The sequence below is a fragment of the Humulus lupulus genome, chromosome 8 (genome assembly GCF_963169125.1).
Source record: "Humulus lupulus chromosome 8, drHumLupu1.1, whole genome shotgun sequence".
NCBI classification, from domain to species: Eukaryota; Viridiplantae; Streptophyta; class Magnoliopsida; order Rosales; family Cannabaceae; genus Humulus; species Humulus lupulus.
The window spans coordinates 57926097-57987044 of record NC_084800.1 but is presented as its reverse complement, the minus strand read 5'-3'; the positions used below and the strand labels follow the sequence as shown (position 1 = coordinate 57987044).

At 34.6% G+C, this 60948-nt stretch overlaps 5 protein-coding genes across 6 annotated transcripts; 1 reads left to right on the top strand and 4 right to left on the bottom strand.

The window, feature by feature from the left end:
- Positions 1-350: 350 nt before the first annotated feature.
- Positions 351-4142, bottom strand: LOC133797385 (NAC domain-containing protein 14-like). Its single transcript, XM_062235266.1, has 6 exons — positions 3720-4142; positions 3325-3590; positions 2638-2781; positions 2309-2548; positions 1118-1468; positions 351-963 (listed from the first exon to the last, which is right to left on the bottom strand). The coding sequence occupies exons 1-6, from the start codon at positions 3895-3897 to the stop codon at positions 655-657; spliced, it is 1488 nt and encodes a 495-aa protein (XP_062091250.1). The 5' UTR covers positions 3898-4142; the 3' UTR covers positions 351-654.
- A 911-nt stretch (positions 4143-5053) lies between these two features.
- LOC133797384 (uncharacterized calcium-binding protein At1g02270-like) lies at positions 5054-8937 on the bottom strand. 2 transcript variants are annotated; one of them, XM_062235264.1, is made up of 11 exons: positions 8803-8937; positions 8529-8720; positions 8324-8428; positions 7975-8080; positions 7404-7624; positions 7206-7282; positions 6813-6912; positions 6584-6709; positions 6109-6219; positions 5913-6020; positions 5054-5625 (listed from the first exon to the last, which is right to left on the bottom strand). In XM_062235264.1, the coding sequence occupies exons 1-11, from the start codon at positions 8803-8805 to the stop codon at positions 5359-5361; spliced, it is 1416 nt and encodes a 471-aa protein (XP_062091248.1). In that variant the 5' UTR covers positions 8806-8937; the 3' UTR covers positions 5054-5358. The 2 variants fall into 2 exon arrangements, with proteins under 2 accessions (XP_062091248.1, XP_062091249.1); XM_062235265.1 differs by having other exon boundaries at positions 5054-5622.
- A 9013-nt stretch (positions 8938-17950) lies between these two features.
- On the bottom strand, positions 17951-19510 carry LOC133795445 (protein FAR1-RELATED SEQUENCE 5-like). Its single transcript, XM_062232896.1, has one exon. The coding sequence runs from the start codon at positions 19508-19510 to the stop codon at positions 17951-17953; it is 1560 nt and encodes a 519-aa protein (XP_062088880.1).
- A 32574-nt stretch (positions 19511-52084) lies between these two features.
- On the top strand, positions 52085-53184 carry LOC133797383 (uncharacterized). Its single transcript, XM_062235263.1, has 2 exons — positions 52085-52787; positions 52907-53184. The coding sequence occupies exons 1-2, from the start codon at positions 52333-52335 to the stop codon at positions 52908-52910; spliced, it is 459 nt and encodes a 152-aa protein (XP_062091247.1). The 5' UTR covers positions 52085-52332; the 3' UTR covers positions 52911-53184.
- Positions 53185-53340: 156 nt separating this feature from the next.
- LOC133797382 (uncharacterized) lies at positions 53341-56722 on the bottom strand. Its single transcript, XM_062235262.1, has 11 exons — positions 56322-56722; positions 56124-56204; positions 55736-55831; positions 55551-55634; positions 55393-55462; positions 55163-55245; positions 54689-54768; positions 54257-54355; positions 54064-54166; positions 53660-53749; positions 53341-53563 (listed from the first exon to the last, which is right to left on the bottom strand). Exons 1-11 carry the CDS (start codon positions 56541-56543, stop codon positions 53525-53527), a joined length of 1047 nt encoding a protein of 348 aa, XP_062091246.1. The 5' UTR covers positions 56544-56722; the 3' UTR covers positions 53341-53524.
- Positions 56723-60948: the final 4226 nt, after the last annotated feature.

Below are 60948 nucleotides of genomic sequence, written 5' to 3'. Positions count from 1 at the left end.
GACATCAAACGCTTTTCCAAGTTGCTCTTTTAACCAAAATTTTAAAACTCTGCTGTAGACATTTCAAGTGAAACATTACTTCTACAGATATTGCCATGATATTATTCCCGAGTGTCTAATTTCAGACAACTTAACTTATTAGAGTGTAAATAGAGTCACTATTTTAAGGGGAAAACTTTGTTTCTTGTATAAAATTTTCTTATAGAGATTGTGGGAAATGCAAGAAATTCAGAATTCTTTGATGTTGCTGTTTTGGATACGGTAATTTTGAAGTAATGACATTGAAAAGTGCTAAAAGAAACGATAATCAAAAGTGATATTAACAAAAAAATAAAAAGGCAAAAAGAAAATGGTATAAATCCATAGTAACTGGATGATATATATTCATATGGTTATACAGAGTGCAACATTGAGGTTCAAAACAAAATCCTGCGATTTATCTTTCCAGGACATAATCTATCACCATATGAATTGACGAAATAATTTATACAAAACCCACTGAAACTATTAACTATGGTTGGTACCGTGGTAATGAAATGCCATAGTTCTATATCCAAAGACCTCCATTATTCCATTCCTTATACCCCAAGTAAAGAAGAAAACTTAGACAAAAGGCAAAAAGAAGAGCTCTAATTTAATTTGTACTGAGTTTTATCACCAGCTTCCAAATAACACCAGTTCCCTAAGAAAAACAAGGAACAAAACCACCCCCACGACTGTGTTGAGAACGTAAACCGATGGTGGAGTTGTATCACAGCTCAAGACAGACGATGTTTCCTCAAAAGTAAAGAAACTCTTCAACTTACTGCTCACTGTTGACTCGCACCCTGCTTGCAATTCAAAATGCCTCTTCACGCTGCTGCTGCAGTGGGCCGTCTTTCTAAGATTTTCAGACTCCTCAGTAGACTTCTCCTTCTTGGGACTGCAAATATGAGTAACACTGTGTTTTCCAGCTTCTGGGACCTGCATTTTATAGAAATCACATGGAGTTGGAGTTGAGGTCTAGCAAATATAGATTTGGGAGCCCTTGTATATTACATAACATAACAATTTTTCACAACAGTAGAGAGAAGGATTCTCTTTTATTTTTTACACATGCAGCTATAGACTTTCTTACCTTGTTTCCAGGTACTGCCACTATTGAAACTTTCTTTGGTGGCTGGACTCTTGTATGATGAACTCCTCCTCTAATAGGAACATCGCCTTCGTTAAAATGAATAACATTGTTCCTCCCTGTTGTGAATTGTCTAATCCCAACACTCCCTAAGTCTAGAGGATTGATCTTGATCCCTCCACCTGGTGTGAAGTCGTCAGAGGAAGTATCCTCTTCAGAGAACTGACCACTAACTATAGTTTCTTCTACGACGTTGCCACCTGAATAAGTATGAAGAGTTTCGCTTGGTGTACGATTCATTTGCAGATGCCTGACTCTCTTTGAATTATCATGTGAGCCCACGGCTTGGCGAATCTGCAAGACAGAGATAAGCAGCATTGTAAGTTTTTTGATATGTTTCAACAAACAAAAAGAGAAAAATGTTGAAGAACTTCCAATGTTCCCATAGTAATAAAAAAAAGAAAAAAGAATGAAAATTTGACCCCGAAGAAAAATAAGATAGCTCATGTTTTCATTTTCCAATTCATTTTATTAAGATATAAATTATGTTGGTGGGGTCTGAATGCAGCTGGAGCTTATCATGATTTGAGCCCTTCTTTGCCTTGGATGTGTTGAGGAAAGAAAATATGACATTGGCACGTTCCACCAAGGAAAGCTCTAATTCCTTACAGAACTAGTGAATCTTTGGCTGTCTAAGTTTCTCTAAGTCAAAGGGCTATTAGCTAATGTAGTCCATGATCTAGAAATTATAAAATCTTATGCTGCACTTCTGGTTTTAAATACTGGTTTTTGGGAAATATGAAATTTGAAAAACTTGAAGACTGTTATCTCAATCTTCTAATAACACCAGATATTCTGTTAGTACATATTGCCAGATCAATTATATATGAGGTTGGTGGTGTTAAAAAATTAAGATAACAAGTTGAATGTCTAATATTGTTCTAATGGCTTCACCTGCATTGTTGAGGGAGGGGTAAGGACTGGTATGCCTTGATTGGTTAGGCTTTCTCTTTTATGTTTCAAAATAGTTAAGAACAAAGAAAAAAACAAAAATAAAATAGACAATCTATGAGAGAATATCACTATAACTCTTTGTAATAATGTGTGATAGGCACATAATTGCAAAATATCATAGTGATATTCCCTTATAGCGATTAACTATTCAATAATTGCCAACGAACTCTATCTCTTTACCCTTTCATCATCTGTCTCACTGCTGTCTGCACCATCCAGAGAATACCTCTTTGTTGTTGCTCCACATTGATATTCTTCAGGTTCAACAATGAGTGAATTCGCAAAATTGACATCCACTGCTTCATCATCGCTAAATGAGACTTGGATTCCGTTGAGAAAGTCATGGGCATTTTGTGCGTTTCGATGTGGGAAGAACGAATCCAAATCCACCTGGTTGTTGGTGTCACAAAATAACTGGAACTGTGAAACATAAACAAACGCATATTCAGCTCAGGTTCATATTCTCTTCTCATGTGATTTAAAAACAGAGCATTGTTTTTTCGTCTTACCCCAGGAATTGCAGAAGATGGTAACCGATATTCACCATCAGGCGAGCTTTCGCCACTTGGTTGCCCTGTTTCATAGTCAGGACTAGTTGTCTTCGGCCCTTTCTCATCAGTTTTTCGCTCCAAGCGGCAAACAACATAGGACTTCTGCATAATTTAACAAACAAAAAAGGTTATTGATCAAAATCATTGGTGCATTTTTCAAAATTTGATCTCATTCACTAAACAAACAAAAGAAAACACTTTCTTAAATTTTAATTATAAGGAAGATCAATGAACTGGGTCTTGGAAAGACAACAGAAAATCTTCAGGATTACATTGACTAATACCATTTAAATTATGAAAAGAACAGTTAGGGTGTTCAGTTTTCTTTCAGAAGTTTGAGACAGCTCCCAAACTCTTTTCACACCAGAATTTTATCCATGCAAAACTCATTCTACATCAATCAGTTGCTAAAATTCGCTGATCGTACTACTAACTCTAACAATATCATGAGAATCCTAAAATCCATAATGGAAAACATCACTGTGCTAATTATGGCAAATTAGTTTACCCATTATAGGCCATATAAATACCAAGTTTAGTATGAATAAAAAAAAATTACACCTTTCCCACAATAGGAAACAAACTTCTTATGTCCAAACCAACCGAGATAGTTTATACACATACAATCAGAGAAAGGAGTCAAACCTGGATAGGATTAGCATTCTCAGGTTCAAAATGATACTCATGCATGACCCATTCAGTCCCTTGGCCAGGGCAAGGGCCTTTATGAAATACCAAAATCCTCTTCCCCCCTATGACACCTTTGGTTGATTTGATTTTCTGTCCTTTCCCGGTGATTTTCCAGTAACCTGTTTTGGTCCTCCTGTTTGAACGTTTACTGTTGTTGTACTTGTAATCTCGTGGACAGAAGAACCACCACACTTGATCACTGGATTTGATGATCGATTTAGCTGAAATTCGAAAAAACCCAGAAACCAAAACCACAGTAAATGAATATATATATGACGTAAAGATAAAGAAACAACAATAAAAACGCATCAAATGAAGAGGGGAAAAAATGTATTAGAAGGCACACATACGAGGTAACTCCCAAGGATCAAAGGCGCAGAAATCGACCGTGGCCATGACAGGGTCGACCATAGCATTCACCCCCTGATTCTTCAACTTCATATAGTGACTGATGACCTCCTCTTCCGTGGGACTGAATCTGTACCCCACAGGCACATTTTTTGGCAATACTACTGCGCTGCTACTCATTTTGCTCGCTTTTTTTTTTAGGTAAGAAAATGATTTGGAAAACAAAAATGGATCAAAGGGTGTTAGAGATTCACGATGAATAATAAGAATTCGAAGCAGAAACAGAAACGGAGTACTCAAACTAAGAGCTTAGCCATAACAAGTAACACCCCCATCTCAAGACTAAGAGTCGAGGAGAGTGGAGTTGGTATGTTAATAGAAAACGAAGGAACATAGATTCTTCGGAGCATTCCGTACAGCTTGTTGACTTGACTTTACTTACTGACGGAACAGTAGTGAAGTCTTCGTGGCTTCAAATTATCGAGTATGATTAGCCGAGCGGAGCCCACCAGCTCAAAACGTGTGAGGGCGGCTCATTATTATCGTACAGGCTTAACGCGTTAACTGATCGCTTCTCTCCTTATTATGAAGTACGTAAAATAAAAAAACATTTCTTTTGCACCAAGAAAACCCATATCAAAACCTTGCAGCAATCAATCCATCTGAATTTTGTAACATATAAGATATAAGAATTTAATATTTTGTATCAAAGGTTGCGTTTTAATCTACTATTCACATTAGCATTACTGATGACTGTGGCGGAGTGAGTCTCTCTTTTATGAGAGGGCAAAACATAAAGTAAAATTTTAAATATATATATAATTTTTATGGGGTAAAAATAATAAAAAAACATTTTGTGATGGTAAAAATATAATTTTTATAGGAGACAAAAATAAAAAAAAATATATAAATTAATGGGGTTAAAAATGAAAATATTTATGGTGTGTTTTAAAAAAAAGAAAAAAGTTTTATGGCGTTTTGTTGAGTATATTATATCTGAATATATCATAATGATAAGATTTGAGTAAAGAAAAAGTTTTATGGAAAGATAAGATTTGAGTTGAATTCTAGAAAATTCCAAACTTTGTTGAAGCCAATGGCCGTGACGACAAACCATTTTTTTCCCAATGAGTATATCATAATCATAAGGCTAACTTTTCTCTTTATTCTGTTATGCTCTCCACCACCCTCTGCTCCCTCTTAATAGATTATGTATCAAAAGATAAAAGGTTTGATCCACTATAAGTTGCTTGGAAAATTCAAAAGGAATGTTCTTTTTTGATAGTGTAAAGCCTTGCAATTAAATAGAAATAATTTATATGACAAAGCAAAAACGAAACCAAAAAAATATAAATACATTGGCTTGACTTGAGACTGAAACGAAAAACAACTTTTAATAATAAAACACATAATTCATCATTCTTTAGCTGTCTTTCTTTATCTGTTGGGCCGTGAAAAATTGCACATAAAGAATCCAATTCCAAACTAAGCAAAACAAGAGCAGTAGTACAAAATGGGATTTGCCATTTTCGAGCCTGTACACATTTTTTACAAACTCTATTCTTAATTCATCTACCAAGTTTCTCCCGTGTTGTGTTTACTTTCCTTTACAAGAAAACAAAATAAAATATTTTGTGTCAACTAATTCGCTCGTAAAGGGTGTCTTCTTGACTGAGAACATTGCATCTTTACTGGTGAAAGCACAACAGTGAGACGAGCATGATCGGAAAGCGAGTAATGCTCAGGCCATAGTCCCTTCTCCACCTCACGAGGAAAGAAAGCTGCACTCTGAACTTTAAATCCAAGGTATGCTCCTTCCTCAGTGCTTTGTTTAGAGCTATCCAGATTCCCATTATAGTCTTCCACTTGCACTTCTCGATCCAAAGACATTGCACTCCAAATCCCCTGCTACAATATCAATGGGAAAAGAAAATTCTTAAAAACAAACAGGCATTTTTAGAAAATTGTGAAAACACCATACAGATATCGTAGCAGGAGAAAGAAATAACAGAACAATGTTCTTAAATTTTATGTCAATTTGGATATAATAAAACTATATTTAATCCCATCAAAGACAGATTTAGCATAAGCATAGATTCCTGACAGTCAAGGACAACAAAAGAACTATATGCAGGAGGATATGGATACAGCATGTAAATAATTGGGAACAGAGGGAGACATGGAGCGCAAGTCACCTTAAATTCTTCATAGTCGATGACACCATTCCCATCAGTATCTGCTTGTATCCAGAGATCTCTTGTTTCTTGGAAACTCAGTCCACTTGGTACACCAATCAAATTAACCTGCAAAAGTAGAACACAAGTAAATCTTATCTTTCATCAGATTTGTTAATCTTAAATCATGTAACCTTTATAATCTAAAAAAATGAACCTGGCGGAGTGCTTCATGGAAAGCCGAGTATGTAATAAAATCACCACAATTGTCACCCTTTAAAAAGGCAAACGCATCATGTTCAGTCATCGAAGCTTTCCGAAGTTGATACTGAAAATAGAAAAAGAAAAAGACTTATCAGCCTTCATTTTGTCACACTCAGCATGATTAGTTTATGCATTCATTAGGAAACACCAAAAGACAACAATTCATGACCCTAACTAGAAAAAAAAAGTACAAGTGACAAGGGATGAGAGAAAAATAGTGAAGTTGAGGAACCTTTAACTTAGAATCTCCCATTTGTCACCTGAGACTTCTCATCCCATCACTAAATGTTCTTTGACGTTATAGGCTTTGGCCATGCCAAGAATAGTTTCTACATCTAGTTTCTAAAGAAATTCTCTCAATACGGACAAAATATAAGTACAAAATTTAATCAGAATCAGAGTTGTGAGTAAATTAATAAAATAATTACCTTTAGTATACTAAAAACTGCTTCTCCCCAACTAGTCTTTAGTGGTTTACGAGATGTATTAGGATTACGAAGCCATATGAAATCAACACCACAGATGTTTCCCCTATGATTTCGGTGACTAACCCACTGTAGAACATAGAAAGCGTAGAGAAAGCGAAAGAATGGTAAGAAGACAGTCAAACCACAGCAGCCAATTGAAAATTCAAAATAGGAATCTAATAACACTGACCTTGTGAGCATCTATATCATGCACTATATCATACGTAGATTCAAATCCCTGGGACCTTAGGAACTTGTATACATGGCCCCGTTTGCTTCCATTCCAGTCACTTCAGAGAGCATAACAAAAAGAACATATATAAGATCAGTCTCATTTGGAGGGGGAAGAAAACGAAATGTGAAAATCTAAAAATGCCCACAATTATCTCATACCCTGTACCCTTCCACTATTCGTGAATGAGAGCCAGGAAATCAATTTCCTACATAGTAAGACACCAGAAAACTTCACAAGAGCTGGCTACCAGTCTTCAAACTGAAGAATCTTGGTTTTCTTTGAATTCATATTCCATTAAAAAAAACTATTTAAATTAATTGAGGAATGCAAGATAAATAAGAAACTTACCCACAAAGCATGATGGGTATGGAATTGAGCTGATTTTCTTTCTGATAAGATTCCAAGTATTGCAAAATTTTGTACACCTGCTTGAAGACATATATATGGTTTCCTTAGTTGAGGTTGCCTGCTAGTGTGGCGATCAACAAGTCCGCTACTATGGATAAGAAAAATATAGTTTAATAATTACAAGGAAACATCAAGTACCTGTTGCAATCTCACTATACACAAACTAGAATCATGGGGAAATAACAAGTGAGTGTTCACAACTAGAATTTCTCGTTCAAAATTGGCTCTTTGGTTTTGCCAAATGGGTACATTTAACTGAAGGTGCAACAATTGAGCAACACGGTCTCCAAAGTCGTTAAACAGCAACTCTCGGTGGTGTTGAACACTAAAGTAATCCTTATGCACAGCAGTCAACAGACCTGTATGTCATACAAATAATGTCTTTCAGAAAGATCACTAACTGATAGTCACAGTTGATAACTTATGCCTGTAACCTGTTTTTCTTAACAACATGAAAAGAAATAGTAACAAAAACCTATGTAATAACTACACGACCAGTCTAAAGAGACCAAAACACAAAAACAATTATAAGAAGAGAATCCATGGAAGAAACCAGTTGACATGAAATTTAAATTCAGGTGCAAACATGACAAAAAAAATGACAGAATGGAATGACTATAGAGTAATCAACTGAGACTAGTAATTCCAAATTCAATAAATGGCAAAAGGAGAAACAATAACATTAATGAGCTCAATCACAAGAATGTACCATCACCACGGTTGTTGGTTCGTCCAAGCTTGAAGGTTGTGTAGCCTGCATCATGAAGCCTCTCCGAGTACATACGCACAAGCTCTTCATTTCCAACCCAGAATTCCTATTTCCACAATAAAGAAGCTAGTTAGCAAAATACACTAAAAAACAGCCATGCTCAAAACCTGAATACCATAGTAGAGTTGAGTCCATTTATTCATTTACTAATATCAAATCGTTCCGCTGAAACTTACAATCTTTGAGAGACCAAAAAAAAAAACAATGAATCTAAGCACTCGATTTACGAGTTCCTTCAATCAGAGTACAATATACAAAGTTATAGAGCAAAAGGGTACATAAAAATCACCTGTAAACATATAATGGAAGATGACTCATAAAGCAGCCAATCTAAAATCCTCTGGTTCCTATCAAGCCAGGACGCTTTAAATTCACTCTCTCGAAGGCCTTGATTCTGTTTCACTCACACCCATGAAAGAACTAAGAAAAAGAAAAACAATTAGCAGAAAAAAGAAAACTCATGGAGCGGTACCAAAATTCGCGAAGATGAATACCAGAGGGTCCAGTCTTTTGTAAATGGGAGCCAGGATATTAAAAGTAGTACAAGATATCGAACAAGGCAATGCCTCTTGCTCCGTCCCAGTCTCAGTCTCAGTCTCCGGCTTCGTCTCTAACTCAGCCTCCGGCACCGACGGAAAATTGGTTGCTGGAAGTCGTGAACCCATATCATGATTTGTCACCGCCACCTGAATACCGAGAAACAACGTTTAATTAGCAACCCATTGAAATTGAAGAAGAACGAAAAACAAAGATGTAATCGAAAGCTACCATTGTCAAAGCTAAGCGTCGTTTGGTTTTGGTTTTGGAAAGAAAAAAAATAAAAAACAGTTATAGAAGAGCGATAGAGTGTTGCTGTGTGGTGAGTATGTAATCGATTAAAAACATGGATGGAGTCACATAAATTAAATAAAATTTATAATATTTATACGAAGGAGTGGCGGTGGCTTTCATTTATTTATTTATACAGCTGGACTTTTCCAATCCAAGTAGACTTTTAATTAAAATAAATATATAAATTGATATTTATTGTATTGGATTTATTTAATGATATTTTACCCATTATAATTATAATTTTTTAACAAACCATTATAATTATAATTAATCACGTATTTGTTACAAAAGTCGTCAGTTGCATTCTCTATATATTAATAGACTTAATACTTTTTTTATATATAATTTTTCTGATATTTTGGAAGCAAAAATACTCAAATTTTAGATAATTAATATTTTTTTACAGTAAAAATACTTTCAGTTGATAATTTGTTGCAGTCGTATGTATTTGATCATTAACTGAGGCCTAAGTGTCTGTGTGGTTGCTTATAATTAGCCCAAATTATTTTACCTTTATTTTTTAATAGATATTTTATCTTTATTTGTTATTAAGAAAATGAATTAAAATCTTCAAAAAAAAATTAAAAATCTAAACTCTTTGAAATTTTTTTGAAAAACAAAATGTTTTAAATTTAATTTGAAATCTTAAAATTAAATTTCAAATAAATTTTTAAAAATTTATAATTCGTTAAAATTCTTAAAACCTAAATTTAAACTAAATGAAAAGAAAGTTTGATTTAAGGTTTAACTCATAAACATTATATTATCATTTCTTTATTTAATTAATTATGTTTGAATAAGGACTGACCTTAATATTATTGGGGCTCATATACACAACTTAGGGCTCATAATTTTTTTATTATATATTTTAATATATATTTTTATAAATTGGAAACTGGTGTGTACCTAGGCTAGCCTGTCTTGGTTTGAATGTAATGTAAAAACATGTGCCAGTCTATATATTTAATTATGTGCGAATCTATCTTAAAATTTAAAATACCAAGTTTTCTATTATTTTTAAAATTTTAAAATAAACCTTTCATACCATTGATTTTCTTGTACTGAAAAAAAAAATAAAGAAATTAACTCATACCAAACACCTTAAATTTATAAACATTTTTTATATTATACTAATACATATATATTGTATGGGAAAACAATCTATGTTCTTGCAAATTCCAATCTTAACTCTCTAAATAATATAGGTAAAATAAAGTGATCATTTTCTTATATAAATCACATGGAAATAGAGTCGCTAATGGTAATAGACAATAAAAAAAAGTTTTATGAATACATAATAAATCAATAATACAATATTATTATAATAAAATTACTCATGTTTATATTTGTTATTTATCTAAAAAAATTAAATTAAATTAAATTAAAGAAGAATAATATATCTCTTGAGAAATAGAAGAAAACTCGCCACATAATTGAAGCAAGCAGAAAATATATATATATATATATATGAAAATATTTTAAAGAACAAAATTAAAAGCCATAAGTTTTTCGTTTTTTTATTTTTTTTACGTATTTAAAAATTAAAAATTTACATGCAATATTATATTATTCCATGTTATATTTAAAAATTATAATATATATAATATGTGCTTCTTATTTTTAAAACTTTTGATAATATTACCAATTCACAAATATTAATGTATATATATATAGAACAATTCTTTTATAGGGGCTTCCCTACCGGTGGAGCTCTCAGTATTTCTCGACCCATGAACAGTTTTTTATGCGTGTGGAAAGCCCATATAGAAGAAACACTGAGAGCATCACCGATAAGATTTAAAGAGAAGCTCCCATGAAAAAATTCCCATATATATATGAAATGATTACATAAACAATAATGCCCTCAAAAGTAATAATATGTACTCTTAAAAAGTTTACAAGTGAATAAAGGATCAACCTCAAAAGTAACACTCCGATTGATCTTATTTAAATTTTCTTGATGAGAACTCACTGCTGCTAAAGGTGATTAGGTATTCCTAATAGATGTCTCTCCTCCAATATCAAGATCATCAACATTTAATCACTAATTACTTCAAATTTATATGAAATATATAACATGAGAGAACTTAGAAAGAAAGAAAAATGAGTACAATCAACACTCTAAATGATGGTTCATTTCCATTTCCCAATTTTAATTTGCTAAATTTATAATACATGCATTTACTAAATTAATTATAATTAAAATACATAACGTCCACTAATTTTTTGTTTTGATTCTTTGTGGTTTATGATTATTGAAAGGTTATTAGCTAGATACTAATTACACAAAATATATGTGTACCTTATACATTATATGTGCTTAGAAAAAAAATCAAATGAATTGAAAATAACTTTAATAACTATGTTAAAAGTAACAAAAAAATAAAAAATTATGTTAATCACCTACATTGTATATTATATATTTATTCTATAGCCTCTTGAACCTTTTTTTTTATACAATTATTTATATTGATGTCAATTGTGTTTTATTTTTTTGTTTTGTCTAATTTTGGAACCTAATTTATTTATTGGAGTGTTACATGGTTTTGAAGAAAGAGAGAATTCATAAGTTATATTAATGTACAATATTAGATGTTACAAAAATACATAAGAAAGTTTATTATGATTATTGAATTTTATAATTGATTAATTACAATTATTATTATTACATAGGATATAATAGGATATTAAAGGAGGTTTGTTTATTTTTTTTATTTGATTAGGATGCTCCTAAAAAACTTAACTTTATTAGTTTTATTTTTATTATGTGTGTTACACTAACATTTATATAATTGTGTATTACATTAAGATTAATATAACATCTATATATAAAATAATTTGTATAATAGATAATAAACTGAAATAAAATAAATTAATTAATAATAAGTGAACATGATTAAAAGTTAAACGTTGTGTTCTCTACATATTGTTGTCATCAATATAAAAATTAAAATAAAACATAAATTCTCATAAAATAGATAAATCATAAAGAATTAATTTTATGTTGTCATGTCAATTCGATATAAGTCAGCATATATGTGAGCTATATATATATATATATATATATATATATATATAGGCAATTTCTTATGTGGAGACGGTAAAAACGTCTGCATCGGTGGAGACGTTTTTTTTGCACCAGTTGATCAAATTAAGGGTTGTGATCTATCCAAATATTTGTTCTAACTCTCTCTCTTTCCCTCACAAGTCCGAATCCATTCACACACATTCAGATTTCTCTCTTCCGAAACAACCCATTCACACACATTGAGAACTATTCTCTGTCTCTCTCTTCCGAAACAGACTTCTCTGTTTCTTCTCCATCTCGGTTTCTCTTCTCTACCAGGCTTCTCTCCATCGTCGTCTCTCTCCATCTTCGTCTCTGGTTGTTCCGAAGCTCTCATCGACACATGGGTAAGTTATCATTTTCTTGCCATTAATTTAGCTTTCATCAGTCTATGAACCTGCCCATCTCTCTATGCTATCAGATAAGATGTTAAATATATATGGGTATTAATGAGAAAGATAATATCATGTATATATGGGTATTAATATAGAGAAAGATAAGATGTATATATGGGTATTAATATATGCTATCAGATGTTGAATATATATGGGTATTAATGAGAAAGATAAGATTAATTTACACCATGTATGTGTATAAAGTATTATAGAAATTGCATTGTATGTGAGTTGTAACACGAAAATGATGAACTTTATTTGGGTATATAGTTTAACCCTGTGTGCTTATATAGTTTGGAAGGTGGACATAACTCGTGTGTGTGCTTATATAGTTTGGAAGGTGGACATAACTTGTGTGCCCATAAACTGTTTGACATAATTCCTCAGTTTGTATATATAATGTAAGACCACATTAGCTAAAAAGTTTGGAGGGAATTCCAGAAATAACTATTAAGCCTCTTTCTCCATCTCTGTATTTGGGTATTAATGAGAAAGATCAGATGATGTATATATAACTTTAGAGCTGCACTTGGATTTTTTATATATATATATATATATATATATAAAAAGCTTTTCAATATGGGTATTAATGAGAAAGATAAAATCATGTGTATATATTGTTTAGAGCTGCACTTGGACCACTTTAGAGGTGTGCTTTTCGTCTGGATTAAAAATGATGATGATGATATATATATATATGTTTTATAAATAAATAAACTCATACCCCCTTCATGATTAAAAGAATGATTATGACAGTTTCTTCTTTCCAAAATGGTGTGAGTTGGCTTAGGCGAGCTATATATAACTTCACTAGTATTGAAAGTTGCAATAGTATTGAGTTTTGTTAATTTTATTGAGATCAGTTTTTTTGTTAATGTTGCAGAAGGCTGATTTATTCTGTACTATTAGCTAGAGGAAAAATATTTGTGTTTATGTCATGTTTCTTTTTTCTAGAAGGAATGAAATTTGTAGTAAAATGATTATTGTATGGTTGTTAATATATTTCCCCATTTTATGTTACTGTTGATTTGGTGATTTAGGATGGAAGTTTTATTGCTGAATTCTATAATGGAATCAATACAGAGGTTGCGTAATGATTATGCTGGGTTGAAAGATGATTTGAGAGTAATTAAAGATGAATTACGTGCAATAACTGAACATGGGAAACATAGACATAGTGAGGCGAAAATATTTGAGCGTAAAATGGTTGAAAAATTAATTGGGAGGAAGGAAGATGTTGCTTTTCTAAATCCTTTAGGTAAAGATAAAGCAAATGATTTTGATAGACAGAAAGATGGTGTCGTTAAATGTAGTGGGGTTGAAAGCAAAATGGACGATTTAAGTAACGGTGAGTTGAATAAGTGTGTAGGAGATATTCGGGGGTTAGATGATAGCTCAACTAATATAGAATGCAAAAGGAAGACATGTGTTGGTAATGGAGAGGATAAATGTTTGGGGGGAAACTTCGAGAACTTTGATGATACTGTTTTCAGGATTTCATCCCAATTTGGAGAAACATTATTGCATCGTGAAATGTCGATGAAAGTAAGTAATGGTATCTTTTGGTAGGTTAAAAGTTGATTATTATTTTTTTTTTTTTTGGTATTTTTGGTTTTTTTTTATTTTACTTGTTGAACCTAATTGGTTGTTAATTTTGATATTGTAGAAGCCTAGAGTTTGTACGATTAACCAAAAATGTTCAAAGTTGTCGAATGTAAAAGTAGGAAGCCAGTCAGTGTCTAGTAGCATTGGTGGGCATGTTGATCGGAGGAAAAAAACGGTAAATGTGTAATTGAGTACGTTTTATATTTATTTGTTATTGTACCTTGTTTTATAATTTACTAGTTTATTTAATCAAGTGAAGACTAAATCGCAGACAACTCCATGTGGAGTTTATGTTTCTAATGTTACAACTGGGCAGAGCCAAAGCATAGGGCCCTTTAAAATTCGCACCCCCATAATGGACGATGATATAGGAAAATTAATAGAATACATATTTGATGATAGTTTGAATCATGAGTAAGTATATTTTTTCCATTAGTTAACAATAAAAAATTTCTATCCGATACCCAATATTATTATAAATTTGTTTTATAATTGTGGCACAGTGAGACACTGGTAGACACGGGGTTTAATCATCTCACGCATGGTTTGGTTCGAACACTGTGTCCTGGGGTTTTTATTAATGGAGAGGTATGGATTGATAATATGGGACTGTTTAGTTAGAAGTATTCACTTTATATATATTTCCCCATCTAAACTAATATTCATGGACGGTAAGGGTAGGTTTCCAATGTTTTTTTCTTGTTTTGACCGCAGGTGTTGAATGTAGTATGTGAGATGAACACACGTAGGGAGCAGCAAGTTTCAACAGAGAGTCGTTCGTCATGGTATTTGAATACTAGAATGACGGTGAGTACTGTTCCTGTAGCAAAATTCAACTCAATATAAGAGATATCGAATTAATTGTGAATATTTTTTAGTGACAGTGTACTGGAATTAGTATTCAGAACTTGTTTCCTCAAAGTGGTCGATCTGATTCAGCTCGTAAACTATTTATTGGAGATTTGAATTTATGTGGGAAGGTATATTTATGTGTGGTATTTTTTTGTATTTTTTGGTTTATTTTATTAGTTGAATATTTCATTATTTTGCAGATTAAGATTCCAGTTCACAACGAGGAGATGCAACACTGGGTTCTCTTTATAGTTCATGTAGGTAATGGGGTTGTCGAAATATGTGATTCGATGCTGCTAGGGCGCAAAGAATCATTATCACAATCTCTTGTTCCAGTGGTGGTGAGTTTTTAAATTTTTTGGGGATGTTTTAACATTTTTCATTGTTGGGAGTAAAACTGAGGTGGGTTATTAATTAACTAGAGAATGTTTTCTATTTCTAAACTAAAGGTGTAGTATTTGACTATCATTACAGTTGATTTTATCTTGTTTTGTCCACACTGTAGTTGCAACAGCTTGATTTAGTTCTCTGAGATGAGTTATCACGGTGGAAGGGACCTGTGAAGTCATTCACATGTTTCAAGGCTTTCACTAATAATGAAGTTGTCCAACAATCAAATGGATATGACTGTGGTATTCATGTGATAAATTGGATGGCACAACGCAACCCTTCTGACTTCAAACCGAAGGGTGTAAGTTTTTATGTTGTATTGTATTAATTTTTAAAACTATTGAGTTTCTTAGTAGTTGAATAATGTTTATATTAAGTAATGGAAATTTGTTTTTTTATTTCTTTCACAATTCACAATTTTTGTTAAAGTATAACTCGGATGATGAAAGGGCTCGTGTCGCTGTTGGTTTAGTGACATCAGTACACAACAAAGTTAGGGATCAAATAATGGCTTCAGCGAGGACAAAGACGAATTCCACTCCATGTGTAGGGATATAGGTTTGATGATTAGTAATTGTGAGTGAGGTGTTTCATGAAAAATATGTTTAATGGGGTGTGGGTCTATTGTCATGGGTGCTCCGCATATCCTTTTGAGCTAATTTATGTATTGTCATATACTTTTAATTTGATCTTGTTGCCCCTTTCTATATGTGAATGACAGAGTGTTTATTGTGTGGGGGTGATGAATTCTTTGTATATAGGTGTGATGTATTTTTAAAATGAACAATGATAAATCAGCCCCTACTTGCATATATTGAAGACAAATAAAATATATTATAAAAACTACCATGGCATATTAAGCATTTTCTATTATAGAGCTTGATATATTTGTCCCACTTTAATTAAGAATAAACATTTATAAACACCACCCTGTCCTATTTCAAGTTTTTATACTGAAGACAAGAATCATGGTATAGCATAGCAGTGGCTGTTTGTACAGCAGTGGTAGTTGTTAGTTGTTATGAAAATTTTGGTATATGATGTCCCACTTTAATTACTAGTTGGAGTTGCCTTATAACACCTGCAACTATATGAAGGTAACGTCTTCAAAATAATGTATGTTTTTTTATTATTTTGGTGGAAACTATAGTTGTTCTACATACCATTAAAAGTACCAAATAGGAGCAAAGCAATTTTATAGATTATGTTGAGACATAGCATATGAAAATTATAATTATTGAGCCTTCCCATAAGTAACAGAGAATATTGTTTTCATTGTACAAGATATATATAACTCATTTTCAGATATAACATGTGTTGTGACCTGACAAACCAATGCAGAAAGTACCATAACGATTTATTCATCTGAAACTTGTATCTTACATCATATAGAACATTAAAATAACAAGTATGGATGGAACCCATTAACAATGACCACAAACAAAGAGTGATGCCACTCCACAAGCCAGAGGCACGCGCAATTAATGAATCTGATGCAATGATATTCGAGCAAAGCTTTTATACACTAATGACCATTTTTGCGTAAATTTAAATTTATAAATTAATGGCATTACTCCCGATTCAGTAAGTGAAATTACAAGCATTCCCTCGTACATGATAACAATCCAAGACAAGATTCGAAAAATGAACTAGTCGTGTCATTAAACTTTGCCATTTTTTCATAACTTAATTGGCAACCAAATGAGATAGAATAGAACTTAATAAAGCTCCAGACAAAATATCATAACGAAATATCATAACGAAATCAGAAAGGACTTTGCCACCAATTGTTTCCCTCCTCAACTTGTGTTCCCACTTTATTCACTTTATCATTCTGTAGTTCATTGCCTAAATCGTCAACAACATCATTTTCTGTCTCATTCTCATGTTGTGTGTAGTCCATTGAGTTTTTCCCAGCCCATTCATCATTCAATCCCATTCCAAAGCATTGGTCATCTTCTTCTGCATCTTCATATTCATCTGACTCTCCAATCCGGTGATCCTTCTTCCATTTTATCGGGCAAGTCAACTTGTTATGTCCACTTTTCTGGCAGATACTACACTTGTGGCAAGTACCTTTTTTCGAGCCAGGTACCTTTGTTGTACCCTTACTTTTTGTGAAGTATGGATCCAACACTGGGAATTGAAACTCCCTGTGTAGAGGCAGGTTATGGCTAATCTCCTTGTCTCCCATGTCCACAACTGCTTTAAGCTTACCGCATAATCTGTCAATCTCACTTTTTGCAATATGGTATGTCGACTGATTCCTCGATCCAAGATACGCAAGTTCACCCAACTGGCTACTAATTGCACCAAATCTCGCACTCTCCACCTCTCGTTTGTCTAAGGTAGCGTCCATATTGCCAACTGGAAAATTGTGAGTCTGTTTAGTTTCAACCATCCACCGAGATAGTATTAGTGCTCGAGGCATTGAAGTAATGTGTAGGCGTTTTATTGAAGCAAATATATGCCGACATGGTATCCCATATGACAAAAAATATTGGCATTCACAAACAAAGAGATCACGCTCCGGTGTTACATATACATGCCTCTTCACTTGTTCAGCAGCATACTTGTGAAGCTTCAAAATTATTACATCCTCTTCCTCCAATAGGGTTTTCACCATGTACCTACCTTCTTTCAACATCTGGTGTCGTACCTTGTAAAACATGTTCCGTGTGTAAAGATTTGCTAATTCATCCTCTATCTGTGGCAAATTTGTCTTCCCGAGCTAAGGACTAGTGTGAAGTGTAATGTACTCATCCTTTGCTTCACGTTATCTAATTAAAGATAAGGTCATGTTGACCGCCCTGACGAACTCGTACAACTTCAACTTTTGATTCACTTTTTTCTTCAACACCGCATTAATACCTTCACTTCGTTGAGTAGTTGTCATTCCACAAAAGAAATTCCCTCTCAGAAATGTTTCAGCCCACTTCTCCTTGTCTGCATAAAGCTTTGCAGCATATTCAGTGCCTTGTATCCCAAAATCTTTCACTAAGTCGCACCATTTATCTTCAAACTCGTCCTTTGTGTAGTACCGGAATACCAATTTGGTAAACCTACTCGCAAAAGATGGATCTTTCACTTTTAAAATAGCTTTGTTGTGTAAATGCCAATAACACAATCGGTGGGGTACATCAGGCATCAACTCCTGTAGCGTGTTAGCAATAGCTTCGTCTCCATCTGTCACTACTGTTTTCGGTAGAACACCTCCCATGCATTCCAGGAAAGCCCTTGTCGCCCACTTGTAGCTGCTGGCAGACTCATTGTCAAGAATGGCAAAGCCCAAAATGCATGTGGTATAGTGGTTATTAATTCCTATCCATATCAGCAGCGGCTTCCCATAACTATTAGTCTTGTACGTTGAATCAAAAGCTACTGCATGGCCATATGTTTCATAGTATGATCTACATCTCCCATCTGCCCAAAATAGATTGAGAAGACGATTATCCTCATTGTATGAAAACTGTCCAAAAAAACCAGGGTCTTCATCAGCTTTATGCTCTAAATATCCAATTGCCCGCCCTGCATTGGAACCGATAAACTCAACTTTTGAAGCATGGGATATTCGATTGTAAAGATCTTTTGGTGTGAATGGAATCTTCTCATAACCACCCATTTGCTTTGCCATGTATGACATGATGTGGCAAGTTCTTATGCCTGACTCATTCATTATTTGTGCAGTCGTCAAGGTTCCTTGTGTCATTACCCGATTGGACCGAAGCAATTGTTTATGGTTGTCTGCTACAATGTTGAGAGAATGTATTGGGATGAATTCTTTGCATATCCAATGCGTACTACCCTTCACCAAGTTCACTCGAAAGCAAACCTTGCATCCCACTCGACTAATTGGCTCAGGCTCCCTAGTTTTATCAAGCCTTCCCACATGCATTTCAGATCGCCAGCCCTCGCGGGAGCATACCCACTGGCGTTGACGTACATCACCTATAGTATTTTTTCGCATGATACTTTTACGTAGACTGAACCCAATGAATCTTGCATATTCATGAATGAATTCTTCAGCCATGTCCAGTGATTGAAAAACATGGCCAACCATGCCATCTCTACTCAACAACAATGGGTTTTCGTTTAAATCATACTTAGAAAATTGGTTGGTATCCTTCATTTCGTCAGTTGCCATTTCCGTCTTTTCCAAACTTGATGTCCCACCTTCATCAACTGTATTCTCCATGGCATCTCCACCACCTTCATCAACCGTATTCCCCATGTCATCTCCCCCACCTTCTTCTTCCTCATATTCTTCACAAAAGCGTAAGCCAAACCAATCCAAATCATTGTCTTCGATAATGTCTATTTCGGACCTTTGAAACATAAAATTCTCCAACAGTTAGAAATTAAATTGTATTTTTTAGCCAAATATTCATATGCAAATCTACATTAAAATCAAACTATCCCAATCTTCACATTTCTCTTCATTAACTGTTAATTCCTATGATATTTTCTATTCCCCATAATCATAATTTCAGTCTCATTTTGACTCGAACAGTTGAAAATGAATTCATAAAATAACTCACATATTAATTGAGCTAGAAATATTTAATATATAATATGTGTTCGTTACATTCGGTTATAATATTGTTTCAGTAACAGTGTTTCAATCAAGTGACCCTATTACTATACTACTGTTGAAGTGTAAGGTCTGCCATAAAATAAAATAGAACCATGGTACACCTTATGTGCTACTTCATTTGTATAGGCCTATCGTCGTACTGGGCCAAATAATGGACTGACACTTAATGCTACTCGGCCCAATATTACATTCAGTATCGTTTTTCTTCTAATAAGCTTGAGGACAGGGTCACCGTCTTGATCCGTGACAAACTTAAGGCCTCCATGAGGATTTCAGACAGGGCCAATCCAAAACTTTACAATTCTTATGAATCTGATGCATTTTTACACCCACTCAACATTTCACCAGATATAAAATTAGTTACTGTCCAACCCACCCTAAATATATAGCCATCACGAATTTGACATTACTCATGAAACCCTAACTAACTTTAACAACTACTTCATGTATAATAACATAACATATAGTATTTTTCATTTACCGGTACTCCATTGTGCATCATCAACTGTGACCTATAATTGAAATGAACTCCTCCTGTAGGCGTAGGCGATCTTGCAGTGCATACAAAACAGTCGCCGAATAAGCAACAAAGAAAACTCTCACTCCGCCTCCTCCAATCCAGTTTTAACCAATGGCGTTTTGTTATGTTATTCGATGGTTAAAAATCAATGGACCATTTTTAATAATATTTAGATTCTACTTTAAATATAATTATCCCATTGAGCCCATCAAAATATTTCATGAATCTTCATCTCCAGCAATTAATTACCAGCAATTAATTATCATGCTTTGTATCATGCTTTGTAATGTTGGCTTCCTGACACAATGACAAACGCAGTCAATCCTATCTCACCTTTCCACAAATTTGCTAGAGATAATTATGATTTTTTTAAAGATATGACAAAACAACATTGGTTTCGGTGCAGTTTATTGACCCACGTTTAATTTTCACATATAGATGGATAAGTTGTTTCATCATAACAGTTTTTTCTATTAATTTTCACAAAGAAATAAATAATAGTAGATTTTTATTTTAAAATAAACTAGTATTTTTTATTGTTATAAATTTGTAGAACCCACCGAAAATAATAGCCACTTGGTTGTGAAATGCCCTGATTAAATGAATTTATATATTATTTTAATACTTTGTCAATCCCAAGCATCAATAATACGATTTTTAAATGTCACTTTCTTACAAAAAAAATTTTTGTGAATGTATACTATGGAAATAAGATACTACTTGGCCAAACTATACCAATATCAATGTCGTACTATTAAATTCAACGAAGTCACCTCTGCTCCATGCCCTTTATTACTAGTTGATACATATTATAGGGATAAACATGGTGTTCTTATTCAAGCAATCCATTCCCAAAAATGTGTCAAAATTGTAGGTGTAACATTTCTTATACCCAAATTGAAGAAATAATAATAAATTAAAATAAAGAGTAATTTTGATAAATTATTCATTATATAAAAATATGGTCACTGCATTCATCTCAACCCAACTTAAAGGTAAACATAACCTACACAACATATCTTGAATCATTTAAATATATATTTATTTAGGGTTTATACCTGTTTGGAGCCTGTGTTTTTTCTCATTACCTGGTTGGACGTTGTGTTTTGAAAAATTACTTTTTGGACCCTATGTTTCGTAAAATAATTAAAATAGAACCCTAAACCCGATTTTGGTCAATGTTTTCTCAACTAAAATCACAAATAATTTACTAAACTAACAATTCAGAACAAAAATAAAATAATTCTGCTTAAAAACTGTGTTGTTATATTTAGGGTTCTATTTTAACAATTTTACAAAACATAGGGTCGAAAAAGTAATTTGTCAAAACACAGGGTCCAAACAGCTAATGAGATAAAAGACAGGGTCCAAAAAAGTATAAACCCATTTATTTATGCATGCACATTTCATTTTAATTATAATAATATTTTTATAAAAAATTTATCTTGTTAGTAATGATACTTAAATATATCTCTATTAAATTAGTTAATTCTTTTTTCTACCATATACTTTAAAGAATTGTGTCATTAGCTAACGAGGCCACAATTTGTGATTATAAACTTAAAGGAAAAAATAAGATTTTTTTATATTATTTGTGGTAAAATTTGTGATGGTATATTTAATGGCTACATTTTATTGTGTAGTGATTTTTTTTCCCTCATATAGTCAGTAGGTTTTACAATTTTGAATAAATTAAAATAATTGTACATATATTTTTTATTTATCTTATCCACCTATTTTTATTATATATATTAGTAAGTGATTTCAATATATATTTTTAGGGCGTTTTAAAAAAAAAATTAGGAAAATATGCGAAAAATAGAATTAACAATTTTTATATCTATTAGTAAATTAAAGTGAAGGCAATTGTTCAGTGCGTTTTTGGCCAACGACGTGAGAACGTCAAAAACGATGAAACCTTCAAGAGAAATAAAACGACATAGCCGGTTTTGAGCAGAAAGTAAATAGCACACGCAATTTTTATAGTGGTTCAGCCCCAATATGTTGGTAATAGCCTAATCCACTTAGAGTTGTGATTATAGATATGTACTAAATATCAGATGAACTGAGCCAACTGAGTTTCTTCAGTACAGATTACAAGAATACAAGAATTCTTTCACATACAATCACTTTCTCTCTCTAGAAAACTCAGACCCAAAATTTCCCCAAAAGTCTAAAAAGAAGCCATTTTTCTAATCCCATAAGTCATATATGTATAGGCTTAGGATCATACATCTGATATCTCCTAGAATCAAGATATTACATTATATTTATTATATTTAAATTACAAAAATATTCAAAATGTAACATAACACCCAATTTGTGGGAAGAATGAGATATTCCCGCGTATGCCAAGACCAATTCTTCTTGAAGCCGTTTTTGGGAATCTTGACTTAGTCCTCCTCTATCTGGTCGACCCATATCTCCTTCAAGCTGGTTGGTGAGTATCACCTTCTGGTCTACCATGGCACTCTGGCCTAGCATGCCATGTTTCTGGTCTAACATGGCACACTGGTCTAACATGTCATATCTCATCTAACATGGCACACTGGTCTAACATGGCACATCTCGTCTAACATGGCACTCTGTTCTAACATGCCACATCTCGTCTAACATGGGACACTGGTCTGACATGGCACATCTCGTCTAACATGGCACTCTGGTCTAACATGACAATCTAGTCTAACATGACAAGCTGGTCTAACATGCCACATCTCTGGTCTAACATGGCAGACTGCTCTACTCCTAAGCCAAGTCACTTTATCACAACTCTGAGGAGCCAATACATTTATTGACTTATTAATGTGTCTTTTACGGACCATGTACTGCCACTTGTCACCTCTATTGTCACGTCATCGAGGAGCAATTTTTTGGGATAACAGCAATGTTCACCAAATCTACTGCATAATTATATTCCTCATTTGTTGTTGTTAAATTAGGTAGTAGATTTGTGATTATTGTTAGACGATATGCCAATCATCATTAGAGCACTCACATTGGAAGAGCCAAAATAGCTAATATCTATAAAATATAGATAAAAATTCTTAAAACAACATCCATTGGATGCTGTATTGCTACTGTACTTTACAAATATTTGACATAAATCTACAGTGTTAAGCCATATTTAGGGAGAATTATTCATGTAGCAAAAGAATATTTTATTAATTTGTATAACATTATAATATATAAGGATATTATTGATAATTAAAACATATATTTGAAATGAATAAAAAATGTGTAAAAATATAATATTTAAATGATATAGAGAAAAAAAAAAATAGAAAATCTGATGTATGGTAAAATGTAAAACTTAGAGGTAAAATAGAAAAATGTGTGTATAGAGGTATTTTAAAGGGTGGAGTAGAGCACCGGATGGGAGTGCTCTTAGGGGTCGTTTGGTATGAGGAGTTTACAGTTTTCATATTACTGGGAAAGTTGAAGAGGGTAATCTGTCACTTTCTGTGTTTGGTTGTGCATAGGAATCGGTTAAGTTTTCATATTCTCATAAAATTAATATAATAATATATTTCATCAAATAATTTATAAACAATTTTGTTGACGCGGTTCTTCGCCAACAGGTTATTAAGAAAAGAAGATAAAGGGATTAGTGTTAATGTTGAACCGAAACAGATATATGATCTTAGAAATGAAAATGTGACTGAAGACACGTTTTTTAAGTGGTTCAAAGGTTAAAATCATTCTACTCCACTAGTCAGTATTATTGCTATATACTGGATATTTGATTACAGTGTATTTCTTACAAGAGAGAATCCAACCCCTATTTACTCCCAGGGTCTCCATATTTATAGGAGAAGGCACCTGGGAGTTGGTAAGAAGGTCACGGGATTACCTTCTTACCTATCGTATCAACTCTGTGACATTCATGCACAAAGGGTCATAGCCTACAACTCTAGCTCGTACCACGAGCTGGATACTTAACTCGACCTTCGGCCTTCAGAGTCTGGACTCAGTTCTTAGGCAATCTTGGCGAACCCTTGGGTTACCTCGAGCTAAGGAGGTATAATCTTATGACGGCAGCTCCGGTTTTGTAACAAAACTTGAAACTTGGACTATAATATGGTTTTGGTTTAACATTGAGTGTTGAGATTTGACTAGCTATGATTTAAAAAATATATATATAATATTTTTATAAAGAATAATAATATTGTGATTATCATTAACTGTATATTGTAACTACTGGTGCAGTTGGTGGGGTTTTTCACTAATTTTTTGGACCGCACCGCATATGCAGTTTGAATAATTTTCCAAACCGCAACCCGCACCGCATTGACCTCAAACCGCATCAGTGTGGACTTTTTAGTTAATTGAAGTATTTGATGAGAAGGTCCAGTCCAACTAGGTTAATATAAGCTAAGTCTCATCGTTATTCTGTAGTGTACGCCCTGATTTTCCCACGGGCTGATTAGCAGGACGAGCCTCGGACTAATCAGATTTAGTCTGAGGTGCCCACAGGACGAAGATCCTATTTCCAGGGCGGATCTTCTCAGCTCGAGAGGGGCATCTGAAGGCCACGCCAGGAGAACAGCTTGGAATACGAGCTGTTCGTGTCGCGAGGAGCCCAGGAATCTCTGAGCCTTTATGAAATCAACGCACGCAAGATAAACGTGCATATATCTGACATCACGTGTCTGATATCCCCTTGACTTCTCGGACACGCAGTAGGAACGTGCGTGTCAGACACCCACGGATGGGTTGGGCCGTGCGGCCCATTATATCCTTCCATGCTGATTAGACCACACTTATGTGTCAGGTTTAGGAATTAATCATGAATACCACAGAGTGGATATGACAAATGGTAAGGTCACGGGATGACATCCCTACCAACTTCCAGGTGCCTTCTCCTATAAATATGGAGACCCTGGGAGTTGATAGGGGTTGGAAAAAATAGTCTTTGAAGGACTATATACTTTGTAAATCAAATACCCAGAGAGGATGAATAATATTGACTAGTGGAGTAGAAGGATTTTAACCTTTGAACCACTTAAAAACGTGTCTTGAGTCACCTAGTTCATTATATAAGATTTCATATCTGTGACGGTTCTACCTTGAGTGCTAATCTCTTTCTCTTCTTCTCTTAATTACCTGTTGCCGAAGAACCGCGTCAACATGTAGTCTGATAATCTGATCCTAGGGAGGAATGCTTAATTGGTTAGTATTGCACTACCAATTCACGTTTTCTCTATAGGTGAATCAAGTATATTTTTTGTATTCTTTAAATTTTTATAGTGTTCTAAATTGTATCCAAAATTATTAATAAGATGTTGTATGAATATCTAACAGATCAAATAATGTATGGTGGGAGAAAACAAGGATAAGGTTTTTCTCACAATTCTAAAAAATAAATATTAAAAAAATTACATAAATATTTTATAATAATTTTGAAATTAAATGTTGAATCCATTAACTCCCTATCGTCTAAATTTCCATTCTTCCAACCAAACATAGTATGAGAATTGCAAATAAAAGGCTATATCTCACTCGATTAAACTCATTTAGAATAAAAATCTTAATTAAACTCAATACTAATTCATTTAGAATAAATACTAATTTAAAAAATATAATTAATACTAATTCATTTAGAATAAAAATGTTAATCAAACTCATTTTTTTTATTTAAAATCAAAACCTAAACATCGTATTTTGTTCAACTTAATAACAAAATTTATATAGCTTTAAAAAAACATTAAAAAAAATAAGTAAAATTACATGATACCTGGTATTTTTTATATATATTAAAAAAAACTATGAAATTATTAATCTCATATAAATAAAAAAATAAGTCATAACTAGTGCATCAATTAAGTGATATTATTATAAGAGCATAATATTTATTTTACTCTTTTATGATTCATTTAATTATATATAATTACATATTTGTGATATATTTTATGGAGATTTTCCGTAACCAAGCAAAAAAGGTCGGGTTTTTTATTATTAAAAAGAATAAGAAAATATGATGAATTTTTTTTTATTAGTAGTGACAATATATACACCTAGTCCACTAGTAAATCAGTTGATGCGTGAAGCAGCTATGAGATTAAGACTTTTATTAAAATATGTAACTGCAAGGTGACATCTTCACCTTTAATCTTTAATATGTAACTATTAAATTTTAGCTTTATATATTATAAAGGATAATAAAGGTCATCTTCACCTTTAACTATTGCCCTTATAGGTTAAACAGTAATTTTTTGACTACCGGAACAGAGAACCCCACTTTTGAGAAGGTAGATGACAGAACAGAGAAGGTAAAAAGCTAAAATACAAACATAGTTAAGGAGGTGTACAAGCTTACTGAAAAGAAAAATAAAATTGATGGAAGAAATAACTCTTTAAAGATAAGTGGATTTGTGGAGACCCTGTTCATCGACTACGCATGTCGGATGCGAAGGTTGGACATAGAACCGAGAAGGAAACCCACAGCGAAAGCTGAACTTACTTCATTTGCTGAGGTTTTTTCGTTCCCATCAAGTGAAGTTGAGGTTTCTTCGGCAGTTGCGTTTGGTCCATTTGTTTGATACTGAATTTTATTCTTGGTTTCTTCATCATCAGGGTTTACCTTGTGAGGTGTGACTGTGATACGACCAAAATATGACTCATGTTCTTCTATAGCTTCTTCTATGGTGTTGTATCCTCTAAAACAGCTACCACTAAATCCAAGCACCTCTTTGCTGCAATCAGCCCTTGACTCAAAAATATCAGTTGATCTGCCCACAAATACGACATAATTTTTTTTTCGACCCATTGCTTGGAAATAAGATGATGAGATACAAATTAAAAGATGGTCAACTCAAAATAGAGTGTGTCTGAGAAGGAACGGATGGAGTTCTTTATTGGCATTATTTTTTTTATAGTTACTGTGACTTTTAGCCGACTGACACACGCTTATATATTGAGTAATCTTTAGATACCCTGTACAAAGTCAAATTGGGTTTTTATTTGTTTACTCTCGAATTATTGTCTCTGCCAAAAAAGTGTGGATAAACAGTAACCTCTTGTACATACCATCATGAATTTTTAGCTAAAGACAGCCTTGAACAAATCACCTTATAATTAATTTTAGGGAAATATATATAAAATAAAAAACACTTGGATTTTTTGGATTTATTAAGTGTAGTATGGGAGAGTAGAGTCGAGTAGAGTAGAATAGGGGCAGGTGGAGTGAAAAAGGAGATTTTGACAGAGAGGGTATATAATATTTGGCGAAATTGAAGTGACATTGCTGAAATTGGGAAGTCGTCATGCCTATTTGTATGTCCAATTTGGTGCTCTTTTGAGCAAAGGTGACGGTGTGTGCATTATTTTGTGTAGTTTTGGTTGGTGTGTAATAATGTCTACTAGTAGACCTTTTTTTTTAAAAATAGTACTCGATGCAAATCGATGCGATGGTTAGAAATTGCATAATTTTTCACTCGGGTGTCCGTTTGAGGTGATTTTTTTTAATTTTGGTATTTTTTTGAGAACTACACGTCTAATATGTTTACACATGCATTTGGGAAGTTGAAAACTTGAAAACACACCAAAGTTCAAAAACAATACCATTATATTTTCAAAGTTGGGTATGTTTTCAAACTTTTAACTTCCCAAATGTGTGTTTACATATCCCAAACGTGTAGATCTCTAAAAAATACCCAAATTCAAAAAAAAAAATCACCTCAAACGGACACCCGATTGAAAAGTTATGCAATTTCTATCAATTGCATTGATTTGCATCGAGACCTATAGAGTTCTGTCGAGTCCTATCGAGGCAGATGGTTTTTTTCTTGAAAATCATGATTTTTAAGGACCTATCGAGCTGGGAATCGAGGTACATCGAGTTCTATCGAGGTACATAAAAAAGGGTTATATTATATATAAGAGATATTGATTGATTGTAGTTGAAGTTGTGTAGCTATGTTATATATAAGAGAGATTGATTGATTGAAGTTGACATATATATATATAGCTTAATGAATATCAAAGTCGTTCATTTGATCAAATGGTGGGAAAAAAACGTCTCCACCGGTGCAGACGTTTTTACCGTCTCCACTTGAGCAATACCCTAGAAATTGAAGTGATGTTGCTGAAATTGGGAAGTCTTCATGCCTATTTGTATGTCCAATTTGGTGCTCTTTTGAGCAAAGGTGACGGTGTGTGCATTATTTTGTGTAGTTTTGGTTGGTGTGTAATAAAGTCTACTAGTAGAAAAAGAACGAAAAACGAATAAACAACAACCACCACCCCCACCCATTCAGAATGAAGAAGACTTAAATTTTGAGGATGTGCCTAGGTTTTCCAACCCAATAGCCAATTCTAGGTACATTCAAGATAAGGAGCGTAGCCTTATTAGGGAGAGAGGTTTTTCCACCAATTGGAAAGATGAGTTTATTGTGCCTGAAGAGTATAAGTCTGTGATTAGAGCCCATAAGTGGGAGTATTTTTGTGCTCCTCCAATTGCTGCCATCATCCCCGTAGTTCGATAATTTTATGCCAATGCTTTTCACCACGACTATACATGGGAAACCACTGTTAGGGGAAAAACTGTCAAATTTCACAGAAGTGATATCAACAATTTTTTCAAATTGCCTACCCTAGAAACTGATGAGTATAGGGAATTACAGGACCAACTATGTGAGGAGAGCACTTGGGAGACTATCCTGCAAGCGTTAACCCAGCCTGGAACTGAATGGACCTTTAATGGCACACATAGAGTTGGGTTTCCCTTCAATTTGTTGACGAGGGAGAAAAGAGTGTGGTTGTATTTTATTTGTTCAAATTTGACACCCACTGAAGCTTTTACCATTGTCACCCCTAGTAAGGCGGTAATGCTCTATGCTGTCTTACAAGGGAAATCCATAGATGTAGGCAGTATTATTGCTTCTAATTTGAATGAGTGTTGTGTCACTGGATATGTGGGGCTGTATTTTCCTCGCCTTGTCACCAGTTTATGTCTGAAAGCAGGGGTCCCACTTAATGAACTAGAGGAGAAATTTCCCCCTCTAATTTATGATTTGGTGAAGATTAACAATGTGAAATATTTTTCAGCTGTGTCTAGCGCAGGTACCTCCAGACAGTCCGCTCGTCCACCGCAAAGAACGCAGAGCATAAGCGAAAGGATGGACACTTTGGTGTCTCAGTTCCAGCAGCACCACTTATGGAGTGTCAATGTGGCGCAGAACAAATATGCTTACAACCAAGCCTTTGCTGCTCATTTTGGGATTGACACTAGTGGATTCCCACCATTTCCACAACAACCCAACTTTGGGTATCCTCCACCTGATGGGGATGACGAGGCAAGTCCTTCATCGTGAGTCGAGTCAGGTAAGTCTCGTTTCCTTAGCTTTTCTTAAAACAGTGGGGACAATGTCGTTTGTAAGTTTGGGGAAGAGAGATTTAGTATAGTTATTTGTGTCAGGTTATATACAGAGTCTGTCGAATCAACATAACCATTAATTACTCCACGAGAATAAGTGAATGACTTGTAATATAAATCGAGCAAAATATATTTGATTTTATATATAAAAAAATCTGTGTGCTTGGTTTGACCACTTCTTCGGATTGCTTTATGAAACTGGTAAAACTGAATATTTCATCATGATTGTTAAATTCTTGCATTTAAATGTATGTACACTTGCTGAATTTTGAATGTGGAAAGATTGTATGGAAAATTCTAGAACTTGCTTGCTTGTTATTTGAGGCGAAATCATAGACAATGCATGTTTAGGAAAATGATTTAGGCATTTTTTTTCAGAACGTTTGAACCTTTCAAGCCAACCTTCATTAATTTATCCCTAGTTACCGTTTTCCAGCCTAAAAGAATATATTTTTATGGTTTAAACACTTATTTTGAGCCTAAATGAACACTTTATTATTTTCCATTCCCATGATTTATACCGTAAGCATATATTATTTTGTAATGGCTGTTATTTTGTGATTTGGTTGTGACCATAGAAAAATAAAATAAAAAAATTGAGAGATAAATTAAAATATATATATATATAAACTACACTTCTTATGTTTGCTCGCATTGAAAAACATAAGTTTGGGGAACTGTAGTTAAAAAATAAAAAAATGAATTATGGAGTGTCAGTTTTCCTCAATCTTGGAAAATGAAGAGAAATATTCGGTTGTATTCGACTATCATGTGAATATGAAGGGTGGTTTGGTTGGGATTGTATGCTTGCCGTATAAATGACCCTAAATGACCATCTTATCCACCGTTACACAAGCCTTTCAATACAAGCTTCACAAGACCTTTTGATTCTTGAACATGCATTGATTTATATTAGTGGAGAATAATAAGTTAGCAAGCATATGAAAATATGAGATTTGATAGATTCATGGTGAGAAATCAGCACGTGTAAATTATTTTAAATGTGTGTTAATTACTGTTCATGATTAAGTAGACAGAAATTACCAATGAGTTAGGGCAAATTGAGGAAGTGGTTGAATTGAAAATCTGGATTAATTCTCAGTTATTTTGCAACAATTTTATATACTTCTCATTCATTAGTTTTTTTAGGTTTAAAAATTGTGGTTATGTTTGGTGTATGTATTTATTTGTTAAGTTTGTCTTGTGTCTTCTCTGCACAAGGGTGAGCAAATGTTAAGTGAGTTTTATACTCATTTATCAATGTGTTTTTAGGTTAAGTGTTAGGGGTTTAGTTTTGTTTTGTTCACGCTTGTTTTTATGTGTTTCAGGTGTCCAAGAGATTATGTGACTTAGGTGTGGAAGCATGATGGAAATAATGACAAATGAACAAAAGTTGGGGGAAATATGTGTTTCAGGCTACTTTCTGCGTGTGCATTAAAAGGATTTTGCGGCCTAGACTGAGAGAAAAGGAGACACTTTTGCAGACCTGGACTGACAGAAGAAGAGTGGGATCATATTTTGGAGAATAATTGGGATCAACATATTTTGGAGTGGGATTATATTTACTTTATGATTAATTTTTTGTTTATCGTTTATGGTTGGGTAAAAACTTGGTATTAGAAGAATTTTTGAAGTAGAAGTTAAAAAAAAAATTATTATTTTTTATGAAAGGAGAAGGTTACCCTAAAACATATTAAATTTTAAATTTTAATTCTTAAAGAAAAGTTTTAATTGGTTTGAAACCATAAAATGTTGGTATAGACAGAATTGTTGAAGTAGATGGAAATGCAAGAGTTTTTACAGAAGCTTAATCTACTCTTGTTGTTTAGCTTCTTGAAACTAGAGTCCTTGGTGTTTGAGTCCAATAATAGTTCTGCTTTGAACCAATCAGTTTATTTTGATTTAGTTATCTTGATAAAATTATATACAACTTTTCTTAAAGAAAAATTATAAATATTTTTCAAAGGAAAACTACTACTGATCGATAAAGATTACACATGACTAAGGGGTTATAGTATAATTTTAAAACTTTTTAACACTTCATATTTTTTTTTCGTAAATAATAAGAAAGATGTAAAGGCAAGAAAAATTGAGATGGTTAAACACCAAAATATATGCTCATATAAGTAGCACTCAGACAGACTTCTAGTTCCTATGTTTAATTTAAATTCAAGTTTGTACCATTTGCATTTTTTTATACAAGATGTGTAAGACAAAAATGTAAAGAGCATCACGGGTCAAATTCTGATAGAACAGGTCCACACACCACTTGGTCCTGAAATGCTGGATGTTCTCGTCGATAACAGTATCGAGTGGTAGCCTGGAAACTAGATGCTCGATATGTTTGATGGCAAGCATACCACAATCCCCACTGCATAGAATTGATTTTATGTCAATATAAGATAAAAATAACTTTAATTTTCAGATTTCAAAATCCACTAATTAAATAGGGGAATACCTTGTCTTAGTCTGAGGACATTCCTCTGGAGGAATACGACAATATGAGAAAGGCTTTGTATTCTCCTCAGCTATGAATTGGAGGTCCTCGTGGTCGTCAAACATGCCAGAACACCATAACAATGAAGGCAACAATAAGCACCAAGGCTTCATCGCTTCGTCCAGCAGAGTGGGACTGAGCACGCTATGGCTGGAATCATAAACATTGATGGAGCACGTTGGAATGCAGACTTCAACGGCGATCCAATGTGCGGCTTTCTCGATGTGCAAGGCAAAATATATTTCACTCACATTTTGCCATGATACAAGGTATTGATTATCATCGCCCTTCAACATTCTCATCACATCGTCGTCCCATGTATACTTAGTGCCGCTCTCTATGAAATGACTCCAACGACCTAGGCACACATAGGGGAAGGTGGTGTTCATGATCGCAGCATCCTGCCGAAATGCATCATGGTAAAAATGGCGTCGGTGGCGTAGCATGTGCAAAGCGGCATCAATATGCTAAAAAAACATAAAAATTCGTTATTACCATGGAAATATTCTAAGATTGAAGTGAAAACATGAATTTAATTTACATACCGAATCCCAAAGCCAAGTCTGGGCTGTGTGCAACTGTAAGAACCATGCGACACCGTGCGTCCCAGTATGCACGTTGCGGTCTCTCTTGTTGTCGATCTTCCCGACCATCCACCTATGGAAGCTCTTCTCCTGTCGTGGGTCACACTTCCTCAGTGGTTCAGGAACTAGCCCCTATTTATCTAGTCTGACCTTCTTTGTTGGGTCGGTGAAGTCATCAAAACGCTTGGGCCTGCGTTTCTTACTGACAACTTCAAGGCCAACTGCCTCCTCGGGCTGCAGTACTCGGACACTGGGACTGTCACATCACTGTGAGCTACAGATGTCTGGGCTTGTGGAGTGGAGGGTTGATCACCGCGCTCGTAGTCTGCAGGCAAGATATCAGACTCTGTATCTGATTTTACGTCGGTGGATCGACTTGAGACCAGTGAGAGCACATGCGCCAACTGATCCATGATCGTGGTCTGATTCTGTAGTAAGGTTGCCTGGCCCTCCTCAACCCTCTTGAGCCTATGCAGAAGTTGCTCATAATCAGGCTGAGCAACCTGAATAGATGAAGCTGCACAGGTCTGTGAAGTGCGCTCATCAACCCTCGGGACATCCTCATCAAAAATAAAGGCTTCCTTTGCAACTTCTGTTAGCTTCTGTGCCTCCTTCTCAGGTACCACTACTTCATCCACTGCAGTCCCAGCCTCCAACTCAGGGAATAACCTGGAATCAACTTCTGGGAGGCTATTGTAGTAGGCTACCTCATTGGGACGTGGCTTCAGCATGGAAAATACCACTAACTGCATAGTTGAATAACATGTGTCAGAAAAACTTTAATAAAATAAATCGTAAATCAATTAATTTGTGATATTTAACAATGTAAAATGGAACTTACTCGACGATTGGCGAATATAGGAGCCAACAGAGCTGTCGAAATAGTGATATCAATCTTCGTAGCCCAGCTGAGCATCCAGGGAATCTGATTCCCACTATTCTCACCGAACTTACTCCCGAAAGAAGGCATGGCCTCAAAAGCCCAGTAAAGAAGCGCGGGTGCATAGCAATTGAAAGTATACTTCGCCTCCTTCTGTTTTTTGCTTGACCCCTCTTTCTTCTTCTCCTCGTAGTGTTTCAATTGCTTCTTCATGTCCTTTTGAAGGCCTTTGATAACCTTCTTAAATGACAACTTCCCCCAAGGATACTTGAAAAAGTAATCAATATCCTCAACCATCCTCAGGGAATCTCCCCATATCGTTGTTGTCTTCTCTGGGGCATTCAGTACCCCCTCTATCAAATAGCACAAACCCAGCTTAAATGCATCTTCTGGGTTTGTGGAGGCCTTCAGTGCATCTTCCAACTGACCAAAACTAACCCTCGAATGACCATTAAAATATTCCTGGATAATCCGATCACTTGAAAGATGCTCTTTCAATTCATCCGGGGACGGTGATTTCCCAAAATTTAGCCCGGTAACTAGGGCAAACTCTGCAATACCAAATCTACAGAGAGTGTTGCCCAGGTAGAACTAACCCTCTTCAGGCTTCTTACTTTGTACCTTGCGCAACATTAGCTGATGCAGGAGAACCCCAGAAAAGCTAAACGGTTTTGCCTTAAAGAATTGCCCCAACGGGCATGCCTGCGCCCTTTCAATCAAACCATGCCTCTTAAACTGCTCTATAAGGGTATCCAAGTAGGCACTACCCCTGTAAGTGACACGGCCAGGAAAGTGTTTCTCTAACGGCACAATAAGTTCAGGCATCTAAAAACAAAACAAAAAACATGTTAAAAAAAAACAAAAAAAACAATCTGGTATGGCAGTTACTATCGAGGCAGAAACAATCGAGTTCTATCGAGTCTTATCGAGGCAAGGCAAAAAAATCGAGTCCTATCGATGTGGGTCCTAAAAATCCCAAAGCCATGCAAGCTCGAGTCTTATAAAGTCCCTATCGATTCCTATCGAGGTATGCTCTAAAATTCCCAAAGGTTGTATCATCGAGTCCCCATCGATTCCCATCGAGGTATGCTCTAAAATTCCCAAAGGCTTGTGTCATCGAGTCCCCCATCGATTCCTATCGATTCCTATCGAGGTATTCTCTAAAATTCCCAAATCCTGTGTCATCGAGTCCCCATCGATTCCTATCGAGGTGTGTTCTAAAATTCCCAAAATCTTATGTCATCGAGTCCCCCCATCAATTCCTATCGATTTCTATCGATGTATGATCTAAAATTTCAAAGCCTGTGTCATCGAGTCCCCATCGATTCCTATCGAGGTGTGTTCTAAACTACCCGAAGCCCGTACCATCGATTCCCCCCATCGATCTCTATCGATTTCTATCGAGGTATGTTCTAAACTACCCGAATCCCGTACCATCGAGTCCCCCCATCGATCTCTATCGATTTCTATCGAGGTATGTTCTAAACTACCCGAATCCCGTGTCATCAAGGCCCCATCGATCTCTATCGATTCCTATCGAGGTATGCCTTAAACGTCCCAAATCCTGTACCGTCGAGTCCCCCCATCGATTCCTATTGATTTCTATCGATGTATGCTATAAAATTCCCAGAGGTTGTGTCATCGAGTCCCCCATCGATCTCTATCGATTCCTATCGAGGTATGCCCTAAACTTCCCAAATCCTGTACCATCGAGTCCCCCCATCGATTGCTACCGAGGTATGTTCTAAACTACCCAAAGCCCGTACCATCGAGTCCCCCCATCGATCTCTATCGATTTCTATTGAGGTATGTTCTAAACTACCCGAATCCCGTACCATCGAGTCCCCCATCGATCTCTATCGATTCATATCGATTCCTATCGAGTTTCATGAAAAAATAGAAAAAACACACATTTCTCATTGCTATCCTCGATCTATCCTATCAACAAAAACCAACCAAAATAACCAGGCACATACACATATTGTAGATATAAAACGAAACCCCTCACCTTCTCGACGTTTCCTAAAAATGTGGTTGGCTTTCTCGACGTTTGTCCTTCCCCTTCTCCGATCGTGAAGTCCGACCTTTCGCTACCCTGGTTGGTGTTCGTGGAAGACAAAGAAGTTGGGTTTTGAGAAAAGCATGCATTAAAAGTCAATAAAACACCCCTTTATATATATTTTTTTTACAATTTATATTTTTTCATATAACCATTAATTAACCAACGTGTCAATAATTAATCATTGTCTATTAAAAAATAGTGTCACTTATAATTTTGTACTATAAATTTCATATTTTATTTGTACTAATACCATCATAATGAGACTTTAATTATACATAATATTATAATTAATTTTTAACATTTGATATATGGTATACGTATTAATACATTATTAAAACCAATTAAATTATTCACTAGAACATTTGATATATGGTATACATATCGAGGTGTGTTCTAAAATTCCCAAAATCTTATGTCATCGAGTCCCCCATCGATTCCTATCGATTTCTATCGATGTATGATCTAAAATTCCAAAGCCTGTGTCATCGAGTCCCCATCGATTCCTATTGATTCCTATCGAGGTGTGTTCTAAAATTCCCAAAATCTTATGTCATCGAGTCTCCTATCGATGTATGATCTAAAATTCCAAAGCCTGTGTCATCGAGTCCCCATCGATTCCTATCGAGGTGTGTTCTAAAATTCCCAAAATCTTATGTCATCGAGTCCCCCATCGATTCCCATCGATTCTTATCGATTTCTATCGATGTATGCTCTAAAATCCCAAAGCATGTGTCATCGAGTCCCCCATCGATCTCTATCGATTCCTATCGAGGTATGCCCTAAACTTCCCAAATCCTGTACCATCGAGTCCCCCCATCGATTCCTATCAATTGCTATCGAGGTATGTTCTAAACTACCCAAAGCACGTACCATCGAGTCCCCCCATCGATCTCTATCGATTTCTATTGAGGTATATTCTAAACTACCCGAATCTCGTACCATCGAGTCCCCCCATCGATCTCTATCGATTCATATCGATTCCTATCGAGTTTCATGAAAAAATAGAAAAAACACACATTTCTCATTGCTATCCTCGATCTATCCTATCAACAAAAGCCAACCAAAATAACCAGGCACATACACATATTGTAGATATAAAACGAAACCCCTCACCTTCTCGACGTTTCCTAAAAATGTGGTTGGCTTTCTCGACGTTTGTCCTTCCCCTTCTCCGATCGTGAAGTCCGACCTTTCGCTACCCTGGTTGGTGTTCGTGGAAGACAAAGAAGTTGGGTTTTGAGAAAAGCATGCATTAAAAGTCAATAAAACACCCCTTTATATATATTTTTTTTACAATTTATATTTTTGCATATAACCATTAATTAACCAACGTGTCAATAATTAATCATTGTCTATTAAAAAATAGTGTCACTTATAATTTTGTACAATAAATTTCATATTTTATTTGTACTAATACCATCATAATGAGACTTTAATTATACATAATATTATAATTAATTTTTAACATTTGATATATGGTATACGTATTAATACATTATTAAAACCAATTAAATTATTCACTAGAACATTTGATATATGGTATACATATCGAGGTGTGTTATAAAATTCCCAAAACCTTATCTCATCGAGTCCTATTGATTCATATCGAGGTGTGTTCTAAAATTCCCAAAACCTTATGTCATCGAGCCCCCCATCGATTCCCATTGATATATGCTCTAAAATTCCCAAAGGATTGTGTCATCGAGTCCTATCGCTTCTTATCGAGGTATGCTCTAAAATTCCAAAAGGCTTGTGTCATCGAGTCCCCCCATCGATTCCTATCGAGTGCTATCGATGTATGCTCTAAAATTCCCAAAGGCTTGTGTCATCGAGTCCCCCATCGATTCCTATCGAGTGCTATCAATGTATGCTCTAAAATTTCCAAAGGCTTGTGCATTGAGTCCTCCATCGATTCCTATCGAGGGCTATCGATGTATACTCTAAAATTCCCAAAGGTTTGTGTCATCGAGTCCCCCATCGATTCCTATCGAGTGCTATCGATGTATGCTCTAAAATTCCCAAAGGCTTGTGTCATCGAGTCCCCCATCGATTCCTATCGAGTGCTATCGATGTATGCTCTAAAATTCCCAAAGCCTGTGTCATCGAGTCCCCCATCGATGCCCATCGATTTCCATCGATGTATGCTCTAAAATTCCCAAAGCCTGTGTCATCGAGTCCCCCATCGATTCCCATCGATGTATGCTCTAAAATTCCCAAAGCTTGTGTCATCGAGTCCCCCATCGATTCCTATCGATTTCCATCGATGTATGCTCTAAAATTCCCAAAGCCTGTGTCATCGAGTCCCCCATCGGTTCCCATCGATTTATATCGATGTATGCTCTAAAATTCCCAAAGCCTGTGTCATCGAGTCCCCCATCGATTCCCATCGATTTCCATCAATGTATGCTCTAAAATTCCCAAAGCCTGTGTCATCGAGTCCCCCATCGATTTACAATTTATATTTTTGCATATAACCATTAATTAACCGCTTGATTTTAAAACCAACGTGTCAATAATTAATCATTGTCTATTAAAAAATAGTGTCACTTATAATTTTGTACAATAAATTTCATATTTTATTTGTACTAATACCATCATAAATTTTGAGAAGTCGTTTTAGAGTAATTAACTGAAAGACTTTAAATATACATAATATTATACTTAATTTTTACCATTTCATATATGGTATACTTATTAATACATTATTAAAATCAATTAAATTATTCACTACAACCCTTCAAGTAGGATAGTTTTATTATATAATAAAGGAAACCTATCATCATCTGGATCCAATGCATGGAAATCAAAGATTTTGCTGCATGTGAAAGGGAAATGTGTTTGAGAGAAAACAAAAAAAAAACAAAATTCTAAGGATAAATAAGAGATATTGGTTGATTGACATATATATTAATAAATATCAAAGCCGTTCATCTAATGGTGAAAAAAAAAAAAGACTCTTGGAATGATGGCACTGCAAAAATAATAAATACCGTGTAGACACGGTTTGGACAGTCCCATCCGAACTGAAACCATCATTTTTTCATTTATTGCCTTGCGTGTGAATCTGTTAATATATATTTCATTTATTAATATTTGACCTTCTGTGTCTTTTAACGTTTACGCTTCAGATTGTAGCTCAAACAAGAGAACAATGGCTTCCAAAAACAAAAATGGTAGGTGTTGACTGCGTTTTTAGCCAACGACGTGAGAACGTCAAATACGACGAACCTTCAAGAGAATGTAAACGACAACAGACGGTATAAACAAGAAAAGTAAATAACACAGAATTTTTATAGTGGTTCAGCCCCGATTGTCGGTAATAGCCTAATCCACTTAGAGTTGTGATTTATAAATCTATACTCAAGATCAGATGGACTATGCCAACTAAGTTTCTTCAGTATAAATTGTGAAAATACAAGAATTCTCTCTAATTTCAGCACTTTCTCTCTCTAGAATAGACAGACCCAATTTTATCTCTCTAGAAAGAATAAGCAGAAGGGACCCCTCTCTCATCTCATAAGCTCTCTATTTATAGAGATGGGATCCTCAACTGATATCCCCTCATAATAGGGATATTTTACTATATTTATTATATTTATATTACAAATAAACATTCAACATTCAAAATGTAACAAACTCCCCATTTGTGGGAAGAATGAGAGATTCCCGCGCATGTTGTTGAAGTTGTATCTGACTTAGTCTCCTCTAGCTAGTTGGTCCACCTCCTACTCGCTACCCATGCAAGGGCTGGTTGAACGTGCATGGTGGTAGGTTGAACGTGCATGGTGGTAGGAGATGCACTTCTCTCCTCTAACATGCACTCTCCTCTAGCATGCCATGTTCCTCCTTGAACCAATCTCCTTGGCTTCTCCTCGGACTAAGGTGGTCCGAGGCAACTTCCTTGGCACCTCACCTTGAACGACATTGAGGCAACCTCACCTTGGACAACATTGAGGCAACCTCACCTTGGACAACATTGAGGGAACCTCACCTTGGACAACATTGAGGGAACCCCCTTTAGCATCTCCCAAACATGTCCGATCGAACATTGTATAGACTTTCCTTATGAAAGTCTAAGTCTCCATTCTCTTGCATGAGACTCCTCCTCCTTAGCTATTTACCTTGGGCACGTTCGAGCCAACACTTAGAAAACCTTGGGAGGCTTACCTCCTACACACCCTTGGGGTCTCCTAGGACCACACCCTCCTTGGGGTCTCCTAGGACCACCCTCTTAGCCCTCCTAGGAGGCACTCTCCTAGATGCATTCTCCTTAGCCTCCTAGGATGCATTCTCCAATTTTTGGGTATAACAGTAGGAAATCTTCACGTTCCAGAAGGGAGTTTGCTCAATCAAACAACTGGTTCGACTATTCTACAGGCAGCACTTCGTACTACTCTGACGACTTTGAAGTCAAGGTAAACCACGACCAAGTTTTTCACCCAAGCCCTCCACCCACTATGTCGCCGTCCATTGAAATCCAAGAGAGGTCAGCCAATATTGTTTTGCATGAACTCTCTTCTGACACCAGCGATGCGGAGGAACAACAAAGAATGGGAGGCAAGAAAAAGCGCCAATGTGGGGACGGGGAGGAAGGTATTCATTTTCTACCCATTCTTAACTTTGTAATTTATAATTTTTGGTAATCAGCCCAACATAGTATGAGTTATATCTATTTTTAATTTAGTTTGTTGAACATAGTTTTTATTTCAAATCAGATGATGAATATAATCTATTAATGTTGTTATATACTAAAAAATGTTGTCCTAATTTATTAACCCTTGGCGTTATGAGGAATCTCTTTCAAGCCAATGGATATAAGAGCGATGGGTGCTTCTGTGCAGACTACACCGACTTCGATGCTTCCCCATAAGCATCTGAGGAGGCACAACCATCGTCGCCGCCATTGATGGTGATAGATCCACAACTCTTCCAACACTATACCATGAGCAAACTCGATGACATCGAAATCAGGCAAATGGAGTGCAATAAGAAAATAGATCGCCTGTCTTCTCAGATGGCTGCCTACTTCAATGGTGCTGGTCCCAAACCTACTCCACCCACAACAGGTCCATCTACTGGAATCAACAACGGTAATGATAAATAGATATGTATTATCGTTGGGAGGTTTCTGCAGTTGTAAGGATTAAGTACTATATTTTCGTCGAGTTTGAACTTGTTTGGGGTTACGGAACAGACTCAATATTTTGTATGGTTTGTGTTAGTAAACACGACTTTTGCCTGGAACTATTTCACAATCTGTTTTGGACATGCCCCTTGTAGTACTAATTATGCGTTGGAAGCAAAAACCTGATTTTGCTATAGATAATGGCTTAAGTTTTTATTTTAGTATTGTGGTTCCTGTTTATTAAGGTTAATGTGCCTCTACATCAATTCTGAGTATGTTTGTTTTAGGGCTGTTTACACATGTGTATAAATAATAACAACTTTGTTTGAAATTTTATACCCACAACTTATTAATTAATTATTATTACATATAACTGATTTTATTTAATTTAATAAATAATTAAGGGTGTGATTGGTATAGAATTCCAATCAGATTTTATGTTTTTAAAATTTGAAAGTTGTGGACCTACACAAAAATCTTGTTTGGTTTATCATTTTTTAAAATAATTTTTAAAAACAAACTCTAATTTATCAAAGGATTTAGGAAATGATGTTTTCTGACCACTTGTTACTTGTTTCTTATGTTCTCTTTATATATTAATAGACTTTTTACATTTTTTTTAAGGTGCTATGTTATGTACAATAATTTCTCTTTACTAACAAATTTTTTTTCTTTCTACACTTCTGTTGTTAAAATATTTACTCTATTTTTTTTAATAAAAATGGTATTTTTTTCAATTTAAAATTCTTATTCACCTTTATAAAATAATATAAAATTTTAATTGTAAAATTATACAAAGGGATGAAATTGATTCTAATTTATAATATATTTTTTAAAATAAAATTAAGCTAATGATAAAATATTTTATAAAATAAAGATTACAAAAAAAAAATTACTATTAATAAATAAATATAAATTTATCATTTCAATTCTATACTAAAAGTTAAATATTATAAAATAAAAATAGCTAACAAAGTAAAATATTTTTCTAACTCCACAAATTGTAAATTGAGTTTTTTTTTTTTTAAATTTCTTTCTAATTTTCTTTAATTTTTCTTACAGTCTTGATTTTTTTTTCTTCTGTCCTTTTTACAATTCAATCTACTTTTTAAAAAATTTATCTATATAAATTTAGTAAAATAATTAATTATAAAATCATATAACAATATAATTTAATTTTAATTTACAATTTATTTTCTAAAAAAATTCATTGATCAAATAAAAATTACAACAATTAAAAAAAAAATTCACTTCAATTATTATTATACCAAAAATAAAAAATATATATTACATATTCAATTTTTAGATTTTCTACCAAAAAATTATTCAATTTTATAGAATTCACAAATAGTTAACGGACAATACATTCAATCACATATCATGTTTACAATACATTCAATTACATTTTCATAAACATATTCAGACACTAAATCTATAACATATTCAAACACTAAATCTAGATTCTTCTGTCAGAATCATACTTTTTCAAAATACAATTTTTAAATCACTAATCAATCATGCCCTAAAAAAATATAACTTTGATTTATAAAAAAAAAATAAAGTTAATGCCCTAAAAAAATATAACTTTCATTTATAAAAAAAAAATCAAAGTTAATGACAATGCAATATTATTGTTATATTGTTATGAATTTAATTAATGTAATATTATAAAATTTTAATTTATCAATATAATTAAATTTTATCCTCTCACACCATTTCAAAATAAACCTCTCTTAAAAAAGAATAATATTATGTATAGTCAATGATGATAAACAATAGTATTTTATCTTTTATCTGTACTTCTCATGCTTCAGTAATATTCTCCATAAAAGAATAATATTATTTTAATGATGTCAGTGTATGAGGGCAGTTATGTCAATTTACACATGGTTATCAGTGGAAATGGTTAGTTAAAAAACAGAGTTATAATTGAATGGTTTTGGCCTATTTTGGACCGTTACACCTATTTTAACAAAGGCCACGTGTACCTGTTAGGGTTGGGTAGGTTGCCAATTAATTTGTGGGATAAAATATACAGATTTCTCTTCATTCACGATGTTAACATTTTTTGACATTGTACTCAACTATTGTGAATCTGATCTCAAAACTCCATTCCCAACCTTCACAAAGTCTGTGTACAATACTTGTACTATCGAAGAGATTCGACAGCGGTGCTGGATGGGTTAAAAAATATTCTGTGGACAACAGTGGTCGCCGAATACAAAATCGCAGCCGCCGACAAGCTTCGAATCCAATCGTCAGCAAGCAGAAATCCGAGATCCGTTAAAAGGTGTATGTTCTTTAAATAAATCACTTTCCATTTTAACTTCATCCATTTATTATTTACTTAATATCCATTCAACTTAGGGACGAAAAATTATGTTTAAAAATGTAGCTAGAGGAAAATTAGGGACCTGAGAAACCGACCAAAACCATCCGCTGTGATATATATATATTTATATATATATAAAGCATATATCTTCTCCAAACTAATGCAACAAAGTTTAGGAAAACATAGGGAGGGACACAAGGATGGCATCCTCAAGTAAAAGCCATATGTCAAAAATGACAACTTTACTGCACTATTGAGGTGAGGGTTAGAAAATATGTTTAATTCGTCTTACATTGGGGAATAAATATTTGGCCATGTACGAATCACAAATTTATTTTCACTCTTTGTTGTACCATTACCTTAATTTGTCTCATCGCGTTTTGGATTAAAATTTTAACTGTCACTTCAATCTAGCTTAAATTTGGTAATCAAATTTATCAAAACACGGAACATGAAAAGAGGAATGACCATGTCCGATGAGGTGAAGATGAAACTGGCCTCCAAGTGTGTATGTAAGTCGGACACCCCCATCTCTTCCTCCTCCAGCTCTGGCACCAAGGAATTCATGGTGGGGAAGTCCGACCACAACTCAGACATCATTGTACACCAAGGACAGCATGGAATTCGTAGACCGAACAAATTAAGGAGAAGGAATTCAGTGGACACTATCAGATTAAATTCAATGGACCACCTTTCATTTGAGGTACTCAATTTAAGTATATATAGCTCCAATTTCATATAGGAATTTAGCTGTACAAACACTTGTTCCAACGTATTATTAAAAGTCATTCCTAGTCCTTGCACCTCTCGTTTGGTTTTACTTGTTTCTATTTTTATGCATACAACATAAAATTTGGCCATTTGTATTGGGAAGGTTGGTGTGGGTTATTTAAATTATCTTAAAATTGAAAATTTGTATTATTATGAGTACAAAATTAATTAATATACCATGTCAGGAGAAAGAGATTGATATTGACGGGGCAGGAGATTGTGAACTAATCATCGAATGGTATGCTAAGCTCCCAAATTTAATAAAAGATAGAGTTAGAGTGACAGGATTACAACCTTTAGTGGACGGCATAAACCAATCAGAAATGGATGTTGCACTATTACAAGTACTTGGGGAGAAGTGGTGGGATACAACACATACGTTCATATTCGAGAAATTAGGAGAGATGGCATTGACCCCCAAGGATTTTAGTTCAATTTCTGGAATACCAGTGCATGGTAACCCATTGAAAATGGATAGACGCATCCACAAAAAAATAGAACAACTAACAAAGTTAGTAGGACAACCATTAGCAACCATTGGCAGAAGAAGGGTGAAATTGAGTTGGCTATACACAGCTTATCGTAATATGCAACTAAGAAATATTGAAGACCATGATATTTTAACTAGGGTCTTCATACTCGCACTACTTGGGTGCACTTTGTTTGCACGTTCTAATAAGATGGTGCACTTGTACTACTTACCGTGTTTGGCTAGTATAGGAGATATAGGACCTTTCAATCGGGGGGGAGCTGCATTGGCTTTTATGTACCAACAAATGGATGACTTATGTAGACACAACACACACTGCATGGGAGGCCTTTGGAAAGCATGGGAGGTAATACAAAATCTCTGTATGAGGCATGTTTGTGTTGCCATTTTTCTAGTCATCATAGAATGTTGTATAAAACATTAATTTTTAATATATTATTGAAACTTAACAAACAATTTTCTTCTTATAACAGGTTTGGGCAAGGGAATACCTACCATGTGTACATGTTACACCACAATCGATATCATCAAAAGTCTTTCCACGAAGCCTTGTGTGGAGTAATTTCCCTCCACCAACAATGGGGATTGCGGCCCTGTTGAAGTACTATAGGGAAAAACTAAAAAATCTAACATTGGACGAGGTAAAATCAAATGTACGCTATGCTAGCGTATAGACTATAATTATGAAACCAATTTCACTAAATTTCTAATTTAACCAGGTTGAGCTCTGTCCATGGGGAGATGAAGAAATTCAACCTTACTATGTTGCCTAAGTGAGGTAGCCAACTCCAGTCGAATCTTACTGGTTGGCCCAAACGGAGCAGAGTGGTATTTGGGGGAGCGAGTTTCAATGCAAAGTTGTGGAATTGTTCCCAACCGAATACCACAACTACCACCCAAGTCAATGCTTGTTCGAGAAAAACTGGTCATAATTACAAAGCCGTGGTGTTTGTCTGGTAAATCGGCATCAGAATTCTGGGAAGAACAAACAAAGGAGAACTGTGAAAAGTACAAAAGAGAATTTTTGTGTAAAATAACACACCACAAGGTATGTTATTCAATTTGATGATGAAAGTTAACTTCAATATTATAACTCACTTGGTATGTGTACTGTGTATTTTTGTATTAAAAAATTTTAATCTCACTTTATCTCGCAATGCCACGAACTCCAAACATTATTTATTTTAATTATAGTACAAAAAGACACATCTATGTCTCAGCTGCATCCTTCATTCCAGCATTCCATAAAATTTTTCTGAATACTTAGAGCAATCTTATATATTTTTTTCAAATTCAATATTAGGTAACACAGTCAACACCAAAAACACTTATACGAAAAATAGATGCGGTTCAAAGAGAGTTAATGCAGCAAATGATTACAACAACGACTGCCTTGAATAATTACAAGTCCATACTTGAAAATGTCTACGAGGAAATGGTACCTTAAATCAAATAACAATCCACAATATAAGAATAGGAATTATATTTAAATCAAAACTAATTGAAATTAATCAAATTGCAGGTTCAATGGACAGGTGAAGACAGCGAAAGTGATTTCAAAAGGGACAACTAAGGAGATTAAAAGGACTCCATCAACAATTCATATACTGGGCCCGTGGGGCAACAGCAACAATAAAATTAATACTTGTTCTTCCTTCACTTTTAGAACATAATTACAATAATCAGATTGTTGTTTATTAATGGACATTTATATGTCTACTTTAAAAACAACTATTGTTTCCCAAATTTTCCAGTTCTGTATTATTAATTAATATGATCACTTGTGCTGAAGTTTTGTATAATAACCAGTTTTTGAATCCAAGTAACATCCAAAATTAGTGACTGCTTCCTATAGTTGTTTAACAGTTTCATAGTTGAAATATCAGCCACGCGTGTGGCTCATTGGTTAAGTTCAAACATCTTTAATTACATATTTTTCAACAATTTACAGCCTCAACAACACCAAGCTTTTCCCTAATTTTGTCAATTGAAATCACTATTATTTCTAAAAAAAAAGCTACTCCAAAGATTGTAGACTAGACAAAGAAATCCAAAATAAGGTATATTAACTATAAAATCATTGATAAATTGCAATATATTACAAAACTTAAATCAACACATTCATTGATTCCAATACACTTCAATATCTTCTTTTTCTTCTTCCTTAGCATAGCTTTCTAACTAATGCAATCTTTGCATTTGATAATTGTGTGCCTATCCACATTACTCAAAAAATTACAAAACAAAGTTAACAAACGCAAGATGCTTTCTCTATTATAAAATCTCTTCTTTTGTTCAGTGAAGATGTCAAAATTAGTGCCCCTATAACCTTCCAATCAATCTCTCGTGGTACCTAATACAATTGAAACATTAATTATTAGTAAAAGTATATTTTCACACAATTTTTTTTAAACATTCAGATACACTAACATATAATGGTCCTATTTGAATAGGTACTCCAGGAACATAGTCATCAACCACATCATCTGCTTCATCACCTAACACTCCCTTCACATATTCTTGTAGAAGCATTCTTGTGACATACACACTGCAATCATAATCAACACATTTGTATCGATGGGAAATAGGTTCACTTATACTAAATTGTGTAAAAGAAAAATCGGATCCGTAAACTTTTTTGAATTGTTCACTGAATGCATTGTCCATGGAGCATAGCTGTTAACAAAAGAGACAAAAAATATTCAAAATGTGTAAAAAAAATGATAGTCCATAAATTTTGAAACATTTGTAAAAAATAAAATTATACTGTGAATCAAAAAACTACACAATATATACAACCCATCGACATAATTATGCCACCACATAATAAATACGAAGGAATGCTGAAGTTATCAAACACATTAACTTTCTTCTCAAACATATTGATTACGGCTATAAACCAATGTCTTTTAGCAAGCACAGGCACGTAAACCTGCCAGATACTCATCAATAAGAATTACTAAAATCTCATAATAATAAAATACGAAACCATAAATTATATTCATAAAAGTAACCAATTTAACCTTTTCCAACTGATCAACCTCTCCACACCATTCAAACCATGTCTTTTTATTACTTATAGTACTATAACATAAACTGTCTGGCCGCTACAAAAAGAAAATTAAAAAAACCAAACAATATTGTCATCAACATGGTATACAAAAAGAACAACAAAATTCTTTTAACTAATACAAACCGATAAAGCTGTCGGGATCCACCAGAATCTCATCTTTTTCCCATTCTTTTCCACTTCAACCGCTGATAAAATATCAATCATACAGTTGACAACCTTCAACATTAAAAAACTTGTCACATATTAGTTAATGTGAGTATAAGTCTTCATTGACCAACCTCAAAATTACAAATTTATTTAACATCCTCACTCTTGCGCTGCATAGTTGTTTATCTCCCAAACTCAAAAAATCAGACCTCCGCCCAACTACTTTGTCTCCCAAGAAAACTATCTCCCTTGTAAATGAAAAAATTAGTTCAAATAATTATATCATCTGTTTAAATATAACATGGCCAAATATTTAAATACAAAGCATTCAAAAGCTTACTCCGGAGGTAATTTCGAGTCCATCACATAGTTCAACAACTTTTCCTCAGAATCGTTCAACAACTCCAAATTTGACCACTTTGTTCGGCTTAAGAGGTCTCCACTAATGCAACAACGATCCAAAGTATACTAAATTCAAACACCACAAGTTAAGTAGATTCTAAGATCATTCCAACTACATGTATTTGTATTGGATTTAGTATACCAAAATCAAAAAAATATAATCAACAATACCTTCCCAACAATTTTATCAACTTCGATATCTTCAATGTCATACATATCACAATCAAAACCACTACCTCCAAATTTCAAAACCAATTTCCTTTCATCCTCAAAGTGCAATTTTATTTTTTCTTCAGTCGTCGACAATGAAATCCTATCACAATGTTTGCTCTCACTAACAATATCTGTAAATTTTTCCAGTTGCATACATAAATCATTCCCTTCTACACAACTAGACCAAATATTAGTCAACAACACTTTCTCACTATGATTCGATACACCACTCTTCTCCCTACCCACTTCAGGATCAAATAAAATCTTATCATTCAAACTATAACCATCAACACCATCAACCTCTAAATCATTCATTTCTAGAGTAAAAGCACCAATATTGGAAGGCCCCTCTCCAATTTCTACACCCAACTCATCGCAACCAAGCACACTAGACAACTTATCAACTTCGCTTATCTCATTTAAATCAACTAAACAAACCTCCTCCGACTCAAGTTGAACATTTTTAACCCCCCCATCAACGGGATCAAGTTTTCGCAACTCCAATTCCACTTGTAATGTTTTTGATTTAGATAACTCAACCTTTCCCAAATTCATCGATGGTGTTCCTACACTAAATTTATCTTCCAAACGACCCACCTCCATCATATTTACATTTGCACCATCCAATTTACTCAATTTCTCACTCACAATGTTACATTTACTCATTACCAAAGATGCCTTCTCCAAAAAAACTTCAAAAGAATTGCCCTCTTCTCCTTCTCTAACCTCAGACAAACGAAGCTGGGAAACACCATGTCTAAGAGATGCAATTTCCTGCTTCAATTCCTTCACTTCACTCTCATGTGAATTCAATGCCAACAAGATGTCCCCTAACTTTTCCCTATCCATAGTTGCCTACAATAACAAAGAATTTCTTTCCATAATTATAATTATTATATAATAATTTAAATTGGTTATCGACATTTACACATCATCAATGATGTCACATTAAAATAATAATTGCTTCACCAAAATATCAGCTTCGCCTAACATATTGGAGAAACCCCCCAAAATTGGGTAATATATTAACAACAGTAAAAACACTAATTTTAAACGACTTTAATTCCCAATCAAAACGAATTGCAGTCTATTGTTAAACTTTAGTGACATATCATAACCCAGTAGTATTGGAATATGTTGTCCCTAGTTTTATATATAACAATATTATACATAGCTATAACCACCACAATCTTTTTCAATTCATGGGAATAGATTTCAAATAAGTTTTCACAGACTACTTCAGAAAAAACCAACAAACCAAAGGGAAGTCATGAAATCATGTATATATATATATATATAAAATAATAGAAATGCTTTAATACTTAACAAATCCTTAGCAAAAGTTCAATCCACTCAACTGCATAAACAGTACCTCTTCATCAACCTAATAGCATAAATGACACCTTCGATGCATAAACATCATTCTTCTTTAATTTAGCATTTTTTTCCTGCAAACCCCTCGCATTGAAACATAACAAGCAAACAGAATGCCAAACTAAAATCACTAAACACAGTAGGTCAGGGCTAAGTTAAGTTGTAAATCAACTATTATTACTGGTGATAATTTTACAAACCTGCTACAAATCTAACATCACTACGGACCACACAAAAATTACCCCAAAATAACAGAGTCGAACCTGCTTCGGTGCTTGGACAGAGAAACTTCGCTCTCCAACTCCGGAGCCCCTAAATCCACAAATAAGAAACCACCAGTAGCCTTGCTTTGAAACCCCGTCTGAAATCAACCACAGCCTAACGTCCCACTACCAAACACATATATGGTTAATTTACATTCGTATAATAGGTGGAAACTGTGAATTTCTTCACTAGATTTTATCTTTATTTGTTGTTCAAATAACTATATATTTAGTCCCTGCGTTACAAAGAGATATCAAAGCTTGGACAGAATCAATGAATTATTAATGGGTTCAATTCATAAACAGGCAAAGATACTCTGATTCTTCATGAGGGCGGTATACTCAACTTGCATAGCCTCTAGCCATATTGGATTGCGAAGAGCTTCTTGACCAGAGTTGGGCTGAGTGGGACCAACTTCTACACTCAAAGAATGTTTTGTAGTCACAAGAGCTTTTGGTTTTACAATACCTTTTCGTATTCTGGTCTACATGGTATCAGTGGAGGTATCAATGGGCATCGGCTGAAAGAGATTCGGAAGAGAGAGAGAGAGCGAATGGGTTCGTACTTGTGAGGGAAAGAGAGAGAGAGAATAGTTCTGAGAGATTTACCAAATGTTTTTAAAAAAAGATCACAGCCTTTTATTTGATCAAATGGTGCAAAAAAAACGTCTCCACCGGTGCAGACGTTTTTACCGTCTCCACTTGAGCAATACCCTATATATATATGGATATTATATTTCCAACTTGGCACATATTATAGTTGACTATTTAATAAAAAATTTAAAAAAAAACTTGTTCCATTCCATCAATTGATTTGAGACATTTTAGGAAATTTCATAATAGACATAAAACTGAAAATGATCAATAATTTGGTATCTATAGTCTAATGAATAAACTTTGTACAAATCAGTCAAAATTCTTTGCTTGTACATAAAAATTTGTAACAAGAATGATGACATGATTTTATACTTGGTGACGACCCTCTCTCATAATTTTTTTTATTTAAGGGGCTCGTGAACCATGTAATGTAATGATACGTGTCACAAGGCATCTTGGTTGCTATAATTAATATTAGTTTGGTTTGATAAAATAATAATAATAGACGAACACCACCAGCAACAGCCACCAAGTCCAGGTGGTACACTACACGGTATTACTGTCTGTAACCCAATAATATATATAAATATATATATATATATATATATCACATACACGCCACTCGCCTCGCCACATATGATTTTTTTAGCCAGTGATTATCAATATGCAGTTGTCCTCAATTCCCCCAAGAGTTTTTTACAACTTTATTTCAGGACGATTATTAAATAAACTCTTTTTTCATTAATTTATTTTGATGTGTTAATACTTTGACAAGCGTATATTATCTAAATATTTTATATTTTTAAATTACTATAAACAATAGGATAAGAGTGTTAAAACAGTAAGAAAGAAAGTGAAAGTGGATTTTATTTAGTACCTCTCTCTCGCTTTCTAATTGTAGTTAATAATATCAATGTAATCTTATAGGAATAGCCAGCCACCAATTGTATTGGGAATAATGGAATCTAAAGCCCAGAAGCTAATTATTGCATAATACTATGTCAATGTGATCACATCACGAGGAAATCTTTACTAAAGAAAATGTTGTTTAAGATCATACTCGGATTATTATATTTTTATTTATTTAAAAATGTAAGTTTGAATGCCAAAAGAGATATGATACCAACCATGTCCTTTAAAAACAATAAATACTTACATTATTTCGCTAATTTTTGTATACCATTGTGGTCAAAGGCTTCCCAAGTCGTAATCCATGTAATTAGGTAGAGGAACCTCAGTTGTTTGCATAGATTGTCCGTAAGTAAACTCCCTTAATCGGTAACGAAGGTCCGCTAATCCATCATTATATCTATCAGTAGCAATCACCCACCAAACCCAAACCAAAACCAAAACCACCATCCTTACTTTGAAACCAAGCTCCCTTGGACATTTCATTTTTTGCAAATTGCTTTTTTCCAACACTTCCAATTGCTTGCAGTTTCAATAACAATTTTTACTGTGAAGTGTCTGTCTCCTCCTCAAGAAACCTACCTATCTTGAGACCCAATTACAGAAAGGACCATAACATTGATGTGTGCTTAGACACATTTCTGTACATTGTTGTGGGGTTGACACTACAGTATACAAAATATACAAAAAACGACAAGAAGCACTTCGCAAGCAAATACGCATTTTATATTAAGGATTTCCCATTCAAACAAGAAGAGCAAAATAAAAACTATGAGGACAAAGGAAATAAAAGAATAATTAGTTGATCTTTCCTCATCAACTGAAAGATCTTAACCAACAGAAATGAACCATATAAAGTTGTATTTAAATTGCAGCAAAACCGATGGAGTGCTCAGACATATAAGTTTCATTAAGAAAGAAAGGCCTGCAGGAATAAAGGAAGACAAACATAATGAGTTGGCAACTCCTACTACCAGAATACCCAACTCCGCAACCAGAATGGGTCCTGGACGATATCCGGTTAATGTTCTACAAATGTGTCAGATGGCAGTTTGAAGAAACCATGGATCCAATAAGCTGCCCATATCACTACTTCTGTGACAGTACCTATCCTGGTAACTATTCACCAGCTGTGGATATTCTACTTCTTATATTCACTACTGCTTCCTACTTCGCAACTCTTTTCATCATGGTAATGGACATAGTAGGAAGAGGGCAAACTAGTACTCTGTTAAGAAGATGTTTTCTGCCTTCTGGTCCGATTTCTCTACCACTAATCCTCTTGGCCCTAGCCAACGGACATCGGATCAACACTGTCTTTCCTCTGTCCTTGGTTGGCCCTGCAATCCTCCAGCTGGTTCATATCTCTGCTCTCAGCTTCGAGAATGGAGCTGGCAAGGACCTCAAGTATGTTTTCTTTGAGGCATCAACAATTTCAGGCATTTTACATGCAAGTTTGTACCTGGATTCTGTTCTCCTACCATACTATACAGGTTTTGATGCCCTAAAGATGTCAACCTTTTCAGGTGAGTGCCCATCTTGTGTGTGCCGAAAAGACGCTTTGATTGTGGGAGGAAAAATTGTGTCTTACAGGGGGTGGTCCCTGACCACATTTTCGGTTGTGGGTGCCCTGTGTTTAAGAATGATTTTCAGGGTGTCTGGGGAAACAAAAGGAAATATCTTATTAGTTAGAACCTTCTTGGAGGGTTTAGCTTGGATCCTTATAGCTATAGATTGTAAATATCTAACCACAAATTCTCCACCAGAGAGAGTAATTTTGAAAGCTTCTATATTTGGAGGCATCTTTCTCTTGATTTGCCTTCATGGCCTCAAGAAGGTATGCTCTCATATCAAACGACTTGTATAATACATGTACAGAAAAGGATAGATGCAATTTGCATTGCAAGCAAAATGAAATAGATGAGAACCATTATATTTTGTGAATATATAAAGGTGACGCTAAAGGGGAAAAAAATCACGTTTTATTTTTTCCATTGTTCCATACATAACTATACTAACTAGTCAAGGGAATTCAATAAATATATATATAAATTTCTCAAGTCAAAAATGCTCCAGCAACTTGACGGAACTTCAACTGAATTCTGCCATTTCACCACAAATTTAAAGCAACATTCCAAACCAAGTCACAAGAAGAATCTCCTTCGGCTAGTGTCCATTTCCGGCTAATATTCAAATAAGGAAAAGAAGAATCAGGCCAAAAGTGAAATAAACCAAACCAAAAAGAAGAAGAAACAAAAAAATCAATTGAAGCATAATACCTTGTGAACCCACTCATATTCCCCGCCCTTGGTATCAAATGTTCCATGCTGCAGACTGGTTAACTTCAATGTGAAACGAGGTCCACACTCCTGTGTGTAAGATAAAAGCATTGCATTAACAATTATAAATCATATATGCTCCAAGAAAAAGCGTGATGATCATCAATGACAGATTGAGACTAAATAATCGCAACAAAGCTATAATGGGTGATACTTCAACCAAATAACTAGATGTATGAAAAGGCCAACATAACATAAGCAGCAGTACATCTACATACCCAATATCATCACACTAAAACTTGATTCTTGATAAACATCCTCAAAAGTAGTAAAGCATTGTTTCTTGTACTATTATGATATATGATAATTTAGCAACAAAAAAAAGTAAATGAATTAACGCTAACCTGAAGACGAGCAATAACTTTCTGTTGAGGCACCTCACCCTTCGCATCCTTTGACTTACCTTTTGAATCAGCCTGCTTAGTTTCTTTTGAATCAAAAATGTACCTAGGACATAATACACCATCAGAAATTTATAGCTTATAAGGTAACATGTTCGTCTGGTTGGAATTACTTGTATTCACAATAGAGGCACACCTATGATGTCGGAAAAAAATAAAGTCTCGCTGATTGTGAAAAGTAACAACTCTTCGACCACGGAAATTAGGCTCTTGTGGGAAAATTGACTGAATCAATCTGAAGAAAATGCATCACCAAAAGTAAAGCGTTAGAAAGATAAAAGTTGGTGACTATTATTCTCACACATTACGCATTAAAAGTTACATGAAGATATCATACAGAAATTAAATCTTTAGTTTAGTAGAAATACTTTTTCATCATGTTCTTTTATCCTTTATTTTTTAAGGAATATACATATTATCATCATACTAGGTAGAAGAATGATTACATGAAATTGAAAGTATATACTAATATACTATGATGAATCTCAATATTGGAGCAACAGATAGAATTCAACATATGATTACAAAAGCATGATACATTGTGTAAAAGTACAATAAGGAACACAACCTTCCAATTCGATGACCCAGGCGAGTAGTAAAATTAGTCAGCACAAGCTCAGGCTCGTGGCTTGTTGGATTTCCATGATTCTGCGAGCATATTAAAAAGTAAATAGCTAAACACTAAGCAATACTTGTTCCTTCGTAAATTACCATCCAGTAGTATAGAAAAATGAAAGTCGAGCTTAACATGGAAAACCAACAATGTTTTGAGAGCTTGAAATCCTTAAATCTTATATGTTCTTCCGTTTGTTCTCACGAGTCATAACATAGAGTAAAGGTCAAGACGTAGAAGAATAACCGAATGAGATGTGTTTGAAATTTAGACAAAAAAATTTCACTGCTCTTATTCATTCAAGTGTACCCAACCAAATTTAGGTGCATTGTTATTTATCCTGGCATCAAATAAATACATTGATTTGTACTAGTGCCTCAAAACAATCGAAAGGTTCAATCCCCATATGAAAAACAAGGTAGTAAGTACCTTAATATCCTTGCGTAAAACAAGATTCGATAGTTTGAAATGAGCAGTGGGTCCTTCGGGCAAGTTAATGAATAGGAGAGCATCTAAAAGATGATCAAGAGAAATGACTGTTAAATCTTGATAGAAAAAGTATTATAAGATAAGCCTCAAAACTTGATGGTGCATATGAACATCAAAGATTTTGAAGGACGCTTCACAAAAAAAATAAAATAAAAAAATACACAACCAACCTGGCTCCCTCCGATTGGTGTGAACCACGATAATAGAAGTGAAGTCCTTCTTATTAGCATATTCCACAATCTGCAACCCAAATGTACCAAGAAATATTAATGCAAATGTCTTTCCAACTCATTGTTTATTACATTCAAGAAGATATACAGATAACCACTTTTTTCAAGTCATAGGTTCCTCTCTTGTAATAATGTGCATTTGGAATCACGGAGAGTAGTTCAGATATAAAAGCAGGTCCTCTCTGCAAACCAATACATATACCAATAAAACCTAAACATATTAGATAACATCTAACAAAATCATAGTATAGAGAGAAAGAAAGAAGAAAATAGTAATGGATACCGAAGAATGGAAACGGCATGTGGTGATTAATATCTTTGGAGTAGTTTCACGCTTTAAAGTTGAACTAAATTCATCGGCATCAATTCCAGCATATAACTGCAAATGAATACAATACACGATCCCCTTCAGCAATTCTATAACAGACAAAGTGAAGCAAACAAAAACTTATTCAAATGAAAATGGCCCATATGCTCTTTGATCTCTAGTCTATAAATGCAGCCAACATTTTTTGCATTTTCATATACTGAATTCAAACAAAATTTAGTTCCCCATGCGTTTCGTATTCAAAACTTCAACATGTTTAACTTATGAATATAGTTTTAAACTTTAGTGCAACCCCCACAAACAAATCAAAGACTTAAAAACCACAATAAGACTAACGATTAACCTCTTCATCGTCAGCCATGCATACTGTCTCATCAACTTCTCTTGTGTTCTCAATAGTCCGAGGGATCTTCTTCTCAGGAGGCTGCAAAAATCAAATTGAAAAAAGTCAAAACATTGAAAAGAGGATAGGGAGAATCGACCCATAAAAACATTACATATATGTGTCACAAATACATATGTGTGTGTGTGTGTGACGAACCTCCTCGCCCAGCTCAAGAGCACGTGAAATGGCGGCATCGCGAGCCTTAACTTTTTTTCGCTTCTCGAGTTTCTTCTGCTGCTTAAGCTTGGCGTGAACCTCTGATCTTTTATCCTTGTTTTTTATCATAGACGGCAGTATCTCTTTCTTCGTACTCTGCTTTGCGGCCGATTCATCTTCGTCTCCACCTCCGGAATCGTTCCTCTTTCTCTTTACCACCATTGTTGCCCGACTACTCCACTCAAACTCACTGAGTTCAGAGGATATCGAATCACTTGACCAATGGTTTTGCTGGGGCTGGGACGTAGCGTGTTTAGGGATTAGGGTTTTTCAGTTCGAGCAACTTCTGAGGGTGTAGTGGAAACCCGGGAACGGCAGAGGACTGCTTCAGAAAATCGTTTCGGAAAAAGCAATTAATAACTTTAGCCCAGAGTTATCTTTTATTGTGATCTCGCCCCTCACCTTTTGACTTTCTACAAATACCACATAGAATAAAATATTCTTATCATACCCTTACTTGTGTTGTCGATAAAATTTTCCACTACAAATTTTGGTTTGTTTTTTCAAATATCACGCAAATGCATATGCATTTTATATCGGGCTTTGGTGCAAAATGAACTTTAATTGTATATGAAAAAGTAAATAAATAATATACCAACAAAATTTACAAAATTATTAGAAAAAATGTATATACTATACTAATAAAATTATATATTATCATTAAAATGTATATACCATAATGCAAAATTATAAATTAAATACTATTAAAAAATGATATATCATACCACAAAAAACATATATACTAGTTGGAAAATAATATACCAACAACCCATAAAAAACTTAAAAAATCAATATAACTTTAAAATAAAAATTAATATACATATACCACTATATTAAAGTCATGATAGAAAGTGACAATTTAGGTAATCAACAATGTAAAATGATCATTTTTCTACAATTTTAAATTTATGGATATTAACTTCTTTATGTCATTATTTTAGGTCATTTACTATAATTTCTCTTTTATATCCTTGGTAATGGCTATATGCCCTTAATTGAAAAATTCGTCTAACTTTGTATAAAATACCAATTTGATCTTTTTTTTTTCTTTTTTTCTCTTTCTTTGTCTTTTATTACTTGTCGAATACATAAGTGCTCAAGTATTACATATTTATCAAACAAGTTTTTATTCTTTTATTTTTTTTGTCGGGATAGTTGTAGCGTCCAAAAACTCCTAATGAGAATTTAATGCTTTGGTTAGCATATCAGGGAGACACGTGGGATAATTATGTGAGTTATATTATTATATGGTTATTTATGCATGATTATGTGTATTAAATGTGTTTAAAGACCCGCTTTTAATAAGAAGGATATTTTTGTAATTTTGACCCGTTGATGGTATATTTGTAATTATTATGTTTTATGTACTTGTGACCACATTATTATATTATGTGTATATATTTGAGGTTTTCGGCACGAGTAGACCCTTTCGAGCATTCTAGTGGAAAAGTCACAACGAGGATAAAAGTTCGGCTTAGGTCGAGCCAAGGGGTATTTTGAAAATTTTAATATTCTGAGATTTATTGGTTATGAAATAAATTGGTGAAATAGTTGTATTTGATGAATTAATTGATAAGTGGAAGATTAGAGTATAGTTAGAGTTTTAAACAAAATCATCAAGATGCCCTTGAGGTTTGTTAAGGAGGGTATTGATGGTGAGCTAAAGTTAAGTTTTTGTGGTTTATGTGAAATCATTCTCTCAAGGTTCTTCTCTTCTTCATCTCTCAAGGTTCACCTAGAGGTAAGCTAAAATCTTGAATTCAAAGGGAACTCTTGGAGAATTGAAGTGCTCAATGGGATAGAAGTTGTCAAGACCACAATCATATTTGGGATTTTTTAATTTCTAAGCAGAGGTAATAATTATGATGTTCTTCGTCCTTTTACTTCTAGTGTTCTTGATGAGATGGGGATTCAGTATATTTTAGGTTGTTCTTGCTTAATTTAAGAGTATTTTGAAGTTGGGGTTAGTTTTGTTATTGAATACGAGGTGAATTGTGGTTGAAATCTGCTGGGAAAATCTATTTAGGTTGGATTTTGGGGTTTGAAATAGCAGGGAAAAATCACATTTTCTGGGTTTTTCGTGGTGGCGATGCGGCGCCTGTGGGTGAGCACCACGACGCTAATGGGTTTCCTTGAGGGCAGAGACCTCTATGGCGTTGCGACCCTTTATGAGGCGCCACGGTGCTAATGCACTTTCATTTTCAAAGGTTGCTCTCTGACCTCGGTAGTGCAACAACCCTTTAGGAAGGTGTTGCGGCGCTAATGCATTTTCAGGGTGTTATTTTTTCAGGGTTTTGGGCATTAGGCTCACGGGATGATTCCACTACCCGGTTGGGGTGGAATTGGAGGTTCCGAGAGCTAGGGTTTAGTCTTTGAGCCCGTTATAAGTTATAGTTCATGATAAGTATACTACTTATGTTGTGACTAGGATTTTCGTAAGGCTCGGAGAAAGGATCGCACTAGGGGACATTCCATCTTCTACACATGACTTTAGGTAAGAATATTGACACATGCACCTTATGTTGGGCATTGACCCTGTTGTCTAAACACAATTATAACTGTGCTTTGTACATGATTGGAGTTGTGTATCTTTCCTATCTTTACTATTACATCTGATTGCTTTGTGATTATTTGCATTTGATCGGCATTGGCTGGATTCAGCAATACATGCGGAATGTAGGTCGTGATGGTGCGGGACCACTGTTGAGTGATGTACACACTCACTCGGCATATGGTCGTATGTTTAGTGCCGAGAGAAGCACTTCGCTCGGCACTAGCCGTGTACTTTATTTATGAACTAAAATGAGTTGTTTATTACTTATGGACGCATGTTGTTAGCTATTTATGTGTAATTGGTTAATTATAATGTCATGATGGTTTTCTTGCTGGGTCTTGGCTCACGGGTGCTCTATGGTGCAAGTAAGAGTAAATGAAAAGTCAACCAGCCATGAGTTGGAGGGATTTAGGGCGACACCTACATGTTCGGCCTGCTTAGCCACCACGATCAAGTTATTTTGAGGGACTTAGGATATGAGTCAAATTTTGTCGCTTAGGTCGACTATTTTGTAAACTTTGTTTATAACTAGGTTGTAATTAACTCTTTTGGGATCCCTTGTAAATATTTTAAGTGAAAAGTGAAAAGTTTATATCTTTTGACCAAAATTTTATCACCTAAGTCTTTAATCAGTTTTAATTACACTTTCGAGTCAAAACAACCCGCTTAACGAATTAAACACTATTTTAAATACATAGTGTAACTGTCCTGGATTAGTATGGCGTTACAATAAACTCTATGCAAAAAAATACAATAAACAGAGTAATTGATTAAAGAAATGTTACAACTCTATTGCACAAAAAATTGAAATCAAAAGATGTAGAAGAAGAATGTTACAAACTCAAAACAATGATAATACAAGTAAAATAAAAACAAAAAGAATCAAAAGAATGAAATAGGGACAATAGAAAGAACACAAACTCTCACACAACCAAAGTGTAGAGTAGTAGGGGTCACCAACTTTAACAAGGTTCAAGACCTTTGTCCAAAAGCTTATTTCCTCGTATTCTCTAAGTACTAAGGGATCTCACAAGGAAATAACTCTCTGCAATTATCAAGCATTTTTAGTGTATTTTACAGCCTAGTTCTTTGTGGATAGAAAATGATGTGTCTTACAAGTGAGCATTAAACTCCTATTTATAGAGTTTTAAGACACTCTTTGAATTTCAAATTCCACTAACCCTCATGACTGTTACCAATGTTTAATTGGATGTTTATAGAAAGAAAATAGAGATTTGGAAGTTACTTGAGATGTTAAAACCGTTTGTTATCCCCAAAATTTGAAAATGATGATGTGGCAATAGAAATGACAAGTGGCAAGGAATGGTTGGGTGACCTGGATTAGGAGTAACCCAGTGCATCAATGAAGAATTTTGAATGGCTTGAGAAGTGTCATGATCGACCAGTCATGAACTTGTCCGACCAGTCATGACCTTGTTTGCCCAGGAATGACCTTGTCCGACCAGTCATGGCATTGCCTGCCCAGGAATGACCTTGTCCGACCAGTTATGGCCTTGCCTGCCCAGTCATGACCTTGCCTGCCCAGGAATGACCTTGTCCAACCAGTCATGGCCTTGCCTGCCCAGGAATGACCTTGTTCGACCAGTCATGGCCTTGCCTGCCCAGGAATGGCCTTGTCTGCCCAGGCATGTTCTTACCTGCCCAGGCATGAACGTGGCCAATCGGTCATGCACATGTCCGACCAACTAAGTGAATGTCTGCCCAGCTAAGTGCATGACTGCCCAGACAAGAGCGTGTCTGCCCAGTAAAGGTGTGGCCGACCAGACTGAAGGTGATATGGATCAACTAGATAGAGCATGACCACGTCAAGATTCCTAGAAACAGCTTCAACAAGAATCGGTCTTGGCATACGCGGGAATCTCTCATTTATCCCACAAATATAGTGCACTGTTACATTTTAAATAATTGTTGTAATTTAAATATAATGAGAATAATAAAATATCCCGATTATGGGGATGTCATTTGTACGATCCTAAGCCTATAAATACAAGG

Bases quoted from the DNA above. Each gene is read 5' to 3' on its own strand.
- LOC133797385 (XM_062235266.1), bottom strand. From the start codon at position 3,897: ATGAGTAGCAGCGCAGTAGTATTGCCAAAAAATGTGCCTGTGGGGTAC. The intron at 3,591-3,719 runs GTATGTGTGCCT...TTCGAATTTCAG, and splicing joins TGATCCTTGGGAGTTACCTC to CTAAATCGATCATCAAATCC. The intron at 1,469-2,308 runs GTAAAGAGATAG...TCTGTCTTGCAG, and splicing joins GTGAGACAGATGATGAAAGG to ATTCGCCAAGCCGTGGGCTC.
- LOC133797384 (XM_062235264.1), bottom strand. The intron at 8,081-8,323 runs GTGATTTTTATG...TTGTGGAAATAG, and splicing joins CTTCCATTATATGTTTACAG to GAATTCTGGGTTGGAAATGA. The intron at 5,626-5,912 runs GTGACTTGCGCT...TTGATATTGTAG, and splicing joins TCGACTATGAAGAATTTAAG to CAGGGGATTTGGAGTGCAAT.
- LOC133795445 (XM_062232896.1), bottom strand. From the start codon at position 19,510: ATGTTTCAAAGGTCCGAAATAGACATTATCGAAGACAATGATTTGGAT.
- LOC133797383 (XM_062235263.1), top strand. From the start codon at position 52,333: ATGAGTTGGCAACTCCTACTACCAGAATACCCAACTCCGCAACCAGAA.
- LOC133797382 (XM_062235262.1), bottom strand. From the start codon at position 56,543: ATGGTGGTAAAGAGAAAGAGGAACGATTCCGGAGGTGGAGACGAAGAT. The intron at 55,832-56,123 runs GTTAATCGTTAG...ATTCATTTGCAG, and splicing joins GCATGGCTGACGATGAAGAG to TTATATGCTGGAATTGATGC. The intron at 55,246-55,392 runs GTTGGTTGTGTA...ATCATCTTTTAG, and splicing joins CACCAATCGGAGGGAGCCAG to ATGCTCTCCTATTCATTAAC.